The 72089-nt window shown below is 37.3% G+C and overlaps 1 protein-coding gene across 8 annotated transcripts; it reads left to right on the forward strand.

The window, feature by feature from the left end:
- Nucleotides 1-43076: 43076 nt before the first annotated feature.
- Nucleotides 43077-56258, forward strand: LOC311294929 (general transcription factor II-I repeat domain-containing protein 2-like). Of its 8 annotated transcripts, XM_084416025.1 has the most exons (7): nt 46229-46335; nt 46778-47101; nt 47953-48270; nt 48876-49205; nt 53203-53349; nt 53486-53511; nt 53822-56258. In XM_084416025.1, the coding sequence occupies exons 1-7, from the start codon at nt 46287-46289 to the stop codon at nt 53936-53938; spliced, it is 1311 nt and encodes a 436-aa protein (XP_084272151.1). In that variant the 5' UTR covers nt 46229-46286; the 3' UTR covers nt 53939-56258. The 8 variants fall into 8 exon arrangements, with proteins under 8 accessions (XP_084272150.1, XP_084272149.1, XP_084272153.1 ...); XM_084416024.1 differs by lacking the exons at nt 46229-46335; nt 53486-53511; nt 53822-56258 and adding an exon at nt 43077-43186 and having other exon boundaries at nt 51527-53344; XM_084416023.1 differs by lacking the exons at nt 46229-46335; nt 53486-53511; nt 53822-56258 and adding an exon at nt 45855-46041 and having other exon boundaries at nt 51527-53344.
- The last annotated feature ends 15831 nt before the right edge of the window (nt 56259-72089 follow it).

Consider the following 72089-nt stretch of genomic DNA (forward strand, 5'->3'; position numbering starts at 1 on the left):
TATATATATATATATGTATGTATGTATGTATGTATGTATGTCTTACCATGCAAGAGGAATGCCAAAACTGTGAACAAATAAACGAAAAACATATTTGTCTCCATGTTTCCTCAATCGTGCTTTGATACTTTGAATGAATGGGACAGCACTGCTTCAAAACAGCGGTATTTATGTCTCTGGTGTGTGGTTGTCAGAGACCACGTGATCATTTGAGATGCCAAACGCCTGCGGCTTTAAAGTACATGTGAGAAAGAGGTTGCGGTGAGGAGAGAGAAAAAAGTGCAGTAAAGACAGTTCTCTCTTCAGGGCTGAGTTTAGCTCCACTGATTGGTCAAATGTTCATCATGTGGGCGTGGTCACTACTCAAGAGCTGGATGTCTGAGAAACATGTTCTGTGGCTGTACATGGTTTATAATCAAATTGTTAAAGTTTAAATTCTAATACAAATTATTTCAATCTACAATATACATTTTTATTACACCTGTTCATGTGATAATTCAGTTTCATGCAATGTTGTGCAAGTTTCTTTGTTAGATTTTTTAAAAAAGTATAAAGTTTTGTTACAGTCCTAATGTTAACATGTTAGATAAAACAGGCCAGTAAATTCAGTAAAAGTGGGACATCTTATTAAATAAAATATAATACATTTAAAAAGGAACACAGAGCTGAGCATGAAACATCATCATCATCATCATCATCATCATTAATCCAAGAATGTGTCTGTTTTGATAAATGTAAAATTTATTCTTTTACTTAAAAAAAAAAAAATATATATATATATATATTGATTTACAATATCCTGTTGTAAGCAATAGTATTATTCAAGCACAAGCTACATGAAAATGTGTGTCTCACTTCACAAACTGCAACTTTACCCAATTTACCTGAAAATGGCTTTATGAATCTCTTACCCCTTTTCTCTGAATTTCTTTGAATCTCTGTATATATATATAAAAAAAACTTATATTCCTTCAAAACCGTAGTTGGAGATAAAAGAGACATTGAACATTTGTTTAAAATGTGTAAAATAGATTTATTTGCATTTAATACACAGTTTACCAAACCATGTCCCATTTAGCTGACTTTACCCCTGAGTCATTTCCTGGTCTTGTGTAGCCAGACCTTCAGACTCACCGCAGACGATCTGGACTCAATCAACTTTCATTTGCCAAGGACCAATCAAAAGGCCATCTGACTCACAAGTAAAGCAATAAGCTTCATGTTTAGGGCCTGAAAAATGTAATGTCTATGACCCTTCAATAACAGACCATGCAGTGTCTAAAACTTCACATACTTTTGAAAATCCAGCATTTATTTGATGGGGGTTTGGCGTCACGACAGCTTTGTTTCCAGGCATGCAGGCCGTTAAAGAACGAGACACACACACGTCTCCTGGGAATCCTGTACAAGTCAAACAATCAATCAGATGTCGACTTAAAGGATTAGATATGTAATTTTCAAAAAATAATTAAAAATGTATATACTTTTTAACCACAATTGTTCGTCTCGTGCTGGTCTGTGATGCATCAGGCATTATGTAATCACGTTGGAAAGGTCACGATGGAGGCAGGCGGAAGTACCGCCCCATTGATTTAAACATCCAGGATACGCACACTAAAGGACCATTTTAAACAAAAAACTGACAAAAAGACATAAATATGTCATTCAACATACAATAACATTTGAACGATCCTCCTTTTCCACGCTTGTAAACAATGGAGCGGTACTTCCGCCTACTTCCAGCGTGACCTTTCCAACGTGATTACGTAATGCCTGGTGTGTCGCAGACCAGCACGAGACGAACAATTGTGGTTAAAAAGTATATACATTTTTATTTTATTTTTGAAAATGGCCGATCGTTTCGCTAGATAAGACCCTATTCCTCAGCTGGGATCGTGCAGAGCCCTTTGAAGCTGCATTGATTTGGACTTCAACAATGTGGTTACCGTTGAAGTCCATTGTGTGGAGAAAAATCCTGAAATGTTTTCCTCAAAAAACGTACTTTATTTTCCACTGAAGAAAGAAAGACATGAACATCTTGGATGGCATTGGGGTGAGTAAATGATCAGAACATTTTCATTTTGAGGTGAACTAATCCTTTAAACAGACGGAAACTCCTGAAGGGTGGGTGTGATGTCTGAGGCTGAGACTAGTTTCCACCATCTTCTCCAGCACAGTTTAGTGTAAGCAGCTGCTGCCTCTGCTGTAATGAGCATGACAGTAGGAAGTCTAACCCACACATGGCCACAGAATTGCTAAAACTAATTCCTCAAAACCATCACCCACTTTTTCAATATCTTAAACACAAAACAGTATATTGTCACATAGTAAATTCATTTTATAATTATATAAAAATAAAAAAGTATAGTAATGACAACTTACAGTAGTAAGGCGAATGAATACTGTATGCACTGCCAGTATAGTATAGCACTAAATATTGTATAGTATTGTAGGAAACTTTTTCTTCTTCAAAGCAGAGACCAGGAGACGTTGGGATCACGTTCAAACAGAAGTTATTCTTTATTGAGAACTTCGCTGTACGTTGCAGCAGTTCTTCCAACAGTCTAAAAATAATACAGTATGCATTGTAGTTATATACATTCCAAGGGGGAGGGATTACATAGAGGCGGAGACTCTGAATAAAGCATGTTTAGAAAACACACCCTAGACTGAGGGTGTGGCCAATCGGCTCCAGTTCCAAGAGCCATCCAAGACAAAAGGGAGATAGTCTCACCTACCGAGGAGGTGGAGACACTCTAAACAAAGCGTGTAAATTAGGTATGCAAGTTTAGACTGCCTGCCCCAGACTGAGAGAATCAACATAACAGTCATTGCTAATCCAATCAGCCTGACTAGATCGCCCATACATTAACATTATCATAGAGACAAAAGCACAGCTGTACATTGAGCTTAATGGTCAGGAAATGCGTAAAGACAAAGGGTGATATAATCATAATCATCATAACAGCTGCTAAACTTTCTCAGTTTATATTGGAATCTAAATTAAAACCTCAAATGCTAAAATCAGTATTCTTCACCGTGATGTTATGTAAGGAAGCATATCTGAAATAGATTCTTAAATTTGTAATCCTTCAGTATTGAATGTCTGTATATTCAGTTCAGGCATACTGTAAAAATACAGTAGTCCACCTGTAAAAGCCAAAAGGGTTACAGTAAAAAAACTCTAAATGAACAGCATGTTACAGTCACTCAGAAGAGTTAGAAGAGTTGTGCAACTTCTAGGCTTTTATTGTTAAAGCTACAGTAGTTATAAATACTGTATATTATGACAACTGGTTTTGTGGTGTTAATCTTCAGGTGCAGCTTGAGAAATCAGGAATCCATGTTGTGGGAACTGTAAGACAAAATAGTCTTGCTGGATGCACCCCCATAGAGGACAAAGTTATGAAGACCTTCAGATGTAGGAAATAACTAACAGCAGTAAACAGTTCGACAACCGCCCAGTTATCCTCATAAGCACATTTGCAGCAGCCATTCCAACCTCAACTGTGGACTGGTGGGATAAGAAGAGGAAGGAGGTCATTACAGTGACACATCCAAACATCTTTCAACTCTACAATGAAAGCATGGATGGGTGGATCTCATGGATTCTCTCACTGCTCTGTACCGCACCAAAATATGCTCAAAGAAGTGGTACCACAAGTTGTTAGAAAAAAAAGGTGTTGTTTATAAGTGCTGTGTAAAAGCTTATAATAGCACCAATTAAATCATCACAAACAACATTAATAAATTAGGATACAATTAGGAAAATAATTAGGAAAAATATTAGCTATAAGTAAACTAACTTTTATTCTAAGTTTTTCCACTATTGTATGTCGTTGCCGTATGGCAAAATATCATAAAGTACCTTAACAATTTTTTTGTTGTTTAAATCTTGTTTACAGCACTTCAAATTAAGCCATTCCAAGAAAAGAAAAAGAGTCACATTTTTTTTTCTATAGGTAGGCCTATATCATATTGCATGTGGTAGAGGGTTAATCAAGAATCTCTTAACCGTCTGCAAATTGTACAAAATGCATCTTTGCATTGGCTCCCAATTACAGAATTGTTTTATTTCTGTTTTTTTAAATCCTTGAATGGGCTAGCCTGTGTATATATTTCTGATTTATTATCCAATCACAATCCTGGAAGGTTTCTTAGGTCATTCAACCAGAGACTGTTAAATGTTCCTCGGCTAGACTGAAATCGAGAGGAGATCATTGAGATCATTGGAGCATTGTGTCACCAAGACTTTGGAGCAGCCTTTCTGTTCTGAGAACCGCCTCTACACTGCATGAGTTTAAAGGACACCTATTGTGCCCCTTTTCACAAGATGTAAAATAAGTCTCTGCTGTCCCCAGAGTGTGTATGTGAAGTTTTAGCTCAAAATACCCAACAGATAAGGTTTACAGCATGTTTAAATAGTAATTTTTAGGGGCTCAGAAAAACTCGCCGTCTTAGTGTATCCCTTTAAATGCAAATGAGCTGTTGCTGCCGGCCCAAAGGGCGGAGCCTCACGAGCTCGCGCTCAGAGCAGGACAATCTCATCTAATAATATCAAAACAGAAACTCTCAGTAGTGGTTGTTGTGGCAAAAATTCATTAAACAATCATCAACTACGTAAGAGACACTCTGAAATTCAAATGATCATTAAAAAAGTATTTTATTCTTGCAAGAAGGCCCAGTTGCCACACAGAAGTCATTAGTACAGTCTGTGGAACAAGTGCGACGAAGGGAGGGAGGGCAGAGGAGCCTTTATAGTACCTTCAAGGTCTTCTGCTCACAGGCCCTTATCTAAACAAGGGAAGGTTTCTCTGCTAGTGACCTAATCCTGCTGAGTTTATTCCTACAAACTCAGAAGTCCCAAATGGGACTACCTCTGATCCCAAGGGGTCAGAGGTTCCCTTTTCAGCTGTCTCCCCCTTTGTCCCACAGTGTTCACATTAATCATTATATTGAAAAATCAGGAGCACACCTAGAGTGTGAAAATTAAAATTCCCATTACAATCCCCCCTTTTTATCATTCATTGATAACTGATCAATCAAAACACATCATACTAATACTACAACTCTGATCACTCTTCTTAAACTTGCAGGAACAGAAAAAGATTAAAATGAAATAAGCTTAGGCTGTTTTGTAAGGATAGGCCCTTAATTTTATAGCAAGCAAGAAAAGGTTTATATAAGGCCGGGCTAGGTGGATAAGCACTGTTATCCCTACAAACTCAGAAGTCCCAAATGGGACCACCTCTGATCCCAAGGGGTCAGAGGTTCCCTTTTCAGCTGTCTCCCCCTTTGTCTCACAGTGTTCACATTAATCATTATATTGAAAAATCAGGAGCACACCTAGAGTGTGAAAATTAAAATTCCCATTACACAGTCATTCCACCGAATGGGTGACATTTGCTTGTTGTAACTCTTCCAAATTAGATTTAATTTGTATCCTTTTTCAACATTGAATCTAATAACTTTGCTTCTTCCCAGTCTGCATGAGTTTTCACAGCGGTAGGTCACACAAGTTTACGTGGTGAGTTAATTCAAATCCTTCTTAAAGGAGTTTGGTCTGCTCTTTCCGAATATTTCAATTTGCAGAAATATTTGATTTGCAGTCTTGTGCTTCTTCAGAATGTTCTGAGGTTCCCCGTTTACATCAGAAACTGTTGCGTGAGGAAAGCAGCATGTAGTTGTATCCCTGCTGCTAATGTTTCTGATTATGGTGCCATTTGCTTGTTGCAAATGTTTTTTTTCATCACCTAATAACACACATATTTCATTGTGTGTATTGGTCGATCTCGGGTAACTGTCGGGCCAAACCGTTCGTTCTCATTGCTTTGCTGCTACGAAAAGTCCCAAAGCCTTTCAATGAGGGTGTCAAGACTTTTGTACAATTATAGTGCGTTCAAATCCTCCTGGGAAGTCGTGTTTACTCATGCTAACACACATGCTAACTAATGCTAGCATTGTGTTAAATCATGCTAGCAACATGTTAAAACGTTAACAACATGCTAACTCATGCTACCAACATGCTAATCATGCTAGCAATATGTAAAAACATGCTGGCAATATGTAAAAATAATGCTAACGACATGCTTATCATGCTAGCAACATTCTAAAATGTTAACAAAATGATAAATACTTGCTAGCAACATGTTAAAACATATTAGCAGCAGGATAAATCATGTTAGCAACATGTTAAATTATGCTTACAAAATGATAATCATGCTAACAATATGTTAAAAAACGCTAGCAATGTGTTAAACAATGTTAGCAAAATATAATAAAAATGCAATAGGGGCCGGCTGCAGACTTACGGGTGAGTGGAGCTCCACTCAAGAGCGGAAATACGTCACCTTCACTGCGCCCGAGCGAATACGTCACCTGACCTAATCTTTACGCAAAATATCGAAGCGGTATACTAAGCTTTTACATTTTATGACTTTAATATAGCCTAATAATTTTATTATATTATAGTAGAAATAATTTCAGAATTTTGTATTTAAAGCAAAATAACATGTACAAATCAACTATTTTGACAACACACATTAACTGCAAGTGACCATACTGCAACAAATAGTTTATTAAAATAAAAAATATGAACAAAAATAATTAGTATTCAGAATTTTGTATTTAAAGCAAAATAACATTTACAAATCAACCACGGTAAAATAATGAAGAATAATTTCCACAGTTCATTTATTTGTTTTTGAGAAAGAAAAAAACAACTATTTTGACAACACACTTGAACTGCAAGTGACCATAATTTACAGCAAAGACACTTTGCGCACACACACTTCACTGTTCAAGACCTCCATCATCGTCTAAAAAGCAATCCTAGCTCCAGTAGCCAGGGTTGTCATCTGAAGAGTAAAACCCCAAAAGCATTCCTCATTGTCCATTGTAAAGCTGGCTGCATTGTAGACGGCTGCATCTAGAGATGGTGTACGGCTTTCTGTAGCTTTGACGGTGTCTCTTTGAAAGTCTTTTCCAATTCACTACACCTGTTCAATATCAAAATGACAATGACAGTCACACAATTCAGACAATAAATGACGAAATCTTTAACTGTCAAAAGTTTCAAGTTAGGGAAATGGAAGAGAGTGAGATTAACCTAGCCTAATTGTTTAGACAAAAAACAAGATGGGGCAACCACACTTATTAAACTCACTATCGGGCCATGTCTCCTGCTGAAAATGGTCCTGGCTGACAATGTTGTTAAATCTCTGGCATGCCAGAGCCAGCCTCAGGATTGCAAAGCAGCCGTCTTCTAGAACTACAAAGACAAGGATCCTCTGGAGAATGTCATCGGGCAACAGTAGATATGAAACATGATTTAATATGGAGTCATTTAAAGGTAGGGTAGGTAGGATTTTTATAAAATTTTATATTTTCAAATTTGTTTAAACTGTCTTTATATAGCCTACCAATACATAATTAAAATGTAAGTGCTTTGAAAAAGAGAGTATAAAAATCGAGTGACTGTAGACCTTTTAATCTGCAATAAACACAGCTCATTATTTCCATTCACTCCACCCCCTCCCTTCTGAGCTCCTTCCAAAGCCACGCCCCCAAAACACATGAACGCGCGACGCCAAACGCTCAGGCTCAGCTGGAAGACGCATTTATTACCTGAGACGAGTGGAGAGGAAGGAGCGCAGTACATACAGTGACATCATGTCAGAATCACATAAAACGTTAACGCAGCACTGCACAAACAGAACCCGGAAAATACTTTTATTTTGTATTTAGATAAACACGTCACAAAGCGTCACTATACGTCATTGCACTACAGCGCGTAAGGAGGAGCCTCCCAAATGATTACATTAGGCTTGTTTGAGATGAGCAAAATCTGCGCAGAATCGATCAACGGTGATCACCACGAGATGCATGCCGGTTAGAAATGTGTCCGAGTCCGGTCCGCCTTGCTCTGATGTCATGCTGACGTATGTCAAAAAACTCTCGCGACCGTAAGGCAGACGTGTCGAATTCTGCAGTCGCGAGCTTCCGGCAAGATGGCGAAGCGGGTGCACGTGAAGGCTTGAGCTCCGTCTGCATGTCCCAGAATTTTTTTTATCCAAACTTACTATCTGACTAATTTTTTATATACCCCGTGAAAAGAACTCAACACAAAACCTCCCGACTCATGAAACTCTCTACAACAAGACGAGGAAGTGGGTCAGCTGGAGGACACGACTACGCTACCAGAATGGAGGTCTCGACCGACAGCACCAAGCGAAAAGACCCGTTTTCTCCGGTCAAAACCCAACCGAATCCCAAAAAGAAGGATCTGGTGTCGGAAGAAAGTGCAAGTGCTATCCTGGACGCAATAAAACAACTTTCAAACCAAACTTCAATGCTGGCTAACAAGGTCGAGTCTCTCAGCTCTCAGATTCAACAAAACTCTGTGATGCTTGCTAACATGGCGAAGGCGGTCGAATTTAATGCGGCAGAGATTAAAGACTGCAAAAATCTACTGCAAGTGACGGAGAAGGTTGCAGCTACTAATAAGAAAGATACTGCAGAACTGAAAGAACGAGTCCTGGAATTGGAAAGATATAAGAGGCGTTGGAATTTACGAATTCGCGGAATGAAAGAGAAAGAAGGAGAAAACCTTCGTGATACCGTGACCAGCTTGCTGGTCAAAATCTCCCCATCATGGTCCTCGAGCATTAATTCCATTGTGGACTCGGTGCACCGGCTGGGTCGACGGGAAGAAAACAGGACAAGGCACGTCATCATCCAATTTACCCAGAGAATTCACCGCGACGAAAATGCCTAAAATCCAACAGGCACGGGCCACAGGGAAGAGAGCCTACTTCAGAGGAGGAGATGCTTACATTGACGGACAAAGAATTACCTGAGAAGGGTTACAGGTTGAGTGTAGCTTATTTTTGTACGTCGTAGGGGTTCAAATGTTCTTAACCTAAACAGGTCGGTGAGTTAAGTTTAACAGTTACAGATGTTATCACATTAAAGGGACACTGCCTACAGTTGGGTCTTCTTACTTACCTCTCAAACTCTTGTCTGGGTTTTTTTGTTTAGCAGTTGCTAGCTATACATTTTTCTTTTATTCTATGTTGAACTCTGTTTCCTTTTCTTGTTTATCGTTGAATGCTAGGGGCTTAAGAGACAGCACCAAGAGGAAAGCTATTTTTTTTGTTTTGTAAGGGCGAAAAAACGAACTTTGTTCTGTTACAGGAAACACATTCCACACCAGAAGATGAAAAGTTTTGGATTTACCAGTGGGGGGATAAGATCCTTTATGATCATGGTTCCACTAAATCAGCAGGTCTGGCAATTTTGTTTCATAACTCTCCTGGCAATTTAATAGCATCTACATGCAGCAACATCGGTAGATGGCTAATCAGCGTTCTTGAATTTGATGAACAGTACTGTACATCATTTTAGTCAACATCTATGGGTATAATAATCTCACACATAACAAACAATTGATCTTGGAGGCCTCAGAGGTTATTAAAATTTTTAGGTGTACTTTTCCATCCGCCAATATAATTAGGGGGGGGGGGGGGATTTTAATATGGTTTTTAATGAATATCTGAATAGATACCCTCCCAGGGGTAACTGCAATTCTCAAAACCCTATTCTATCTAACTTCTGTAGTACTCACAACTTATTAGATCCATGGCGTCTTAAATACCCTGACACCAAACAGTACTCCTTGTTCAAACCGAACGATGTAGTCCAGAATTGACTTTTGGCTAATTTCTGCTACTATGTTGCAGATGGTCACTAGCTGTTCCTCATCAGCCGCTCCCCTTACGGATCATTCTGTTTTAAAAATGATTTTCTCACCACCTGGACTCAACTATAGAAACAAAGGCTATTGGAAATTCAACTCTAGGTTACTGAATAATAAAACATACTGTGATGGCATAAAATGTTTAATTGCAGAAACTAAATCTGAATGTTCCTTAACCTCATACGTGTCGAGATGGGAGTTTTTAAAATTTAAAATTCGGGAATTTTCTATTCAGTTTGGCAAATCCTTCAATAAAAGTAACAGAGAAACTGAGCTAAATTTGATTAAAGAAATGAACAACTATTGTCTGAAAGCATCACTATCAGACGGGGATAAGCAGAATTGATCAACCTTGCAAAACAAACTTGATGAAGTTTTTCTCATAAAGGCGGAAGGGGCCTATGTTAGATCTAGGGCCAAATGGATGGAGGATGGTGAGAAGAGCACGTCATATTTTTGCCGCTTAGAAAAAAGAAGACAGGAGAGGAACTCAATTAAAACTTTATTGATTAATAATCAGTTATGCTCTGACCCAGTAAACATTGCTGATGAAATTGTCTCCTTTTATAGTAAGCTGTACTCCACTATGTTTTCTAAGAATGACTCTGACCATTTTTTTTCAAACATATTGAAAATTATATTCCGCATATAGATGAGGACTTTGCAAGGTTGTGTGATTCTGATGTCACTGCTCAGGAACTCGAAAAAGCCGTGGAATGCCTTTCTTTGAACAAATCCCCGGGTTGTGATGGTCTAACATCCAACTTTTACCGTCATTTCTGGGACTTGCTTAAAGAAGACTTTATTTTAATGTTAAAAGAGGCGATTGATAATCTATTTTTTCCTCCCACAATGAAGCAAGGAGTAATCACTCTAATCCCAAAACCTGGCAAAGACCCCAAAATTTTAGATAATCTTAGACCTATTACTTTACTGAACACTGATCATAAAATTATTACGCATGTTTATACTAACAGATTAAAATCCAATTTAGACAAACTTATTAGTGACTCTCAATCTGGCTTTATGAAAAATAGATCGATTCACAACAACATTCGCTTAGTTCTAGACTTTTTAGATTATAGTCACTTAATAGAAGACGATGGATTTATTCTTTTTCTTGATTTTTACAAGGCTTTCGATTCGATTGAACATCCTTTCATTTTCCGATGTCTTAAATATTTTAGATTCGGGGACAAATTTTGTAACATCATTGAATCTTTATATGATAATGCAAACAGCTCGGTCTCATTACCAGGTGGTACTACGCCGAGGTTCTCTATCAAACGGGGAATCAAACAAGGATGCCCAATATCTCCTTTTCTGTTTATTATTGCCACTGAGATGCTATCTATTTTTGTCAAAACCTCGAATATTGCTCCTTTAAATGTGTTGGGTAAACCCATAATCATAAGCCAATTAGCGGACGATACAACTGTTTTTATGAAACATTTAACAGAGGTCCCAAAGATAATAAAAACCATTGATATTTTTTCCAAAGCCTCAGGACTCAAACTCAACCTGAACAAATGTGAACTAATGCCAATCCATCATTGTGTATTAACAAATGCATACAACATTCCCATAAGGACAGTTGTCAAATATTTAGGTATACATATTTCCAAAGATGTCACTGTAAGAGAAAGCAAGAATATAAATGAGGTATTGAAGAATTGCCAAGCTAAACTTAATTCCTGGTTGTTAAGAGATATCAGTTTACTGGGCCGAGTTTTTTTGACTAAGATGGAAAGTATCTCGAGGTGTATTTATCCTGCATATTCTTTAGCTATTTCTAGCAGAGCCGTGAAAATCAATTAATTTTGCTTATATTTGGAAAAGGAAAACCCATTATATTAAAAAAGCTGTAATGACCAAAGAATATAAATATGGAGGTTTACAAGCCATAGATTTTGATTTCATAAATGGAACCTTGAAAATAAACTGGTTAAAGTCCCTTTTAAGTAATGAAATTTTTTGTATATTCCTAGAGAAATTTTTAAGAAATTAGGTGGTATTGATATGCTATTAAGATGTGACTTCACCATTCAAAAATTGCCTATTAAGCTATCCCTTTTTCACCAGCAAGTGCTTTTATATTGGAAAATGTTGTACAGTCATAATTTCACCCCACACAGTACACCAATTTGGAACAACAGATACATCCTGATTAAAAACAAATCAATTTACAATAAGGAATTAATGGATAAAGACATCTGGTCTGTGATTAACTTTATTGATGGAGAAGGTTGTATAATGTCCCATGATAATTTTTGTTTGAAATACAACTTGAATATTTGCCCAAAATTATTCCATTCTATAACTAAAGCAATTCCTGCCACTATTCTGGGCCTAATTAAGGGAAACCTTTTAAACTCTGTGACTGTCACTCCCTGTCTTCCACGTCTTTTAATGGGCGGTTGTGACTTTGCATCCACCAAATTCCCCAATAAAATAATCAGAAGTCTTTTTAATGAAATCTCCTATCCAATGTTTTCTTTCCGAAACTCCATAGCTAACTTCTTTTCAAAGGACATTAAGAACCAAATATCTTAAATTCCCCATCTCTCCAAAATCTAAAGAAATGCATTTTAAAATTCTAAATGGTAGGCTATATATCCTTCAAATGAATTTCTACATCTGAGATTTGGCTTTGACACAAATAGTTGTGTTTTTTGTAAAGATATAGAAACCACAGAACACTTATTCTTCCAATGCCCTTTCATAGGTGCTTTGTGGACTGACATTCATGACTGGCTCCATTCTAATATCCCCCTAGATCCCTTTACTCAGAATGATATTATTTCTGGTATTATCTTACTAAACAATGATTTAGATTTTTTGATTAACAATGTCCTGATTCTTAGTAAATTTTACATAAATGTAAATACAGGTCGATTAATCCTAAGTTTTCTGTTTTTCACAATGAGTTTATTTCTTTTACTAAAGCTTTAAAGAGAATGAAATGCAAATATGCAATTAAACTTGATAATTTAATTGATAAATATGACTCGCTGAACAAGCCCTAGCCCCTAAAATGTTTCCTTAGAATGTTTTCTTACAAACGTTCCTGATTGTTAAAAGATGCACTATTTTTGTATTGTCTTTTATTTGTTGCACCGTTCTGTTTCAAGGACTAGGCTACTACTGAAACTTCATGCCACTTTGTTTTGTAAATGGAACTTTGTCAATAAAGTTTGATTTAAAAAAAAAAAAAAAAATCTGAACACTGATCAAAAGCACGATGGGAAACGACTTACTGACGACACAGTTTAATGTTCATTGGTTTAAACAACCGTGATGTATGTTCTCTTTTAAAATGTTTGTTTTTAAAACTCTGATATCATATTTTATGTGTACGTTATGTGTGAAAATTCCCAAACTATCTGACAGTGCGATCTCTATGGGTTATGCAATGTCATTTTTATAAAAAAAAAAAACACATGTCTGTATTAAAGAAAAAAAGATTGATAAACATGTATTTGGAATGGAATTAAATAAGTAGGCTACTTTGGGTGTCTTGTTCATTATATTTATTTTCATATAAAAGCAACAGAACTTAAATTACATCCAGTTTATTAGCACTGTGCACGAGCGTGAATCCTGTAATCCCGCGATATCCATCTTTGATCTCGCAGGTGTCAGATCCACTACGAGAAGAGAGATCTGTCCGGCTTGCCTGCGCTTTTTTCACTCCTCCCCTCACTGCAACCGCCTACTCTCGGCTACATTTCAGGCGAGGCAAGGCGCATCTCAAACAAGCCTTTTCATTTTTTAATTTTTAACTCGTGAAATAATGGCGTCGCCACTGATGCAGAGTAACAACAGATCACTTTTACTTCACTGAATCTGCGTTCATCTTTGGGCAAAAATTGAAAATGAAGCATGTCTCTATTTCTTTTCTTATTGTTGACGTGCCTACGTCTGCATGGTAAGATATGTAGCCTATATCCTATATTACTATCTCCTTTCCCGGTAAAACTAACGACAAAGTTTCATAATATGCTCGGATATTCATGTATTGTTGTATTTTACTCCAGAATCAATGTAAGACGTTTGTCTGATCTCGTTTCTGGTCAACGATATAGTTCTATAAACGAGACTGTTCGCGGCCCAGCCCAGCTTCATTCACAACATGACTAACTTACTGAAAAAATTGTAGGGTAGAGTGGGGGAAAACGCCCCCCTTAAGGAAAATGTGACATTACAGTGAAACAAAACATAGGCCTATATAACGTTAAATGGTATAAAAACCTCTAAAAGTAACATGGCTTCATACTGTGAGTAAATATTGATACATTTGCATTAACTGATCAAATGTGCATTGAATTTGGATGTAAGTAGCTTTGGATGAATAAAAGTGTAAAAGAAAACATGTGATTTGATTTAAGTGTAAGATTGAAACAGTAAAAATGATGAAGTAAATAAAAAATTAAAATGATAAATGTTCCATTGTACCTTAATGTTTTTGGGGAAAAGCACAATTTTCTAACATATTATTATGGGTAATACTCATAATGTTCATGTGTTGTAAGATAACATAAGTTGAACATAAGTTGTTCAAGATCCTCCATGAGACTCGTGTATTTTTGTCTGATGAGTGAAAGTGTAAATCAATGATGTTCTTCTGTGTTACATTATAAATCCAGACATCTACTCACAATCTTTATGATATGTAGAAAAACATTTTTACAGCACTATTATCTATTATGCATTTGTTTGACTAATGTTAATTGTTTCTTCTTCAGGTGTGTCTGCTTATACAGACAGAGTGTCCGGGATGGAGGGAGATTCAGTCACTCTAAACTCTGGTGTTCAAACAAACCAACAAGACAGAATTACATGGTATTATAATGGCATTCTCATCGCTCAAATCAATAGAGATCTCAGTAAGATCTGTACAGATGTTCAGTGTAATGAAGGTAATAACGTTAATAAAGGCACTGAGAGATTCAAAAACAGACTGAAGCTGGATCATCAGACTGGATCTCTGACCATCATGAACACCAGAAACACACACTCTGGAGATTATACACTACGGATCATCAACGGCAGCGACAGTGAAAAGATCTTCAGTGTTTCTGTTCATGGTGAGTCTTCATGTTTAAAAGCAAGTCTTGTCCATTTAAATCACATCATTAAAGTGTTTAATAGTTTTGCAGTGATATTCAGTGGTGTTTTCTCTTTACCTGTATATTAATTCACATACAGCATAAAGATCATTTCTACAAAAACACATTTATTCTAAAAGTGTAATTTATAGCTTTAACTTCATATTCAGTGCATTATGATTTAAAAGCGTACTTGTTCTTCTATTGGTGGTAGTTAGTCATATCATCCATCCATTTCAATGCATCTGTTATTTATTGGTCCATGTACCTTCGGATAATTTGTTTTCTTGTTTTTGTCTTAAACGGGAAAACAAAGAAATCGTTCATTTATTAAAAAAATTTCATCTCTACACAAGCGGGAATAAAACGCCTCTTTCCGCTGATTGGTCAAGCAAAGATCAAGCCGTGATGTCATCAGTTGTTACTAGTGTGAGTCACTGTGGGTGAATACAAGTGTAAATGAAAACATGTTATTTAAGTCTACAATTGAAACAGTAAAATAATAACAATAGTATTTATATATATATATATATATATATATATATATATATATATATATATATATATATATATATATATATATATATATATATTATATATTATACAAAAGTAATATACTTTTATTTATATTTTGCACTTGACTTGTGTAACCGTTTTAACAGTGATAAAGTAGACATAGGCTACCAATTAAGCTATTCAGTATAGTATAGTAAAGTAAAAATAAAATAAAAATGATCTTATCCCCATGAAATAATCACCCAAACAGATTTCAATAACAAACAAAAATAATATATTCCAATTTTCTGTCATTCATCTCCGTATATTAATTTCAAAGAAACAATCATCAGAGATGAAGAAGAACCCTGAACATTCTTTATTTTGTTAACTATTGGACATTTAGCCTTTTTTTTCTAGATGTTTTCAAAATATCCACGATGTATTTGTTAATGTATATATGTGTGTTTTATTTGTTGTGGCTCAGATGAGGGGTCATAAAAGAAATTATGAATGGAAGTGGATGTTCATGTTATTTTTGTGTTTTGTCTCAAAATAAGAAACACTCACAGTGACCCCATGTTGGCTCTTCTACCTGTTCTTCACATCGCTGGTAACCCACATTGTGATATGATGTCCCATTTTGAGCACTGGTAATCTGGATTTGGTCATCTTGAAAACTGTGTATCTGGATCAGGGTGATCCAGTCCAATGTTGCTTTGAAAAACCGGCATAAAAGTAAGACGGATTACCTGATCCTAAGCAAAAAATGGGATTTCCAAATCCGGATAATTTTGATCCAGATTAAATGTTTTGAACAACTGGCCCACAGTGCTTGATGCTGTTTTAGCTGCTAGTTTTTCAAAAACACACAAGATGGAGCCATTTCCCACTTAAATCAACATCATACAACTGATGACCAGAGTAGACACGTGTAGAAATAAATATCAGACAAAAATACTGTTGAAGTTGAATTATTAATGTCACGGCCAGCTTGCTCTCGACCGTAACGTAAAATAGGAGCACTTGTTCAGATTGATTGACTTGCAAGTTTCTTTATTCAAGTGTCAAAATGATACAATTACAATACAAAAATAATATAACAATGTAGGCAAGACATGACGATTCTGATTCGACTATGAAAATCCATAGTCGGGGACAGCCCTAATTTAAATACAATATAAATGTAATAAAAAAAAAAATTATCGATTTTCAAATATTGCACCTCTCAATACAGAACGAAATATTCTGTAGCCTATTTTGCCGTCAACACTGCCGACGTTGTCTTTGCTGCTATATATTTATGTTTAACATGAAGTATAGGCCTTCCACAACTCTCTCCCCATATGTCATATATCACCAATGAGGCTTATCATATGTTACCAATATTAAACATTGTTTAATATAATCGCTGTTCATATTTTTATTCAAAGTTCAGAATCAAGATAAAGCTCTTATGTTTCTTATCTTAATATATCTGCTGTTCATATGTTCATTTATTAGTGTGTTATATGATTAGAATGTTGTCCCGGTTTTAAAATAAAGCACAGCAATGATATTTGAGAGTGTTTCTCCCTTTTCAGGAAAAGTATCGAAATCGCAATACTTGACTTGGTATCGGTATCGGTATCGAAACAATAATTTTGGTATCATGACAACACTAATATATATATATATATATATATATATATATATATATATATATATATATATATATATATATCATACCTGTAAAGTTTTGGATTTTGAAATAAGGGAAATTTTCCGGCGCCCACCGCGAGCAGTCCTAACCCACCCCCCACCCCCCCATGCTGTGAACATTCATTATAGCCTAAATGAAAACACAAAAGGGTGTATATGAAGAGCATTTATTTAAAGGCTTATTTGCATATTTTCTGTTCATTTATCATTGCTTGTCTTTACATTTACATTTTATTTTCATTCCACATATTCTTTTCATTTCATATTGCTTTTCTTTTACAGTTTTTCTTTTCATTTCACGTAACTTTTCTTTACTCTTTTAGTGAGTTATTGTATAAATTTGTTGCAGACTTTGCATTCGCGGTATTTACCTGAGGGTTTTGGTTTTTTGGCAGGAGTGCCTTACTTAATACGTCTTTTTTTTTTCTTTTTTTTTTTTTTTTTTACGAACTTTATTATGAACAATGCACAGGACAATAGGTACAGAGAACACTACAAATAGTGCGTGCCTTCCGTCTCTGTAGTAGCGTCCATCATCCGTCTCTGTTTTTTTTCTTCTGTTTTTCCCCGCGTTGTCACCATGGGTTGTCACTCATCATCTGACCTCACACACTGACCTCGCGACAACTGCCACCTAGTAGGCTACTGCAGGTGGCAGTTATCGCGAGGCTACTGACAGACTCAGATTAGGAATGTTTTTTTTTTTTTTTTTACTCCGCCCGGGCCCGGGGTAGCCTATTATTATTTTTTAATAACGCAGGTTAAAAACCGGGAGATTTACGGGAAAATACTAATACGGGAGGACGGCGGGAAAGAAGGGTAAAATACGTGACTTTCCCGGCCAAAACGGGATACTTGACAGGTATGATGTGTGCCACCGGCTTGGGCCCGCAATCGCTGCTCGCAGCTATATTTATTATTTATTATTTATTATTATTATGAGAAATTGACTCGCATAGAACTTTAATGCTTCACCAAACTCAGCTCAGACCTTAAGACTGGTCTGACTCGCTTATATTTTTTCTAACTGGTCAGACTTACTTTCCCAAAAAATCCATTGACTTTAACAGAGCAAAGAAGGTCGTAATACTTAATGCTGTCCACTAGAGGGGGCGACAGGATAATACGTCTTTTCTACTCTCTTTCCCTGTTTGCATCAGCTTAAATGACAAATAAATGCATGAATTTCATTCATAAATAGGCCATATCTGTGTATCCAGTCTCTAGTTTATTTTAAGATATTGTTATTCACACTGGTTTTTGCATTTAATATTTGTCCAACTGGAACTTTTATTTGTCATTATTTGTCATTTATTTGTTTATTAAAGTGCACTCAAGTCCACAATGGTTTCTTTCACCTAAATGTATGTTCCCTCAAATAGTGCCATATTTAAAGTTTGTTGTCTTTTAGTATGAATATGTTATCCTTACTGTTATCTATAAGCTTGTGTGCACCAAAACAATGACAAAATTCGCATTTAGAAGACCAAACCCAACGTTGAAAATGAAAATCAGTTTTCCCGACCGGGGAAGTATGCTGTAACGCGAGACACGGCGAGACTTGGCAGAATCTAACATGGCGTGCTTCTGAAGCAAGCAAACAAACAAATGCTTAAGTAACGAAAGGATAAAAATAATAATATATCAAGTCAAGTAAGTAATTTATAAAAAAATAAATAAAAAACACATTAAACTTGGCAATCCTGGATCATAGGGAGGAGGATTTAGCCAGCTTGAAGCTTACTGCGGTCAAGTGGGCCGCGCGTTGAAAATACACGGTCAAGCCAGCCGCACTTTTTTTAGTATGCGCGTCTATTTGTGTACTTACGGTATGGGTGCTGGAAGAGGCCAAAATTGATTTTCGGACACATTTTTTGCTATTTTCCATCTTATTAGGACATAAATAATTAAATTTCATGATTTTTGTATTAAATACGACTTTTAATTGTGTTTAATCTTTATTTTAATGTTTGTTGGCCTATATATGATTTACATTAATTATTACATAATTTATTCATGTTCATATTATTGTTAATTATTATACATCATTCTTTTTTTTACATTTTCATGATTTTTTTAAGATATGACTTTTATGTTTGTTTATTTAATGTTAATGTTAATTATTATACATCATTCATTTTTTGTCAATTTTAATGTTTAATATATGATACATTAATTATTATACTTTATTAATTAATGTAAATTTAATTTAAATACAATTATGTAAATTTAATTATTAATGTTAATTATCATACATTCATTGTTTTGCATTTTTATTGCTGATTTTAATGTTTGTATATATAAAATATTCATTAATTATTATACATCATGTAGTAATGTTGTATTACTGTTTTATTGTTACTGTTGTCCTGTCGCCCCCTCTGTTGCTGTTAATACTGTTGTATTAATGTTGTACACACACACACACACAGCCATTTTACATATAAAAGGTCACAGTTCTGCCATTTTATTTTACGTTCTAGCACTTACATAATGTCCCATTTTCAAACACTCATATGTGTGACGCTGACTATTACTGTATTTATTTTCTACTGTATAGTTTTGGAGAAGAGTAAAGGCCAATTCACCCCTTTATCAAAGTGCATTCTAGCACTTACACCATGTCCCATTTTCAAACACTTATAAAAAGTGTTCCTTCATAGGTTTGCTCATTATTTCATTTGATTCCTGTTCAGAGTGACCCTGACTATTACTGTATCTATTTTCAAATATTTTTACTGTATAGTTTTGGAGAAAATTAAAGACAAACTCACCCTAATCATCGAAGTGCATTCTAGCGCTTACACCATGTCCCATTTTCAAACACTTATAAAAAGTGTTCCTTCATAGGTTTGCTCATTCTTTCATTTGATTCCTGTTCAGAGTGACCCTGGCTATTACTGTTATCATTTTCAAGTAATTTTACTGTATAGTTTTGGAGAAAAGTAAAGGCCAAATCACCCCAATCACCAAAGTGCATTCTAGCACTTACAACATGTCCTATTTTCAAACACTCATAAAAAGTGTTCCTTCATAGGTTTGCTCATTCTGTCACTTGATTCCTGTTCAGAGTGACCCTGACTATTACTGTATTTATTTTCAAGTAATTTTACTGTATCGTTTTGGAGAAAAGTAAAGGCCAATCCACCCCAATCACCAAAGTGCATTCTAGCGCTTACACCATGTCCAATTTCAAACACTTATAAAAAATGTTTCTTCATAGGTTTGCTCATTCTGTCACTTGATTCCTGTTTAGAGTGACCCTGACTATTACTGTATTTATTTTCAAATAATTTTACTGTATAGTTTTGGAGAAATGTAAAGGCCAAATCACCCCAACCACCAAAGTGCATTCTAGCACTTACAACATGTCCTATTTTCAAACACTCATAAAAAGTGTTCCTTCATAGGTTTGCTAATTCTTTCATTTGATTCATGTTCAGAGTGACCCTGACTATTACTGTATTTATTTTCAAATAATTTTACTGTATAGTTTTGGAGAAAATTAAAGACAAACTCACCCCAATCATCGAAGTGCATTCTAGCGCTTACACCATGTCCCATTTTCAAACACTTATAAAAAGTGTTCCTTCATAGGTTTGCTCATTCTTTCATTTGATTCCTGTTCAGAGTGACCCTGGCTATTACTGTTATCATTTTCAAGTAATTTTACTGTACAGTTTTGGAGAAAAGTAAAGGCCAAATCACCCCAATCACCAAAGTGCATTCTAGCACTTAAAACATGTCCTATTTTCAAACACTCATAAAAAGTGTTCCTTCATAGGTTTGCTCATTCTTTCATTTGATTCATGTTCAGAGTGACCCTGACTATTACTGTTATCATTTTCATGTAATTTTACTGTATAGTTTTGGAGAAAAGTAAAGTCCAAATCACCCCAATCACCAAAGTGCATTCTAGCACTTACAACATGTCTTTTTTTCAAACACTCATAAAAAGTGTTCCTTCATAGGTTTGCTCATTCTTTCATTTGATTCATGTTCAGAGTGACCCTGGCTATAACTGTTATCATTTTCATGTCATTTTACTCTATACTTTTGGAGAAAAGTAAAGGCCAAATCACCCCAATCACCAAAGTGCATTCTAGCACTTACAACATGTCCTATTTTCAAACACTCATAAAAAGTGTTCCTTCATAGGTTTGCTCATTCTTTCACTTGATTCATGTTCAGAGTGACCCTGGCTATTACTGTTATCATTTTCATGTCATTTTACTCTATAGTTTTGGAGAAAAGTAAAGGCCAAATCACCCCAATCACCAAAGTGCATTCTAGCACTTACAACATGTCCTATTTTCAAACACTCATAAAAAGTGTTCCTTCATAGATTTGCTAATTCTTTCATTTGATTCATGTTCAGAGTGACCCTGACTATTACTGTATTTATTTTCAAATAATTTTACTGTATAGTTTTGGAGAAAATTAAAGACAAACTCACCCCAATCATCAAAGTGCATTCTAGCGCTTACACATGTCCCATTTTCAAACACTCATAAAAAGTGTTCCTTCATAGGTTTGCTCATTCTTTCATTCGATTCCTGTTCAGAGTGACCCTGACTATTACTGTATTTATTTTCAAATAATTTTACTGTATAGTTTTGGAGAAAAGTAAAGGCCAACTCATCCCAATCACCTGTGCATTCTAGCACTTACAACATGTCCCATTTTCAAACACTCATAAAAAGTGTTCCTTCAAAGGTTTGCTCATTCTTTCATTTGATTCATGTTCAGAGTGACCCTGGCGATTACTGCTATCATTTTAATGTAATTTTACTGTATAGTTTTTGAGAAAAGTAAAGGTCAATTCACCCCAATCACCAAGTGCATTCTAGCACTTACAACGTCCCATTTTCAAACACTCATAAAAAGTGTTCCTTCATAGGTTTGCTCATTCTTTTATTTGATTCCTGTTCAGAGTGACCCTGACTATTTCTGTATTTATTTACATGTAATTTCTGGATGCGATCATTCCCTGTCCCCCCATATGGACGATCACAATGGTTGTATCATGTGTTTGTATTATATATGTGTAAATAATATATATGTACATATTCAGCACGTTGAAGCGGCTTTTGTGGATAGTTTATGTTCTCATTGTGAGGATATGACTATCACGGTGTTGAGATCGAGACTCGGAGTCCCCATTACCACGCCTCGCCCCGCTACGGCGCTGTGTGGGATGGGTGATCAGAGGATCATAGTGAGGCTACCCCGCCCGGTTACCAATCCCTGTGGGCCCCTCACTCCTCTATCACATCGCAGACAGTGGAGCCCAGTTGAGCACGCTGGTCCCTCTGTAATGGACAAGCTGTTTCATTCGGGCCTCTCCAGGGGACAGGATGCCGATTGCAGCATCGGAGGGTGAGCTGACCTTTGGAAATGATGACTCGGCTGCATTGTCTCCCTCTAGGAGTGTAACGTTGCCCGAGCCATATCCAGAAACATCAGCTAGGCTGAATCGGGCTGCCGAGGCTGTTGGGCTCAACTGTAATCTTCCACCGTGTCCTGAACAGTCTCGGTTGGATGATTGGTATCTCGGGACGTGCCGCGCTGGTTCTCTGCTCGCTGCCCCAGTGCCTTTCTTTCCCCGAAGTGCATAGAGAGCTTACCAGGTTGTAGCAGTTTTCTGCCGCCCAAGCGCAGACGGAGGCCATCCGGCACATCCTGCCGCGGCAGCCCTCTGCTGCCACCCCGCCACCGGTGGCAGTTCCTCCACCTGCTCATCGCCAAGCATTTTCCTCTACCGCTGCTCCCGCTGGGCCTCCGCAGCAGCCTCCAGCCAGGCCTCAGCATAGAGCCGGCCGCAGTAGGGACGCCCAGCCCACTCTAGGTGCTGCCAAGCCAGGTGGCAAGAGACAGCGAAAGCGTTCCTGAGCGTGCCGCTCAGGGATGGAGGAGGGTGCTTTAGAGTTGGTCATCCACTCCCTCCCCCCGGATGAGGGCCGGGTGGAGTCTTTGTTTGTGTGTGTGTCTGTTCCACTGCTGGCTCCCAAAAAAAGGGCGGAGAAAAAGCGGTACCCACACTTCAAAGAAAGAGCAAATTCCCCTGTTCCTGGGCCCCAAGAGGGCAAGTCTGGTGGTGTCCACCTAGTGGAGTCAGGTATTTGTTCCCCCACACACTCAAATAACGCTTCGGGTTGCCTTCGGGTCTCTCAAGCCAGATCCCTGTCCTCCACCTCGCTGCCCCACCTCGGTACGTCTGTGGTTCCCTGGCCCTGGTCCGGTTTTGTCGAAGTCTAAAACGCTTCCAACCGATGCCCAGCCTGGCCCTATTCGGTACCTTCAGACCCAGCTTGGCACTTGGCACTTAGACGCTTTTGCATCTGAACTCTTCATTTATAATGCAATCATATCTGACATATACTGTAAAGCTTCATTGTTAAACACTTAACTTAAAATATGTATATTAATTTCTTTGATTTTTTATTGAATTGCAATGCTGCTTCCTTTAAGTCAAATTCAAATTGTAATTCTAGATCCTGTTTTTGACATCAATTCAAATTCAAGAATTGAATAGGAATTAAGGAGTCATTCTCAATTCAATTCTGAATTGTGCACAAGCCTGTCCTCTGAGCACATTCTCAGGGATGCAGCACGATGGCACCCGCGTCTAGACCTTGGAAAGTTCCAGGTCTGGTTTTAGTAAGAACGGGACGCGGAGGTTCTGGTCTACTGCAATAATTGTTATGCAGTAGAGACCATCACTTCTGTGAGCACCCTCTAGAAAGATGCGAGCTTCTCTAATAGAAGTCGAACCTGTTCATTGAATTGAGTCTTGAATTGAGTCCCGAAGGTGTTTGATCACTTCAGTGCTCCCTTTTAAAAAACTGCTTGTGGTTGGAGTGAGGGCTGTCCCCTCCACTTCAAAATGTTGTGGCTTCTATATTGATGCACAATGAGGCAGTGGATTTAAATCCAAGCGGAGTGCGATTTGATCATCAGGTCCCTGAGGCAAGCAAGGAGATATATTCACCTTGCGTCCCCTCCTAACCTTCTTGGGTCTTTTTCTCTGGTGCTACTTCACTGCAGAAGACCACCCCTGAGCCATCGCAGGCAGTGAGTTAAAAATTCTGTTTTTTTAAGAAACAGTTCTCCTGCTCGCATGGTCTCCACTAGAGAGTAGGGACTTGCTAGCTTTCGGTCAACGAGTTGTGCCTGGAATTCGGGCCGGCTAACTCTCACAAGTTGAGACCCCGGTCTGTGGAACAGCAGCCTCGCCCTTCTCCACCTCAGAGTTGCAGGGGGACTAGAGGCTTTTACCCAGGCACTGGAAGGTGGCAGCTCTAGTGGCGTTTTCCAGGGTTAAAGATCCCATTCAGTCGACATCGACTACATCTGACGTTCTCGACTGAAAGGGAATGTCCTGGTTGCGCATGCAACCCACCATTCCCTGAAGGAGGGAATGGAGGACGTAGTCCCTTTGCCACTATAGCCGGACCACCGCTGACTCCGAGTTCCGCTCGGCTCCTCAGCGAATAACAAGGTGTGCGTGCATCTGCTTCCGTATTTATGCCCGCGCGCAGGGGCGGAATGCGCAATGCGTCTCACGCACGCCAATGTGCACATTGGCTTGTTCTAACATGCTCGAAGAAGACAGGCTCCTTAGCGTGATCCCATTCAGTCTACGTCGACTACGTATTTCGCTCCCTTCTTCAGGGAACGGTGGGTTGCATACGCAACCAGGACGTTCTTCAAGATGCACGTAGTTTTTTTTTTCTGAAATAAGAAAAGCAAAGAATTTATAAAAGTGTGATCATATTCAAGGTCAAGGACATGACACTGCATCAGTTTCATTTTACTTTGTGTTATCAACTCTCTTTCCTTATCTCTGTGACCTGTCACTTGCTGTATGTGGATTTTCTTTTAGAAAGATAATTTTAGAGTTCATCTCAATACCATATAATTGTAATGATTCTGTCAAGGAGGAGGGGAAATGAGGAATTCCATTTGAGCAGATTCAATAGACTGGAGATTAAGGTAAGGATTAAAAAAACAGCTTTGCAGACATAATCATCATAAACAAAGACAACAACCAACAACAAAAGACTAAACTGACAGGTATATAAAACGTAGACATAAGAAACTAAACTAAAGGTGAGGAATTAGTAACCATGGACAAAAAAAAGGACTTCTCAAATGGATGGATGATGAACATAATATATTTTTTATAGTTAAAAACAAGGTTTTCACTAAATTAAAATGACAATAATACATACAATGCAAGAAGACATTGTATGATGTATTTCCATGTAATTTTGTACATTAAATAATTTTAAATTACATGTGGTAATTATAAAATATGAAATAAGCATGGTATGTTTGCACTACAATGCCTTCAAAAATAAAAACCATTTAGTCTTTAACAATGGTTCATAATGACATGAAGACTGATACAGTAATAGTCAGGGTCACTCTGAACAGGAATCCATTGAAAGACTGACCAAACCTCTTTAGGGTTTGATTTTTGGGGTGAGTTTGCCTTTTCTCCAAAACCATACAATAAAATGACTTGAAAATAAATACAGTGATAGTCAGGGTCACTCTGAACAGGAATCAAATGAAAGAATGAGCAAACATATAATATAATGATTTTTATGAGTGTTTGAAAATGGCACATGTTGTAAGTGCCAGAATGCACTTTGGTGATTGGGATGATTTGGCCTTTACTTTTCTCCAAAACTATACAGTAAAATGACATGAAAATGATAACAGTAATAACCAGGGTCACTTTGAACAGGAATCAAGTGAAAGAATGAGCAAACCTATGAAGGAACACTTTTTATGAGTGTTTGAAAATGGGACATGTTGTAAGCGCTAGAATGCACTTTGATGATTGGGGTGAGATTGTCTTTACTTTTTCTCCAAAACTATACAGTACAATTATTTGAAAATAAATACAGTAATAGTCAGGGTCAGGGTCACTCTGAACAGGAATCAAATGAAAGAATGAGCAAACATATAATAGAATGATTTTTATGAGTGTTTGAAAATGGCACGTTGTAAGTGCCAGAATGCACTGGTGATTGGGGTGATTTGGCCTTTACTTTTCTCTAAAACTATACAGTAAAATGACATGAAAATAAATACAGTAATAGTCAGGGTCACTCTGAACATGAATCAAATGAAAGAATGAGCAAACCTATGAAGGAACACTTTTTATGAGTGTTTGAAAATGGGACATGGTGTAAGCGCTAGAATGCACTTTGATGATTGGGGTGTTTGTCTTTAATTTTCTCCAAAACTATACAGTAAAATTATTTGAAAATAAATACAGTAATAGTCAGGGTCACTCTGAACAGGAATGAAATGAAAGAATGAGCAAACCTATGAAGGAACACTTTTTATGAGTGTTTGAAAATGGAACATGGTGTAAGCGCTAGAATGCACTTTGGTGATTGGGGTGATTTGGCCTTTACTTTTCTCCAAAACTATACAGTAAAATGACATGGAAATGATAACAGTAATAGCCAGGGTCACTCTGAACATGAATCAAATGAAAGAATGAGCAAACCTATGAAGGAACACTTTTTATGAGTGTTTGAAAATAGGACATGTTGTAAGTGCTAGAATGCACTTTGGTGATTGGGGTGATTTGGCCTTTACTTTTCTCCAAAACTATACAGTAAAATTACTTGAAAATGATAACAGTAATAGCAAGGGTCAGTCTGAACAGGAATCAAATTGAAGAATGAGCAAACCTATGAAGGAACACTTTTTATAAGTGTTTGAAAATGGGACATGGTGTAAGCGCTAGAATGCACTTTGATGATTGGGGTGAGTTTGTCTTTAATTTTCACCAAAACAATACAGTAAATTATTTGAAAATAAATACAGTAATAGTCAGGGTCACTCTGAACAGGAATCAAGTGAAAGAATGAGCAAACCTATGAAGGAACACTTTTTATAAGTGTTTGAAAATGGGATATGGTGTAAGTGCTAGAATGCACTTTGATAATGGGGTGAATTGGCCTTTACTTTTCTCCAAAACTATACAGTAGAAAACAAATACAGTAATAGTCAGCGTCACTCATATGAGTGTTTGAAAATGAGACATTATGTAAGTGCTAGAACGTAAAATAAAATGGCAAAACTGTGACCTTTTATATATAAAATGGCTGTGTGTGTGTGTGTGTGTTTTGAGTATCATATTTCATATATCAGGTATGAATGTATATTTCGTAGATCAGGTTTGTACAGCTCATAGGCAATTCAATGAGAATTAACAGATTAAAAGGCACCAAAAGCCTGTTGTGTCATATTTGTCATTTACTTTAAAATGTAAGTAAATAAATAAATAAACAAACAAACATTAATACATGATGTATAATAATTAATGAATACTTTATATATACAAACATTAAAATCAGCAATAAAAATGCAAAACAATGAATGTATGATACACTGAACAAAATGATTTATTGACTAACTAAGTTCAACTTGATGCATTTGTTTAAATGTAGCTAAAATCAATTGCGTGGAACCACTTACGATAAAAACATTTAGAAAATTCAATGAATTTACTGAAATCATTGAATTTACTAAAAAAAAAATATCGTAAGTGGTTCCACGCAATTGATTTTAGCTACATTTAAACAAATGCATTAAGCTGAACTTAGTTCAACGTAATGCATTTGTTTAAATGTAGCTAAAATCAATTATGTGGATCCAATTAACATAATTTCTTTTAGTAAATTCAACTAGTCAATGAATCATTTTTTTCAGTGTAACTAACATTAATAATTGAATTTACATAATTGTATTTACATTAAATTTACATTAATTAATAAAGTATAATAATTAATGTATCATATATTAAACATTAAAATTGACAAAAAATGAATGATGTATAATAATTAACATTAATATGAACATGAATAAATTATGTAATAATTAATGTAAATCATATATAGGCCTACAATTATTAAAATAATTAAAAATAAACAAACATAAAAGTCATATCTTAAAAAAATCATGAAAATGTAAAAAAAAGAATGATGTAAAATAATTAACAATAATATGAACATGAATAAATTATGTAATAATTAATGTAAATCATATATAGGCCAACAAACATTAAAATAAAGATTAAACACAATTAAAAGTCGTATTTAATACAAAAATCATGAAATTTAATTATTTATGTCCTAATAAGATGGAAAATAGCAGAAAATGTGTCCGAAAATCAATTTTGGCCTCTTCCAGCACCCATACCGTAAGTACACAAATAGACGCGCATACTAAAAAAAATGTGCGGCTGGCTTGACCGTGTATTTTCAACGCGCGGCCCACTTGACCGCAGTGTATAACTGTGTATGTGTGAGAGCGAATACATGGTGTGTGTAATTGTGTGTGTATCTTTACATTTGTGTGACTCTATGTGTGTAATATGACTGTGTATATGGATCTTATACACATACCAGTATATTTCTATGTGTATGTTGTTTGTATTAATGAAGTGACCACCTGGGGGTGAGAGCAGGGAATAGTGTGCAGAAATAAAGAAAAAAACAGTGCAAGAAAAGAGAATAGGAAAAAAGAGAGAAAATAAATAAATGCAGAAACCATTTAAAAAAAAAAAAAAAAAAAAACCTAGCTATTGACATAGACTAGAGACTGGCAGTGTTATAGTGAATAAATATCACCATCAATTAGCAGATCTTGTGTATTAAAACCAGTGAGTCAGATTAACATATCTCTCTCATGTAAACTGAATGAAAAAAGAGAATACATATCTGGTTTCAGTAGAGCCAAGGGGTGGATTTCTGGTCTCGATGTACAGGTAGGTGCCCATTTACATACAGTTTGTCCACCGAGATGACAGCGCGGGCTCCTTCCTCCAGGAATCTCCTCCTGATGGGGAACAAGATCTTACGACGCTCCAGGATTTCTTTTGGGAACTGATCATTCATGCTGTAGTCAGTTCCCCGGAGCTGTCTACCGCAGCGCTTCACCTCTTCTTTTTCTTTATGAAGCACAAATTTAGCAACTATGGGACGCGGTCTTTGCCCTGCTGATCTTTTTGCGCCTAGACGATGTACGCGATCAAACTGAATAGCCTTAACTTCTGGAAGTTTCAGTTGTATTTGCAGAAAGTTTTTGACAGTTACCTCAGCATCTTCCTCGGGTTGCTCTGGCAGACCAGCGAAAACCAGATTATCCCTCATGCTCCTACCCTGCACGTCTAGAACTGTTTCTTTCATTTTCTTATTTTCTACCGAGAGTCGTGTTACCTCTTCGTTTAAGTATTTCACGGACTCCCGGAAGGTGCTATTCTCCGCGGCCAGAGCTTCTACCTGCTTTTGGCTGTATTCCGATCACGTAGTGCCTGGATTTCCCGGTGAAGAACCTCCAGCAAGCCCAACCGCGCATCAAAGCTGGATAATTTCCCTTCTATGGAGAGCAATATATCCGCCGTGTCGCTCCCGGTTGGTGATGTCGGAGAGGATTCCCCGGGGGAGTCTTTCCGACTCCTCTTGGATTTTCCCATAACGACCCACTGATACACACACACACACACACACACACACACACACACACATTTGTAGATTGTATTCAACACACACCACCACTATGAGCATGAACACATTTAGATTTATCACGTGGAATGTACACGGAGCCGGGACCAGAGAGAAGAGGCCAAAAATTCACAATCAATTAAAAGACTTACATGCTGATATTGTGTTTTTACAGGAGATTCATATGTCAAATACGTCAGTTGATATTCTTTCTACAGTACAGTTTCCGCACATTTTTTCTTCCAGTTATAACTCTAAACAGACAGGTGTTGCTATTTTGATTAATAGAAAGGTCAAATTCACAGTATTCAGCATAGTTACAGATCCTGAAGGGAGATTTATAGTAGTTAATTTATCAGTTCAGAACATGAAACTGTGCTTAGCCAACTTATATGGCCCAAATGTTGATGACCCTTCCTTTTTTCATTCCTTCTTCACCTCACTGTCTGAGCATACAGACAGTGTATTGATTATTGGAGGGGACTTCAACATGGTAATGGACCCCACAGCTGACAGGCTTAGTAATGCAGGTAACTATCGAAACTGGCAATCTGTTAATACTGTTAAACAATACATGGAGGACCTGGGACTGTGTGACGTTTGGCGTTCTTACCACCCCAATCTTAAAGAATATACTTTTTTTTCTTCAGTTCATCATTCATACTCTAGATTAGATTACTTTCTAGTTAGCAGCTCTTTAGTGAGTGAGTTATCTGATATTCAGATTCACCCCATCACCGTGAGTGACCATGCCCCAGTTTCCTTCAACCTGAGGAATAAATCAATTACTCCACCATCTAGGAACTGGAGATTCAATACGGCATTGCTTAAAGACCCTGATTTTATCAGCTATTTCAAAAGAGAATGGTCCAACTATTTAGAAAACAATGATACACCAGGAGTCTCAGCAGGCATCCTATGGGAAGCAGGGAAGGCAGTGATGAGAGGAAAAATTATTTCTTTTGCATCATATAAAAAAAAGAAGGAAAATGCAAATATGTCAGAATTAGAATTAAGAATTAAAGCATTAGAGGACATCTACAATACATCACCGGAAGAACAGATGCTTAAGCAAATAAGGAAAGCTAAACTTGAATTAAAAGAAATAATTAATAAGAAAACACAGTTTATGGTACAACGATTATGCTTGGAGCAGTTCGAACATAGCAACAAATCTGGAAATTTTTTAGCTAACCAATTAAAAACTAACAAAGAAAAATCAACAATTAATTCAGTTAAAGATTCAGTAGGTAATATCATACACGAGCCCAATGCAATAAATGATACTTTTAGAAATTTCTATAGAACCCTATATTCATCCCAACTAGATCCATTAGATAGCGACATCCAGAAATTCTTGAACAACATAAACCTTCCAAAATTAAATGAAGAACAAGTCATGGCCTTAGATTCTCCCCTTACAGTGGAAGAGCTACATGAAGCCCTTAAACATATGTCCTGCAATAAAGCTCCCGGACCAGATGTCTTCCCAATAGAATTTTATAAAGAATTTTGGACAACACTGGCACCAACTTTTTTTTAAATGGTTACACAAATTAAATAAGAAAACTATTTAACATCAACCATGAACTCTGCAAACATTATCGTACTGTTAAAAACAGGCAAAGACCCCACATTACCATATAGTTATCGCCCCATATCATTGATAAATGTTGACCTTAAAATAATCTGCAAAACCTTAGCAGGAAGGTTAGAGAAAATAACTCCTCTTATAATTCACCCTGACCAAACGGGTTTTATAAAAGGCAGACATTCCTCTACCAATATGCGTAGATTTATCAATTTAATAGATTATTCTAACATTAATAATTTAGAAACAATTATAGTATCTCTGGATGCAGAAAAAGCCTTTGACAGAGTTAATTGGAAATTTCTACTAGCTACTTTAAGTAAATTCGGCTTTGGACCAACCTTTATTAACTGGATTAAGATCTTATATAAATCCCCTAATGCAAGAGTTAGGACAAATGATCAAACCTCTCCTTTTTGCCATCTTTATAGAACCTTTAGCAATGGCAATCAGGCAGAATATTAAAGGTGTTTGGTCCTTAAAGAATGAACATAAGATAAGCCTATATGCCGACGACGTTTTATTATTTCTTCAGAACTCACGTACATCTCTCTCTGAAACAATGTCATTAATCAATAAGTTCTCATCTCTGTCTGACTACTCTATTAACTGGTCAAAGAGCACAGTCCTACCGATCAACTGTAGGTTTCAAGGGCCATCCAGTATAGCATTACAGTCAGGCAATATAAGATATCTCGGCATAAACATCTCTTCCAGACTGTCAGATTTATTGAAGTTAAATCACACTCAACTACTGAAGACCATAGAAGACGATCTTGCTCGGTGGAAATCTTTATTTCTGAAGAAGAAGGAAATCCGCAATTCGCTTCATGGCTCAACCCTTTCGCAATATTGGAGGAATAAACGTATTCCAAGGGGACTTAGAATCAACAAGGAACCTACTATAGGACGACTCAATGAGAGATTTTGTAAAAAGTGGTGTGATATCTTGAACAAATGCTCACTGGACCTTATGCTTTTGGTCATTGAACACGCGAATGAAGAAATCTCAAAGGTGCGGGTGGAAATTACCGACGTCCAAAATGAAATGAAAAGTAAGTTTGACACTCAGCAACTAAAAGATATTGATGATCGTTGCACCACTCTTTTGGATAGCTACAGAAAGGAAATATCTGATGTGAAAATACGGAAATACCGCCGAGACACCTTGGATTATAAAAATGATCGGGTCTACCAGTGGCTGTCTCACCCTGTTCATGTGCGGACAATGCGTTCTTCACGCCAAACGACTGACTCCCTTTCCAGTGGTCTTTCTACCGATGAATCTGGAAGCGACAATGCATCAACAGGTACTGCATATCGTTTTTTATCTCAAGGGGGGAGACAGGGACTTCGGTCGCAAAACAGAAGAGGAGACCTACACGGAGGGGCGGTAAGAAACACAGATCCTGCAGTACGAAGGGGGCGGACACAGAGGTATCCAATGTAGTAAACCTGTCTAAAAGACCACTTAGTGTCGAAGAGACTGACGTTCTGTCAAAGGGTCTTTCTTTTGTTCCATCGAAATATACTGATCCCTTTTTGACAAAAATTGAACTTTTCAAATTTTTCAGGTTAATTAAATTGAAGTCCTTTTTTTCCTGTGGAACTAGTCCTTTGCTTTCAGTTCAGCCTATAGTTAGAACTCAGGTACATTTGGAGAAGAGCCGTTTCCGGCCCAAAAGTACATTTATGCCCCCTGTATCAAACCCTTCTGTCCAGACTTTTTGCCGGCTGGTTGATCAGGATGTTTTTCACCTATTCACAAGAGATCGACATTTCTTCCCGACCCTTTCGATCAGAGAACGTGAAGCTTTGGGGGCTCTTAGTGAAGATGTTTCAATTGTGATCAAGCCTGCCGACAAAGGTGGTGCTGTTGTAATACAAGACAAAGATTCATATCATAATGAAATTTTTAATCAACTCGGAGACCAGGAATTCTACTCCTCCCTGACTTGTGATCCCACGAGTCGCTTCTTTAATATGATAAAAAAAACTTTGATTGGTGGCGAATCAGACAATTACATCACTAAGGAGGAATTTGACTTTTTATTACAAACTCATCCAGTACGACCGGTTTTTTACACCTTGCCGAAAATCCACAAAAAATGCGAGGGAACTATTCCAGGCCGTCCAATCGTGGCCGGTTGCCAATCCTTAACTGAGCCTATTTCTCAGTATGTAGACTGGCACATTAAGCCAATTGTCTGGACATTACCCTCATTTCTAAGGGACACTACTGATTTTTTGAGTAAACTGATGAATGTCAATGTATCAGATGATGATTTGTTATGCACTATGGATGTAACTAGCCTATATACTAATATTCCACATGATTTAGGTTTATGTGCTTTAGAACATTATTTAAAATCTAGAGATGTCGATAAGCCTCCAACAAAGTTCTTATGGGATTTGGCACATACAGTGCTGACCATGAACTATTTCAAATTTGAAAACGGTTTTTATCATCAAGTGAAAGGTACGGCAATGGGATCTCCATTTGCCCCTAATTATGCAAACTTGTTCATGGGCAAATTTGAAGCAGACTTTGTGTATTCTTCAAGTAACATTTTTCATCACTGTTTGAAGTGTTGGTTTCGATATATTGACGATGTGTTTTTCGTTTTTAGTGGAACAGTTGAAGAACTTAATCAATTTCACGAATTCTTAAATTCCAGACTTGACTCCATACGATTTTCATTGGAATACAGTATGTCTTCTATATCGTTTCTTGATGTTAAGGTTTTTAGATCTACTGGACAGACTCTTCAGACGACAGTATATCGTAAATCCACAGATAAGAATAATTTTTTACATTCTAAAAGTTATCACCCTCCATCTATGAAAAAAAGCCTCCCGTATAGTCAGTTTTTGCGTATAAGAAGGATTTGTAGTACTGATGAAGAATTTGAAAACCAGGTGAAAGTAGTATATAACCGGTTCCTTTCAAAAGGTTACGATAATATGAATCTCGACTTGAGTTTGGACAGGGTACGTGGTATTGAACGTGAATCACTTTTTAAGAAAAAAACAGTCATTTCAGATAATCGAGTTGTCTTATCTACGACATTTTCTCCCCTTTCGGGTAAGATCAAATCAATAGTGAATAAACATTGGCATATTTTATCGAGTGACACACAGATCGGCCAGACTTTTCGAAACCCTCCGCTTTTTGCTTATAAGAGATCACGTAATTTGAGAGATATGCTGGTTAGAGCTGATTCTTACACTTCGCCTACCAATTGGCTTACAGCCCTTGATCCGGGCAATTTCCCTTGTAGGAGTTGCATTAATTGCAATGCGATGATTATGGGTAATTCCTTTTCACATCCACGGACCGGCAAGACATTCTCTGTGAGAGGGAGAATTACTTGCCGTACGTCCTTTGTTGTTTACTTGCTCAAATGCCCATGTGGGCTCTGTTATGTTGGTAAAACAAAAAGAGAGTTAAGAACAAGATTACACGAACACAAAAGTAACATACGCAATCACGATATTAAGTCACCCGTGGCGAGACATTTTAATGAGTTTGGACATGATATCTGTACTTTGAAATTTCAAGGCATTGAGTTAGTTAAACCTTTTCAACGGGGTGGAAATAGGGAGCGTTACCTTCTTCAGCGAGAGGCATTTTGGATTTATACACTTCAAACAGTATACCCTAATGGTTTAAATGAAGAATTGCCTTTGAATTGTTTTTTATGAAATCATGTAATTTGTCATTGAAATCATGTAAAAATGTATTTACCATGTATTCTGAAATTATTTTCTTTATACAGTTCAAATAGTATACCCTAATGGTCTAAATGAAGAATTGCCTTTGAATTGTTTATGAAATCATGTAATTCGAAATTATTATTATTTTCTTGTATATTTTTTTGTATTTACCATGTATTCTGAAATTCGAGTTTTTTTTTTTTTTTTTTTTTTGTATAAATTGTTCATAAGGGTCACATGGATATTACATAATATGGTATGTTGTGTTATTCCTGGTGTTTCCACAATGCTGGTAACTTGATGCACCTGAAGGTGCTGATGATTTGCGGAATGAGGTTCACCTGTGAGGTGTTTCTTTTTTAAAAAAACAATCTTTTCGGTGTTTCATAGTACACACTGATGATGGCTTAGGCCGAAACGCGTCTGTGAGGACATGGTAATAATAAATGTATGAAAATAGAACCTGAGAGTGCGGTTTTTCATCTTTACTTTTGATAAACGTTTTTTATTACTCGCACCCATAAACTATTTTGAAGAAAGAGTTGAGCGCGCCTGCTCTTAATACGGTGGAAATCTTTACCCATCTCACTCATGGGTAGAGTTGCCACCATAAAAATGACGATCTTGCCTAAAATCAATTACTTGTTCTCTATGGTTCCTACGAAACCTCCCTATACGTGGTTTAGATTACTAGAATCACACATATCCCAATTTCTCTGGAAGAATAAACCCTCTCGAATCAGCCTGAAAACTCTACAGAAAACTAAAGACAGGGGTGGACTAGACTTACCTAATTTCCATCATTACTTCTTAGCAAATTAGTTACAGTATATTTCTAAATGGCTCAATCCTAGTGCATTAGATGAAACATGGATGGATATAGAGCAAGCACTATGCGACAACCTGGAAATTTCTAACCTGCCGTATTTTAGCTCAAATATTAAGTCTCATAAGTGCTTTAAGAACATTAACATCAGCACTTGTTTGACAGCTTGGTGGGAATTTCTTAAAAAAACAGACTCTTCAATGATCCCATGTAGGCTCACCCCTATATGGAATAATCCTGATATTATATTAAACAAAAATATGATTAATTTTATCCAATGGAAAAACAAAGGAATTAAACACTTAGAGCATTTAATCCATAACAGTAACTTTTTACCTTTTCAAACACTCACCTCACAGTACGGGATAAGTAATAACAGATATCTAGAATATCAACAACTCAAATCAGTAATAAGTAAAAAATTCCTCCTTAAGCAAACAAACCTGGAACTCCCACCAAGTTTTACAGAATTCAGGAGCCTTGGTACTCCAAAGCTACTATCGAAAATATATAGATTCATTTCCAAAATAGATGATACAATTTCATTACCAATTGTAAAATGGGAGTAAGATCTATCACTGAATCCCACCAATCAGTTCTGGTCAGAAATAATACTAAATAACTTTAAAATGACTGACAGCTTAAATCTACAACTTATACAATACAAAATCCTCCATAGAACTTATTACACAGGACAAAAGATGTTCAAGATGGGTTTTAATCAATCAAATATTTGCACGCAGTGCACAAGTAACACAGCAGACGATTACGTACATGCCTTGTGGCTCTGCACACCAGTCCAAAGATTCTGGACTAAGGTTTGCGAGGACTTATCAATATGGCTTAAGTGTAATATATCTGCTTGCCCAAAATTATGTATATTAGGTGACCTAAATGATATTAATATGGAGATCGACAAAGCACACATGGTCCTCACCACACTAACTGTCGCAAAGAAAACTATCCTTTTGAATTGGAAAACTAAAAATAATCTTAGCATTAATCAGTATAGAAATCTCCTGTTGGATCATATCAGTATGGAGTCCATGTTTGCCTTTAACAAACTTCAATCAGCTGACTTCAATTCTCTCTGGGCCCCGCTGATTAGTTACGTCACTTAGTGGGAGGGAAGGGATATGTGTTCTGCCCTACTGGGGGCTATGGGGGTCTGCGGTATGATCAACGCAAGCCCGTGACCAGTCTGTGCCTCTGCCCAGCAGTCTGCAGTTAGCATAAGTCCGTGACCAGTCTGTGCCCCTGCCCAGCAGTCTACAGTTAGCACAAGCCCGTTACCAGTCTGTGTCCCAGCTTAGCGGCCTGCAGTCAGCCCAATCTCGTTACCAGTCTGTGTCCCAGCCCAGCAGTCTGCAGTCAGCACAAGCCCATTACCAGTCTGTGTCCCAGCTCAGCGGCCTGGAGTCAGCACAAACTAGCTCTCAGTCTGTGTCCCAGCTCAGCGGCCTGCAGTCAGCACAATCCCGTTACCAGTCTGTGTCCCAGCTCAGCGGCATGCAGTCAGCCCAATCTCGTTACCAGTCTGTGTCCCAGCCCAGCAGTCAGCAGTCAGCACAAGCCCGTTACCAGTTTGTGGACCAGTCCAGTGGCCTGCAGTCAGTACAAACCAGCTCTCAGTCTGTGTCCTAGATCAGCGGTCTGCAGCCAGCACAATCCCGTTACCAGTCTGTGTCCCAGCTCAGCGGCCTGCAGTCAGCCTAATCCCGTTACCAGTCTGTGTCCCAGCCCAGCAGTCTGCAGTCAGCACAAGTCCGTTACCAGTCTGTGGACCAGCCCAGTGGCCTGCAGTCAGCACAAACTAGCTCTCAGTCTGTGTCCCAGATCAGCGGCCTGCAGTCAGCACAATTCCGTTACCAGTCTGTGTCCCAGCTCAGCGGCCTGCAGTCAGCCCAGTCCCGTTACCAGTCTGTGTCCCAGCTCAGCGGCCTGCAGTCAGCCTAATCTCGTTACCAGTCTGTGTCCCAGCCCAGCAGTCTGCAGTCAGCACAAGCCCATTACCAGTTTGTGGACCAGTCCAGTGGCCTGCAGTCAGCACAAACCAGCTCTCAGTCTGTGTCCCAGATCAGCGACCTGCAGTCAGCACAATCCCGTTACCAGTCTGTGTCCCAGCTTAGCGGCCTGCAGTCAGCCTAATCTCGTTACCAATCTGTGTCACAGCCCAGCAGTCTGCAGTCAGCACAAGCCCGTTACCAGTCTGTGGACCAACCCAGTGATCTACAGTCAGCACAAACCAGATCTCGGTCTGTGTTCCAGATCAGCGGCCTGCAGTCAGCAAAATCCCGTTACCAGTCTGTGTTCCGATTCAACAGTCTGCAGTCAGCACAAGCCCTTTACCAGTCTGTAGACCAGCTTACTGGCCTGCTGTCAGCACAAACCAGTTCTCAGTCTGTGTCCCAGATCAGTGTCTTGCAGTCAGCACAATCCCGTTACCAGTCTGTGGACCAGTCTGGCATCCAACAACCCGCCCAAGCCAGTTCACAGTCTGTGGTTCAGTCTGGCATTCAACAACCCACCCAAGCCAGCTCACAGTCTGTGGACCAGTCTGTCATCCAACAACTCACCCAAGCCAGTTCACAGTCTGTGGTCAAGTCTGGCATCCAACAACCAGCCCAAGCCAGCTCACAGTCTGGCATCCAACAACCCACCCAAGCCAGCCCACAGTTTGTGGACAAGTCTGGCATCCAACAACCAGCCCAAGCCAGCTCACAGTCTGGCATCCAACAACTCACCCAAGCCAGCTCACAGTCTGTGGACCAGTCTGGCATCCAACAACCAGCCCAAGCCAGCTCACAATCTGTGGACCAGTCTGGCATCCAACAACCAGCCCAAGTCAGCTCACAGTTTGTTGAACTGTCAGGTAGCCTGTTGTCAGCCCAAGCCAGCTCACAGTCTGTGGACCAGTCTGGCATCCAACAACCAGCCTAAGTCAGCTCACAATCTGTGGGCCAGTCTGGCATCCAACAACCAGCCCAAGACAGCTCATAATCTGTGGACCAGTCTGGCATTCAACAACCAGCCCAAGTCAGCTCACAGTCTGTGGACCAGTCTGGCATCCAATAACCAGCCCAAGTCAGCTCATAATCTGTGGACCAGTCTGGCATCCAACAACCAGCCCAAGCCAGCTCACAGTCTGTGGACCAGTCTGGCATCCAACAACCAGCCCAAGCCAGCTCACAGTCTGTGGACCAGTCTGGCATCCAACAACCAGCCCAAGCCAGTTCACAGTCTGTGGACCAGCCCAGTGGTCTGCTACCAGCACAAGCCCGTTACCAGTCTGTGTCCTGACTAAGCAGTCTGCAATTAGCATAAGCCTGCTACCAGTCTGTGGACCAGCCCACTGGCCTGCAGCCAGCGCAAACCAGCTCTCAGTCTGTGTCCCAGCCCAGCAGTCTGCAGTTAGCACAAGCCCGTTACCAGTCTGTGGACCAGTCTGGTATCCAACAATCAGCTCAAGCCAGCTCACAGTCTGTGGATTAATCTGGCATCCAACAACCCGCCTAAGCTAGCTCACAGTCTGTGGACCATTCCAGTGGCCTGCATTTAGCACAAGCCTGTTACCAGTCTGTGGATCAGCCCACTGGCCTGCAGTTAGCGCAAACTAGCTCTCAGTCTGTGTCCCAGATCAGCAGCCTGTAGTCAGCACAATTCCGTTACCAGTCTGTGGACTAGCCTAGCATTCTGCAGTCAGCACAAGCCTGTTACAGTCTGTGTCCCTGCCCAGCAGTCTGCAGTCAGCACAAGCCCGTTACCAGTCTGTGGACTAGCCTAGCATTCTGCAGTCAGCACAATCCCGTTACCAGACTGTGTCCCGGCCCATCAGTCTGCAGTCAACATAAGCCTGTTATCAGTCTGTGGACCAGTTCAGTGGCCTGTAGTCAGCATAAGCCCGTTACCAGTCTGTGGACCAGCCCAGCAGTCTGCAGTCAGTACAAGCCCGTTACCAGTCTGTGTCCCAGCCCAGCAGTCTGCATTCAGCACAATCCAGTCACCAGTTTGTGTCCCAGCCTAGTAGTTTGCAGTCAGTACAAGCCCGTTACCAGTCTGTGGACTAGCCCAGCATTCTGCAGTCAGCACAATCCCGTTACCAGCCTGTGTCCCGGCCCATCAGTCTGCAGTCAACACAAGCCCGTTATCAGTCTGTGGACCAGTTCAGTGGCTTGTAGTCAGCACAAGCCCGTTACCAGTCTGTGGACCAGTTCAGTGGCTTGTAGTCAGCACAAGCCCGTTACCAGTCTGTGGACCAGCCCGGCAGTCTGCAGTCAGCACAATCCAGTTACCAGTCTGTGTTCCAGCCCAGCAGTCTGCAGGCAGCATAAGTCCGTTACCAGTCTGTGGACCAGATCAGTGGCCTGCAGTCAGCACAAGCCCGTTACCAGTCTGTGGACCAGCCCAGTGGCCTGCAGTCAGTATAAACCAGCTCTCAGTCTGTGTCCCAGCCCAGTAGTCTGCAGTCAGCACAATCTTGTTACCAGTCTGTGGACCAGCCCAGTGGCCTGCAGTCAGCACAAGCCCGTTACCAGTCTGTGTCCCGGTCCATCAGTCTGCAGTCAGCACAATCCAGTTACCAGTCTGTGTTCCGGCCCAGCAGTCTGTAGTCAGTACAACCCTGTTACCAGTCTGTGGACCAGCCCAGTGGCCTGCAGTCAGCACAAGCCTGTTACCAGTCTGCGTCCTGGCAGTCTCGATTCCAGGTTTTTCCTAAGCCAGAGCAGTCAAGTTATAGGTCTCTTTCCAGTCTTGGTCCCGAACCTTTGGAGCAACCCAATAAAATACCACTTCAAGACTCAGATTCATTCTGTCCGCTGGATTCACTCTGCATCAGGACCACTGAAGGACAATGTAAAAGAAGAACAATGAGTTCAGCATCGAGGGAAAAGAAGAAAAAGAAGTGTCTTGTGTTTTACTCTGTATGTGGTGCTTTAATCCCCCATGCCCTTATAAGGATCCAGGATCTTACTAAAAAACATGGTGAAAGGTTATGGTAGGACAACAGTTTAATGCACTGACTATAAATGTAATTCGAATGTAATATATTGTGCATGTACTTAAAATATATATTGCCGGTACAAAAAATAAATAAAAATAAAATAAAGTTGTCCTCCGAAGAGGTGGGAGGTGGGAAAAAAATAAATAAATTGAAAATCAGTTTCAAGTACAGTAAAATCAAGCAAAGAATACAGATACTCAAAAAGTGTACAGTACTCAAGTAAATGTACTTTGTTACTGTCCACCTCTGGATGTTTTACACAACAAGCATATATTCATTGCATATATTCCCATTGGGTTGTTGGGTTTTCATGTTTAATGGGAACTTTAGACATAATGATTTTTATACTGTACAAACTCTGTTATCCCCTACAGTTATGGGTCATCTACGGACATCTAATGTTACGGACATATTATCATGGTACAGTTCAGCCTATTATTGACTTTTATCCAAAGAGATATTTGAACTATTTGCACTGTATTTATCAATGGGAAATACATCATGCTAAACTAATCTGTCTGTCATATACTGTGGCTCACATCAAGCGAAAGCTTGCAAGAAGCAGCAGCAGCACGAATTACGTGACCAGCACCATATTTCTGCTTCAAATATTGTGCGTAGTTAACAGTGAGTGGTGGTTTCAGACATTATTTTATTAAAGTGCATTTGTCAGTGCCGCACTCGTACTGACTCTTATTCTGCCTGACAGAAAGAAAAGCTCGTAGCTTACTGAAGGCGGAGCGTTTTGACCAATCAGATGAAAGGGGCGTTTCAGCGCCGCCCACGTGTGCAAATGAAATATCGAACCCATAAACCGATTTGTAAACCACAAACGAAAAATGAAAATTCGAGCCAAAATCTCATTTTTCGTTTTTTAAACTAAACTAAAAAACGAATAAACGAGCTGGTTTTCATTTCTTGTTATTCCATTCCAAACAAGAAATGAAATGATCAAAAAGTACACGGACCGTGACGTCACCCCATAACACATTTTCCCTCCACTTGTCAAATCACGGTGCTAATGCTGCGATAATATATGGAGACAGATCGAGATGCCTGTGTGTTTTGTACCCAAATGTCACCATTCAAACCAAATGGGCTGTTCTTTCTTCAGATTCCCGTCTGATGTAAAAACTAGGAGCGAAGAGTTGTAGTCCACAAAGTGCTCTCACACAAAGTCTAACCTTATCAAACTTCTACCCGTTAAATTGTAGCATTCTTTACACGAAAAAATTAAATTAAAAAAACCACAGACAACATATGTTCACATTCATGGCAAAATTCAAACGGGACCAGAAAATAATTATTTTCTCACATTCAATTTCTCACATGACAATTCTTTAATTGTCATGTAGAAGCAAACACATGGACACTCTAACCAATACATAACAAATTAAGTATTGCAATTAAAAATTATTTTACCTTGAACTCACAGCCTGGTGTTACATCTGTAAACATATTTGTCTTGACCATATTATGTGCAATTACTACATCTGTGATTTCCTGCGCTAGAACATAGCCAAGTACTTGATTTTCTGAAGGAAAAATGACTCACTAATTTATCCTTGATTTGGTGCTTTCCGAAACACAATGGAAGGAGATTCAGGCAGGATTTAAGATGAGATCACTCATCATGATTTGCCAATTACTTTTTGTGTAATTTCCTTAAATCTGTTTGCGTCTGTGCTGTACTGTCACAAAATAAATAGAATTTTCAGAATGTTGTGATTTCCATTTTTGCACTAATAACTAATGTTTTTGAATTTGTTGTACGCCTTATTAATCACACTGTTTTTATATTCTCAGCCCTGAAATATTTTAGTCATATCTTGGGCCCTGATGTCAAAATCCTGTCAAAAATTATTTTCAACCTCTGGGACTGTCCAAAGGGGACGTTATAAAGGGTCAATCGTATCTATTCTCACGATTATTCTGAGCACAAATAGTATTTGTCTGCAGTTTAACACTTAAATTGAACAAAAGTTAGAAGCTATTTCACGTTATTGTAATGGGTGGAGATTATGCAAAGTTTGAGAATGATCGGAATACATCACACACATCAACTATCAAATCTGAGATTTACGAAGCATTTGTGAATTCATAGGTGAGATTTCATAAGGTCTATTTTACATGCGTGCAACTTACTCATATATTTACGAAAGTTTTATTTCACAATACGTGCTGTTTCACATGATAAATTGTTCTGAAAGTCATTTTAACCCTTAACCTGAAATATATACCTGAAAATGTCTTAGGCCATCAATGTGTACTTATGATGGGGAATTGTTTCATTTGGACGTGGGGAATTGTTTTAATTTGGACTCTGTGCTTATGTTTTGAGACAGTGACCATCGACCTGCATTATATGACTGACAGACAAGAACGGTTTGACCTAAAAATATCAAAATTGAAACTACTGCGGAAACAAAGACACCTACATCTTGGATGCCCTTGAGGTAAGCTAAAACATATCAAAAATTAATTTCAAAGTGAACTATCCCTTAAATCATAACGCACTTTTCACATTTTATATGGAAGTAATAACCGACCTTTTACTGGAAGCACATATAATTTAGGAAATTTAGATGAATATTACTTAGCCTACATTATCTGATAGTTTCAGCTTATAAACCTGGGATAGATTAACATTTATCATTTATCATGATTATAATAAGTGCCTTGTTTCAGACGATGGATTAGGGGTTTGTTGAAGGTTGAGAAGGAGTTCAGTGTTTCTGAAGTGAAGATTCTGATAGAGACTCATTATAATGGAAACACTCGGCGGCGCTTATTTACTGTAGTTACTTCATTATTATTCAATTCAACAATAACCTACTTATTATCTTGATACATTCATAGAACAAATGCTTTGTGATATTTAGGAAGATGGAAACACTCAAATCAACATTTAACACTCAATGACAACTTAAACCTTTAAGATTAACCGACATGAGCTCTCGGCACAGTCAACGTCATTATTTCATTTACAAATGTATTAAATGCACAAATATGAAGAAGATTTGCACTACACATCTTGTACTGTCAGTGTTTACTTGACTTGTTATCAATGTACTGTATTTGCATAATACAATGTGTAAAGTGTATAAAAACGTATACACATTATTTTGCTTCAAAACTATGTTTGTGTCGTGATTCAGGCAGAGCTGCTTTATTTAGTTCAATACAACTCACAATCTGAAATGTCACTTTTGCTCTTTATGTTTCTCACATGTTTCTACTGTAAGTGTACAGTATCATTTTTACTGTTGCTTTTAATAACAGAATGTGAATAAATGCAACATTTTAAATAAACTATTTCATTGTTATGAATTATCATTATTTAAGCAATTTATATTTTCAGTGAAAAGATTGTGCTAGTCTTTGTTTTATATCATTAATATACTCTTCAATGTTAATCATTTTTTGAATTAGTTTTGAATTATATATATTTTTTTCTGTGTTCATTTTAATTTAGTTAAATTTTTATTCATTTTAATTTTGTCATTTTTATATATACTTTTAAATATATGCCTAGTTTTATTATTAATATTTATTTATACATATTTATTTATAAATATTTATTTATACATGCATACAGTTTTAGTACTTCAACATAAACTAAACAAAATGTAGCCTTGGCAACTAACTATTCAAAAATAAGTTTATTATTATTATATTTCAGTAAACACCTTCAACACGTCACACTGAACTACACAAGGTTTTACGAAATTAATTTCAATAATTAAATGACACAATCACATGATCATGACGTGCAAAACATCAAATATTTAATATTTATAAATTATTTTTGTAAAGAGCTTTATATAGATTTTCTGTGATTATAATGCAAAAAGTTATAAAGGACAATTTTACCATAAAATGAATGATTTGATTATTGTGAGAATAAATTCTTAAATTCTTAGAAACGTTCAAACCCTGAAGCTTTTCTTCACATTATTACTGTTTCATATTTGACACAGTGTGTGATTAAGACTGTAAATATGAGAGACTTTAACAGTCACTTCTGGAACAATCTAGAAACACACTTTAAAAACATATTCACATTGTGTCAACTTCAACTTTTCTGGATGATCTGAGAACTTGTTTAAGAAGTTCAGAACTTCTGAAATTATCTGCAAGTTTTAGGTATCAGAGTTTTGATTTTGTTTTCTGTATATTTATATTATCTGATCATTTTATTTTTCTGAATTAATTTTTAAAGTAATTTTACTTCTGATCAGTTATTCTTAAAAATCTAAATATAAGGTTAATTCATGGGATTCGGTAATATTTCAACTTGGATTTTTGTTTTTTAAACTACATATTAATCATTTTCTAAATAGCCCACATAATTAGGCACAAATTATACCTAAAAAAAGAGAGTATTTTCTCACATCTGGTATTTAAGACCTTTTATTAATTTCAGTGTTTTTCAGATTTAAACTTTTATTCTCAACCCCATAATGGACAAAATTGACTTGTTTTAAGGAGGATTTTATCAAAAAAAAACTTGCTATAAAACAAACATCTAGGCTGCCAACTGCTCATGTGTCCCTCATAACAATTTAATAACTACAAATGTAATATTTATAATAATTGGCGTGACAGGGTTGAATTCAGACTGAGGGACATCACTTTATAGTCAGGTTTTTTAAAATAAAATATCAAATCTTGCATTTTTTAAAAATATATATTTTTCACAAGAAAGTAACACAAATAAAACCTTACAAAATTGCCACAAAACAATTACACTGTGTACATTTTGTGCAATATTTTGTAAGTACAAATTCAGTGAAGTACCTCAGGGACCTGACAAAATAGTAATAGTAATAGAACAGAATAATAGAAATAAGACATTATTTTATGATAAAAAAAAATATATATATATATTTAAATGCAATAATTTTGTATTCATTATAATGGACATTGTGTATTGTGGAAATTTTTTAATATTTAATGTTGGTGAACCAACACTTTAAAAAGTCTGGGGGACTGAAATATTACCGATTCCCAGGAATGACCCATAAAATGTTAACGCAGCACTGCACAAACAGAACCCGGAAAATACTTTTGTTTTGTAGTTAGAGAAAAACGTCACAAAACGTCATACGTCATCGCAGTGCAGCGCGTAAGGAGGAGCCTCCAAATGATTACTTTCATTTTAACTCGTGAAATAATGGCGTCGCCACTAATGCAGAGTAACAACAGATCACTTTTACTTCACTGAATCTGCGTTCATCTTTGAGCAAAAATTGAAAATGAAGCATGTCTCTATTTCTTTTCTTATTGTTGACGTGCTTACGCCTGCGTGGTAAGACATTTATATCCTACATTAATATCTCCTTTCCCGGTAAAACTAACGACAAAGTTTCATAATATGCTCTATTAGCTTTATATTCGACGGATATTCATCTATTGTTTGTATTTTACTCCATCAATGTAAGACGTTTGTCTGATCTCTTTTCTGGTCAACGATATAGGCTAGTTCGCTAAACGAAACCGTTAGTTCGCGGCCCAGCCCAGCTTCATTCAAAACATGAACAACAAATTGAACAAATGGTATATAACATGGATAAAACCTCTAAAAGTAACATGGCTTCATACTGTGAGTAAATGTTGATACCTGTGCATAAACTGATCAAATGTGCATTGGTAGTGCAAGTCGCTTTGGATGAATAAATGTGTAAAATAAAACATGATTTGATTTAAGTGTAAGATTGAAACAGTAAAAATGAAAAAGATTAAATGATAAATGTTACATTGTACCTTAATGTTTTGGGGAAAAAGCAATTTTCTAACAGATTATTATGGGTAATACTCATAATATTCATGTATTGTAAGATAACATAAGTTGAACATAAGTTGTTCAAGATCCTCCATGAGACTCGTGTATTTTTGTCTGATGAGTGAAAGTGTAAATCAATGATGTTCTTCTGTGTTACATTATAAATCCAGACATCTACTCACAATCTTTATGATATGTAGGAAAGCATTTTTACAGCACTATTATGCATTTGTTTGACTAATGTTAATTGTTTCTTCTTCAGGTGTGTTTACATTTGAAGTGTCAGTGATGGAGGGAGATTCAGTCACTATAAACACTGGTGTTCAAACAAACCAACAAGACAGAATTACATGGTATTATAATAACATTCTTATCGCTCAAATCAATAGAGATCTCAGTTATATCTGTACAGATGTTCAGTGTAATGAAGGTAATGAGAGATTCAGAGGCAGACTGAAGCTGGATAATCAGACTGGATCTCTGACTATCACTGACACCAGAAACACAGACTCTGGAGATTATACACTATGGATCTTCAGCGACAGATTCAGCGGCAGTGGAAAGATCTTCAGTGTTTCTGTTCATGGTGAGTCTTCATGTTTAAAAGCAAGTCTTGTCCATTTAAATCACATCATAAAAGTGTTTAATACTTTTGCAGTGACATTCAGGAGTGTTTTCTCTTTACCTGTATATTAATTCACACACAGCATAAAGATAATTTCTACAAAAACACATTTATTCTTAAAGTGTAATATATAGCTTTAATTTCATATTCAGTGCATTATGATTTAAAAGCGTACTTGTTCTTCTATTGGTGGTAGTTTAACTGTTTTGTTCTGGTGAAGATGTCAGTTTCTCATCATATCATCCACACATTTCAATGCATCTATTATTTATTATTCCGAGTACCTTCAGATAATTTGTGTTCTCGTTTTTGTCTTAATCGGAAAAACAAAGAAATCGTTAATTTATCACATATTCGAACATAAAGAAACCGCAAATCTTTTTTTTTTCATATTTTTGTTTGTGTTTTCATCAAACTTTGTTATAATCCGCCAAATGGAAAAACAATAAAACACGTTGTATTTTTCCATCTCTACACGTTCGGGAATAAAACAGCTCTTTCCGCTGATTGGTCAAGCAAAGATCAAGCTGTGATGTCATCAGTTGTTACTAGTGTGAGTCACTGTGGGTGAATAAAAGTGTAAATGAAAACATGTAATTTAAGTGTACGATTAAAACGGTAAAATAATAACAATAAAAAAAATTTTTTCATTGTATCTTAATGTTTTGGGAAATGGCACAATTTCCTGGAAGTGAATGTTCACCGTGAATCCAGACATCTCTCTCTACTCACAATCTTTATGATATATAAGAAAGCATTTTTACAGCACTATTATGCATTTGTTTGACTAATGTTAATTGTTTCTTCTCCAGGTGTTGATACAGAAGAAGTGTCAGTGATGGAGGGAGATTCAGTCACTCTAAACACTGGTGTTCAAACAAACCAACAAGACAGAATTAGATGGTATTATAATGGCATTCTCATCGCTCAGATCCATAGAGATTCCAGTTATATCTGTACAGATGTTCAGTGTAATGAAGTTACTGAGAGATTCAGAGACAGACTGAAGCTGGATCATCAGACTGGATCTCTGACCATCATGAACACCACAAACACACACTCTGGAAAATATAAACTACTGATCAACAGTTACAGAATCAGTATAAAGATCTTCAGTGTTTCTGTTTATGGTGAGTCTTCATGTTTAAAAGCAAGTCTTGTCCATTTCAATCACATCATTAAAGTTTTTAATACTTTTGCAGTGACATTCAGGAGTGTTTTGTCTTTACCTATATATTAATTCACACACAGCATAAAGATAATTTCTAAACACATTTGTTCTTAAAGTGTAATTTATATCTTTAACTTCATATTCAGTGCATTATGATTTAAAAGCGTACTTGTTCTTCTATTGGTGGTAGTTTAACTGTTTTGTTCTGGTGAAGATGTCAGTTTCTCATCATATCCTCCACACATTTCAATGCATCTATTATTTATTAGTCCGTGTACCTTCAGATAATTCGTTTTCTCGTTTTTGTCTTAAACAGAAAAACAAAGAAATCGTTCATTTATCACATATTCGAACATAAAGAAATTGCAAATCTATTTTTTTTTTCATATTTTTGTTTGTGTTTTCATCAAACTTTGTTATAATCCGCCAAATGGAAGAACAATAAAACCAAACTGGATAAACTCGTTGTATTTTTCGATCTTTACATGTTCGGGAATAAAACGCCTCTTTCCGCTGATTGGTCAAGCAAAGATCAAGACTAATTGTTAATTGTTTCTTCTTCAGGTGTGTTTGCTTATACAGAAGAAGTGTCAGTGATGGAGGGAGATTCAGTCACTCTAAACTCTGGTGTTCAAACAAACCAACAAGTCAGAATTACATGGTATTATAATGACAATCGCATCGCTCAGATCAAAAGAGATCAGAGTAAGTTCTGTACAGATGTTCAGTGTAATGAAGAGACTGAGAGATTCAGAGGCAGACTGAAGCTGGATCATCAGACTGGATCTCTGATCATCATGAACACCACAAACACAGACTCTGGAGATTATACACTACATATCATCAGCAACAGCATCAGCTTCAGTGAAAAGATCTTCAGTGTTTATGTTCATGGTGAGTCTTCATGTTTAAAAGCAAGTCTTGTCCATTTCAATCACATCATTAAAGTGTTTAATACTTTTGCAGTGACATTCAGGACTGTTTTCTATTTTTCTTTTCCTATATTTATTTGAAACACAGCACATACACTACCAGAGAAAAGTTTTGGATCGGTAAGATTTTTAATGTTTTTGAAAGAAATCTCTTCCGCTCACCAGAGGCTGCATTTATTTGATTAAAAAACAAATACAAAATAATAATAATAATAATATTGTGAAATATTATTACAGTGTAAAACAGCTGTTTTCTATGTGTTTTTGTTTCTATGTGTTATTTATTTCAAATAAATGCTGTTCTTTTGAACTTTCTATTCATCAAAGAATCCTGAAATAAAAATGTAAATAACTGTTTTCAACATTGATAATAATATGAATGTTTTTTTGAGTATCAAATCATATCAGAATGATTTCTAAAGGATCATGTGACACTGAAGACTGGAGAAATGATGCTGAAAATTCAGCTTTGATCACAGGAATAAATTACATTTTGAAACATTAAAATAGAAAACCATTATTTTAAATTGTCATAACAATAATATATTTTTTAACCAAATAATGCAGCCTTGGTGAGCAGAAGAGACTTACTTCAAAAATATTAAAAATCTTACCAAAACTATCGACTGGTAGTGTAGAAAAACACATTTACTCTTAAACTGTAATTTATAGCTTTAACTTTAAATTCAGTGCTTTATGATTTAAAAACAAACTAGTTTTTCTATTGGTGGTAGTTTAAACTGTTTTGTTCTGGTCAATATCCTCTCTTATCACCTTTTATTATCATCAGTTCAAATACATTTTTTTCTTCTTAGTTCACCAAGAATCCAAAGTGCAGTGGGTTTGAAGTTAACAAAAAATATGTTCATAAAATGTTTATATCAACCCAGTAAATGTTTTCATTGAGGTCTGTTTGACAAAATAATTCTTCACATGCAAAATAGAGTTATTAACCTATGTTATTAAGATGAAAAATGAATGTCTAAATCAGGCGTCAGCAACCTTAGGCACGCGTGCCACCATGGGCACGTGGTACCTTAACCAATGGCACGATGGCAATATGTGTTCAAGAGTTATTGATGTGTTGAAATCATGGTTGAAATGCTGAAGCACTCTCTCATCCGCAATGCCAAATGACAACGTTCACAGTTGCGCAACCTGTGTATCTATGAGACCCACCCTACTCTGTCTCTGCTCTGATTGGCTAGTAGGCTGACGCGTTACTATAGTAACGCTGCTGGCAGAGCGGGCTTGATAGCGGTATGTCGGCAATGGCAGGCCCGCTAGCTAAGAAAACTAAAGTTAATGTTCGGGCATTCCAGCCCTCATGGACAGACGAGTGGGGATTTGTGTTTCAGAAGGACCGTGCTGTGTGCACATTATGTCTCGAAAATGTTGTTTGCCGAACATCGAGTGTTAAACGCCACTTTGAGACCAAACATGAGAAATCATTCAAGGATGTGGCAGACAAGGCTGAATTGATCAAACGTGCTGTGTCCAGGTATGGGAAGCAAGCTAACACACTTAAAGTCTTCGCCACGGCCAAAGATCATGCTACCGAAGCAAGCTATCACATTGCTAATTGCATTGCAAAATGGGGAAAGCCATTCACTGATGGCGAATATATAAAGGAGGCTTTCATCTGTAGCTCAGATGTTTTGTTCTATGGCTTACCAAACAAAGAGACAATAAAATCAAGAATAAAAGACATTCCCATATCTGCCAGAAGTGTTGAACGACGCATCGAAGAAATGGCTGAAAACGTAAGAGCGCAGCAGACAGGCGGTTTGAAAGAAGCCGTGGTATTTAGCGTTGCACTTGATGAGAGTGTGGATGTAAATGACATACCACGTTTGGCAGTCGTGACAAGATACGGTGATGTGACTGTAAGAGAGGAACTATGTTGCTTAAAGCCAATGCCTGAAACAACAAAAGGTGAGGACATAGCCAGAGTTTTTCTGGATCATTTTGAGGAGCGAGGGATTGACATTAGCAAGATTTTTGCAGTGACAACAGATGGCGCCCCCGCCATGGTCGGGAAACAGCGGGGAGCAGTCACATTAATCGAGGAACAAGTTGGTCACCCCATTATGAAACTTCACTGCATAATACACCAAGAAAATCTTTGTGCAAAAATGTCAAATTCAGATCTTAATGAGGTTATGGCTACAGTGGTGAAAGTTGTTAACTTCATAGTTAAGCGATCTGCTCTAACACACCGACAGTTCACATCTCTGCTCGAGGAAATGAACTGCGCATATAAAGATATCCCTCTCCACACAGCAGTCAGGTGGCTAAGCTGCGGGAAAGTTTTGGAGCGGTTTGTCAGCTGCTTTGATGCTATAAAGGCCTTCCTGGCTGAAAAAGGCCAAGACTATCCCGAACTGCAGGACGAGGAATGGGTTGTGAAACTTATGTTTCTCACGGACATTACGGGACACCTCAACGAGCTAAATCTCCGCCTGCAAGGTGCAGGGCAAACCGTTTTGGACATGTATGACACATGGGCTGCTTTTGTTGGAAAGCTGACAATTTTTTCAAGCGACATTGCCACCTCCACTTTCCGCTACTTCAGACACTTAAGGGAGCTGTCCACGGAGCACAGCATCAGCACCGCTGAAATATGCAAATACATCAGCGGGCTTGAGTCGGAGTTTACAACAAGATTTCGGGAATTTCAGAAGTATGGGCCCATGTTTTCATTCTTGATTAAACCCGATAGCTTTGATGGACATGAACTGGATTTAGCTCTGATGGATTGGCTGGATATACAGAACGTGGAATTGGAGCTGATTGAGCTGAAGACTTCAACACTGTGGGTGACAAAGTTTGCAGAGCTACGGAAACAGCTGGAAACAGCCGCAAGGCATGATCACGGGACTTGCATCTTCACCTGCTGGATATCTGTACCAGATAAGTTTTGCTGTCTCAGGAAGATTGCATTGGCTTTGCTGACAGTCTTCGGATCAACATATATCTGTGAGCAGATATTCTCACATATGAAGAGCGTGCTCAGCCCCTCCCGCAGTCATTTGACAACTGACCACTCCGAAGCTTGTGTGCAACTTAAAGTGACTAAATACGAACCCCAAATTATGGAGCTCAGCAAAGAAAAGCAGGGCCAGGGTTCACATTGACTGGTAAGCATCTGTTTAATGTAGCACACATGACTTTACATACAAGGGCTCTGTCCCAGTCTCTTTTTTCATGTCAGATGTGGATGTTTTCATGGCAGCATTCTTGTATATAGTGTTTGTTACACTTAATTCTCCCTTTGTGACATTTGCTGCCATGCAACCTTTTTGAAATGAGGTAATATGCAAGCAGTATGCAAAATGGGAACTGCATATACATGTAAAAAAAAAAAAAAAATACACAGCATTATTGTATAGTTCTCATATGTCTGTTACTTTTAATTCTCCTGTTTTGACATTTACTGCCATTATAACTGAGTGAAATTTAAGATGTTAAAAAAGAAATGAAGGTGTAAAAAAGGTGTAATGTTGGTAAGGTTAATGATTTCAACTCAGATGTTGATATTTTTATAAGTATGGCAGCCTTGTATCATACTCCGTTTATATTTACAATGTCCTGGTTATGGGAACTAAATGTTATCAAATGTTGCAATGGAATAAAACTACAGATTCCCTGGATATTAAACTTTTGATGTGATGTCATAATTAAACTTAATGTTAACATGGCACACTAATAGACAAGACATTTTGAAAAGGGCACTTTATATCAAAAAGGTTGCCGACCCCTGGTCTAAATAGTCTTTAAATAGTGTTTTAGCTGCTAGTTCTTCAAAAACACACAAGATGGAGCCATTTACCAGTTTAAACAACATCATACAACTGATGACCAAAGTAGACACGTGTAGAAATAAATATCAGACAAAAATACTGTTGAAGTTGAATTATAAGTTACTTAGACAAGAAACAATGACTGTCTGTTTTTAGCTCTTCCAGATCCAGATCCAGGTCCGACTCCAGCTGTTATAACAGGAATATATGCAGCTGTTGCTGTTTCTGTTGCTGTCGCTGTTGCTGTTATTCTTCTGATTGTTGCTGTGATTTACTGTTGCAAGCGCAGAGCAAGAAGGAACGGTGAGTGTAACATACAAATGATTTAATAAGATGGAAATATGAGATTTAAAAACATCTTTAAAAGATGTGAGAATTTTCAATATTTTCCTCTAACCAAAGTAAAGTGTTTAATAGAGTTTGTTGTTTTTCCTCAAAGCGAACAGGACGCAGCGCGATAATCAGGTGAGAAACTACATCAACTGAATCTGTCTGACTGCTAAACAGATTCACATCTGTGCGCTGATTAAATGTTTGTGTGTGATTTACATTTTATATTATTATATACTTAGAGTAATTTATTTAAATAATATTTCAAGCATTTAAATGTGCAGGTTCTTTATGAAAGATGAATTATTGTTTTAAATGTGAAGGGAAACATCCTACATTTTAAGATATTCTGTTATTTTTTGTAATTCCAGGCCTTTGTGTAACTCAAACATCAATCCGGTTTATTTCTTTTTCTTTGTGTTTATCTGTGTTTTTTTATAAACAGGAAAGTGGAGCTGAAGACTCGTCCCCTGATCAGAGAGACACTTTTCTGATGAAGAATCTCAGAGACTCGAACCTTAATCAGACCGAGGCTGAGGCGGCCAATGAGACGCTCACATAACACTTATTGTTTTGATACTTTCATTAAAAGAGAAGATGGGAAACAAGAGAAGAAACTCACATCGCTCACAGAGAAAGAGTGTCACGATACCAAGATTTCTTTAGTTGGCACCAATACTAGAGACATTTCACCTTGACACCAATTTGAACTAATTCAAAATAGTTTGTTTATTAGTTATTTAAATAATAGCCTAAATATATTTTAAAATATGCAAACATTGCTTCAGAAAAGGCAAACGGTTAATTAGTAAGAAACAAAGGAGAACATTACCTCCAATAGCACAAAGAGCGCTTGAGGATTTTCAGGGTATTTAAATGTTTATTAAAGCTGCTAAATGGACTCGGACAGAAACAGTCAGGAAGTGATTTCTCCGTTTCTCTGTAATCTGTAAAGACCCCCTGAAGTCATAGAGTTTTTTAGCTTTCAGTATGAATATGTTAGCCTTAAGGTTATGAATAAGTTAATGCGCTCCGGAAGAATGGCAAAATTTGCATTTAGGAGAAACAAGGTTTCAAAACTTACAGTCTCTCACTTCCGCTAAAATGGATCATGGATTTTTATGACATCACCACGGACTTAAGCTTCTCATCACATCTGTCCAATCAAACGCTCTCTAGAATCTAAAGCTCCGCCCCCTATGCTATAAACACCACCTGGCCATCGTTGACACATCAGGGAGCAGTATGTGTTGGAGATGAGTGTTCGCTTACTCAAACGCTCGAGTTTTTTTCTGTTTTCCAACTGAATGTTGATTAAGAATGAAATGGCTGGAGTTTATTCACTCTTCTACTATTGAATCCAACGTATCATCAGCGCTGGGATTCGCTTCATGGTGCTGTCAAGTACTAATTGCAGTCTGTGAGGTAAACTAAACACTATTGGCTATTTGAAAAGGGGGAGGCCCTATGACATTCAACATGTCCTGCCTTAGCTTCCTGTTTGAGTGGAAATTACGTCTAGGCATCAAACAAACCTGTGCGTTCCAGGCCCTTCAGTGGGACTTTAATAACAGCAGCATTTACACTGCAAGACCTGCACGTTTATTTATTTTTTTCTGCTTATGTTTATATTCATTTATAACAGGTTGTGAACATGAATACTTCATCAAGATGAACATTTTGAACAGCTTCAAGCAATTCCATACTGACGGAGAAGCTGTCAGTCAAACAACACACAGGTCACGCCAACACTACTGATAATGTTATATTTACAATTTTAGCATTAGCATCTTGACAACACTACAGAGGAACATCCCTGATGAAAACACCAGTATGATGTTATCTCTTAACATTAATGCTACTCTAAACGGTTTTTTTTTTTTTCAGCAGAAAATGTTAAAGTTTATGAAGCACTTTGTTTGCGGTGTCGAATCTTTGTGGTTAAAGTGTAAAAGATTCAAATCCTGCAAGGATTGATCCATGAAATATCACCATTGTGTCCTTGACCAAACTCTGAATCTCAGGAACTGAACCTGTAAAACTGCACTGAAAGACACTGAGAAAAGCAACAAAATGCCTAATATGAGTTTATGTAATGTATTTTTTATATATTATCTTCCATAAGTGTTACTTACTGTTGCATAAGCCTTCTACTGGTATTAAGCATATTTCACAGATTTATGTACTGGTTAAACAACAATATGCATTTTGTATCATAAAGCACGTTTTTGTCTTCGTGAAATGTGCAAAAAGTTACTTGCTTTTATTTGTATTTTGTTTTAACAAATGTCTTAACATTGTAACCTTTTATGAAGCATTTGAGATGGCATGCTGATCTTTTTCTTTTTTTTTACTGTTAACGTTAATGATTCATTATTCATATCATCTCTTCGTTATAAATGTTTTCTCCATTTCATGTCTCTTTTAGTTCTATTCTTAAAGAAGGTTTTGCTGTGCTGTGATTGTCCACTGTTATATGATATGTAATTATTGATAACTGATATGTAATTATTTGTGTCATTTATGTATTTATGCCGGCAGGATTTAGAAGTGTTCATCATCGTGTCTGTAGTTATAAATGTTTTCAGAAAACTCATTTCAGTGTCATAGCTGAAGTATAATATGCCAAACTCCTCACAAAAGCTTGAACCACGACCTTAGTAGAATATAGACCTTTCTCTTTTTTTTTTTTTTTTTTACTTTGCATCCGTCAAGGAAAACGTGCTTTGAAGCACAGACAAACTATATATATTATTTTCTGGAAAATAGTAAAGAAATCGAAATATATGTGTATGTTCATGTGATAAGTGCAATTAAAACAGACCTGATTCACTTATAACGGCTGAAGTCTTTTATTATAATCTTTTGGATTTTTAAAAACTTAATTTTCTGATGCTGTTATGCAAAATTTAGGCAGTACGTTTGTAAAAATAGTAATGATTTAGCTGTGAACTTTAGAAAATCTTGCAGTGGATCAAAAATACAATTTTAATAAACATTTTTTTAATTAGCAGTATCTATTAGACAAAGAAGAATGAGCTTAATGGTAATTTAATAACATGTACAACTTGTGGCTTACAAGGTTAAAGCTGCAGTCCGTAACTTTTTTGTGTTCAAAATGTACAGGGTGGGCCATTTATATGGATACACCGTAATAACATGGGCATGGTTGGTGATATTAAAGTCCGGTTTGTGGCACATTAGTATATGTGAGGGGGCAAACTCACTGTAAAAAATTTCTAACCCTCCCAAATAAAACATTTCAAGTGACCGATAACATCTAAATTTTTCAATTGGCCCAAGTGAAATTCTTGTTGCAAAAGTCTGTTAACTGTCTGTTAATTATTGCTCAGTGAGAAATAATATGTCAGACTAATTGAAAAATGTAGATGTTATCGGTCACTTGAAATTTTTGACTTGGGGATGTAATTTTTTTTACAGTGCTCCTCAAGATGGGTGGTGACCATGGTGGCCATTTAGAAGTCGGCCATCTTGGATACAACTTTTGTTTTTTCAATAGGAAGAGGACCATGTGACACATCAAACTTATTGGTAATGTCACAAGAAAAACAATGGTGTGCTTGGTTTCAACGTAACTTTATTCGTTCATGAGATATTTACAAGTTTCTCTTTGTTCACAGCCATTGACATGTCGAAGAGGTTAACACGTGAGGAGTGAATTTTGAACAAAGAGAAACTTGTAAACTTATACAAGTTTATAAAGCGACGAGAATACTTTTTGTGCGAAAAAAAAAAAAAAGTAGTCACTTGGACTATATTAACGATGTCTTTAATACATTTTCTGGGCCGGCAAGTTATAATGTCTATAGAAGCCTATGGAGGAGTGATCCAGCTCTCAGATTTAATCAAAAATATCTTCATTTGTGTTCCGAAGATGAACGAAGGTCTTACGGGGTTGGAACAACATGAGGGTGAGTAATTACTGACAGAATTTTCATTTATGGGTGAACTAACCCTTTAAGTATTTTTGCAAGCATCACACACAGTGAAATGGCCTTTGTCTGATACTTACTACAAAAAGCATTCTCTCCTCCTAAAATTCCAATGCAAGGCTGAGGCTCCAGATCAATAGAATGCGCTTCAGAAAGAAAATGAAATATACATTACCAAAATGACTGAATTTTACTACATGACCATAAAGAATAAAACACGGTGACATTTTACAATTATTACAGAGTGGATAAATCATGGGATACATTTAATAAGGTTTTGACCTGAACTGAACATGTCTACGTTTCTCAAGCACTCATCCCACGTGTTTTCATGAATATTAAAACCAATTTCCTCTTCCCAGTCATGTTTTATTTTCTCTGTGTTTTTGTCAACCTTTTCTAGCAGTAATGTGTACAATTTTGACACACTACCACTCATGGGATGTACATTAACAATTAACAATTCTCTCTGAGGTGGGATTCAAATTCAAAACGGGAAAAAATGTGGAGAAACAAGAGCATATTTTTGTTTTAGCTGTTTAAAAGAGCTTAATGTATAAATATCTGGAACTGTTTCCATGAGTTTCCATTGAAGAAAAAAAAAAAAAAAAAAAGCTTGTGTAACCCTGGAGGAAAAGCATGATTACTACAAATTGGAGTATCCACAATCCACATAGGCTATATATCAGGAATTTTCAAATAAGCTATACCTTAATTTGTTTCCACTCTTCAGTTAAGTTAGAAATAAATAATATGTTTCCGTTGATACTTTAAAGATAAAGAAGTCTTATTACAAGAAGCTTTTTCACTTACTAACCATTCTGGCTTGTCACCTAACTCCACTGAACCCAACTTTCTCCAGCATGCTGAAGTATTTAAATTAGCTAATTATATAATTAAAATCGAGAAGCCCATCCTCCTAATCCTTAAGTTTATTTAGATGTTTCTTGTTAATCCTAGATGTCTTGATGGTTCAAATGAAGCTGGTTATAACAGATTATAGCTGTTTAAAATGATAAAGGGGGATAAATAAAGGAATACAGTGAAATACAAACAAAAATCTTATATAAAAAAAAAAAAAAATGATGGCGTTTATCCTGCCAACCAGTGTTAAGACAAAGACACTCAAAGTTTGTTTGATTTGCATTGACATAACAACTTGACAAATTTACTAAAAAAAGAAGAAGATTAAATATATTAAAAAGAAAGTATTAAATATAATTTTGGTTCATTAATATTTAGGCTACCTGGTTCTTGGACTGACAGGTCTTTGTCTGGATCTTTGAATAAATCTCTGGTTTGAGCAGGGAACTCTATAAACTCATTCTTTTTTTTTCTTTTTTTTTTTTTTGTTGACCTAAAGAGAAATAAATAAATAAATGTCTTACCATGCAAGAGGAATGCCGAAACTATGAACAAATAAACGAAAAACTTCTTTGTCTCCATGGTTTCTCTCAAACATGCTTTGATACTTAGAATGAATGGAGCAGCACTGCTTAAAGGGGGGGGTGAAATGCTATTTCATGCATACTGAGTTTTTTACACTGTTAAAGAGTTGGATTCCCATGCTAAACATGGACAAAGTTTCAAAAAATAAATTGTACGTTTGAAGGAGTATTTCTGTGCCAAAAATTGTCCTTCCGGTTTGTCACAAGTTCCGGAACGTTTTTTTTTATTTTTTATTTTTTTATTATGCCTTAAACAACATATACAGAACAATACAACAGACAATATAAAGCCAGGGAAATAAAAAAAAAAAAAAAAAAAAAACACTCAAAAACATGCAAGACCTTTACATTACTCAAATATTTTGAAGACAGAACATAAACGGACAGTTTTAATAGCCTTTCTATTAGTGCTACTTTGAATAGTACAAAAGTAACTTTCCAATTCTTTAAAAAACACTGTAAAACAGGGTTTTCCGTTAGAAAACTTACACTTATGGACGTGAAACTTAACTAGAAGAATAATCAGATTAATAACAAAAGCTTCTTATTCACATTATCCTGAATAAAATATCCAAAAACTACATTTTCAAAAAGCAAAATAAAATTTGAGAGCACCTTTTCTTTGATAAACACAGAGACATCATACCACAACTTTTTAACAAAACTACAGTGCCAAAGGACGTGGGATACAGTTTCCAAATGCAAAGAGCAAAAAGAGCAGATAACATCAATATCCTTCTTAAATTTACTAAGAAAATGTTTAACAGGATAGAATTTATGAATAATTTTGATAGAAATTTATTTTACCTTGTTTGTAACAAAAAACTTATGAGGCAATAACCAAACACTTTCCCACTTAGAGTATCTAATAAATTTAGCCCAATAAGCAATAGAGCAAGGCTTGGTAGTAACCTCCTTTAAAAAACAGATCGCAAATAGATTTGTTATTTTTAGTCTGTGAAAAACAAATTTTACCACATATTGTATCAGTTAGATTAACTATGGGCACATCAACGCAAAAACAACGCAAGAAGTGCTCAAAAAGTTCAGGCATTGTTCATAGTAGCATACGCCCGATAAGGGAAGATTAAAGGAAAAGGATTTATTATTATTATTATTATTATTATTATTATGAGGTTAAGTGCTCACGGAAGAGATGAGTTTTCAGTTGACTATACACACACACACACACACATATATATGCATATATATGTTTTCTCTCAATATATTTTTAGGCTAATTGTAAAATATATTTTCAAAACATAGTTTTAAAAAGCATTTAGAAATATATATTGCCCTCCATATATTTCAATTGAAATGAAATTCATTCACACATTGCATTTGAAGAAAATTTTATTTATCTTTTAACATGTGAACATTTGAATAAAAGCAGTGAGTTCACCCATGGACACATTTGGAAATCTCTTCTTGACTGCCACTGGAAGAGACAAAAATCACATATATATTGTAACTGAATTTTTCACGTAAATTTACTTTTACCAAGTATTGACTTGCTGTATATGCCATGACTGCCTTGTCAAGGGCACCTCTCTGAACCACTGAAAGAAACTGATAATGCAGGAAATGTAGAGTCAGGCTTTTTTACACTTCTGCACTGCATTTTCACTTTTACAAATAAAGGGATGTGGAATCTCACAAAGGCAGATTCTATTAAGCTATAAGGAGTAGTTCACTTTAAAATGAAAAATCAGCCCATGATTTACTCACCCTCAAGCCATTGTATGACTTTCTTCTCTCAGACGAATACAATCAGAGTTATATCAATAAACACCCTGACGCTTCTGAGCTTTATAGTGGCAGTGCATGGCAACCATTAGTATGAAGCTCAAAAAAGTGTATCCATCCATCATAAAAGTGCATCTATCCATCATAAACGAACTCAACACGGCTCCGGGGGGTTAATAAAGGCATTCTGAAGCGAAGCGATGAGTTTATGTAAAAAAATCAACAACAACAACAAACAAATTAAATAATATTTAACATTTTACAAAGTAAAATTCCAGCCAAAAGCTTATGCAACATGGGACGTCAGAAGTAGTGTAGTGTGTCATGACTCAGTGTAAAAATCAACACTTTGACATTTCTCGCATAAGTTGCGCTTTAGACTTAAGTCAAATTCGTATGGATGTGTAACAGGACTGAGTGAAAACCTGGGGACACGACTAAAATGTTTATTTTATCTAAAATATTAGATAAAATATTTTTTTTTCTCATGAAAAAAATGAAAGCAGATTGGATATAAAGTCACACAACAATGCAAACAAATTAAGATTTCTGAAGGATTTTAATCATTAGCCTATATTTATTGTAAAGTTTAGAGATAAAGAGAGTGGCAACATGCAGAAAATGCTATTTTGTTGTATTCTATGTAGTGTTTATTACCGTTTTTAATTATACGTTTTAAATTTGTAGTTAGCTTAATGTGCAGGACATTTAGCTTAATAATAAAATGTATTTTAGTGTTGATTTTCAAGCAATTTTATACAGGCTATAATGTCCATGGGGACAGAAATGTCACTCTTTCGGTGGAATGGCTAATGAAATATCTGAAATTCCGATTGTCAAATATGTGCAATTGGATGTGTTTTGTTGTTTAATAACGATCGTGTTAGTTGAGCTGTATGCGCGATGGGAATAGGATCTGTTGTATAAAACGTCAATTCATGCACTTCTCCCAAAATAAATGAAAGTAAGTGGCCGGTTAACTGGGAGAAGAATAGAGTAAACTTGAAAGCTACTTACACAATGTGTATCTGATAAATAAACCGTGTCATATAGGCTAATTATAATGGAAATGATTACTATTCCTTTTCCATAGATATCAGTGTGTATTTTACAAACTCAAAATTATTCAAAACACTGAATAGTAGTGATATCAGCGCTGAGCGCGTCCGTCAGCCAACACGTTTGAATTTAGCAGTTGATCACGTGATGCACTGACCGTTCCAAACACACTGGGTTGCGTTTCCCAAAAGCATCGTAAGCCTAAGTTGATCGTAAAAACGATCGTACGACTGATCTTAATATTATCGTTTGTTTCCCAAAAGCATCGTAGCTTATAGCACTTCAAAATCTTCGTAGATCTACGAGTGCTCTGGAGTAATCGTCCCCAAGTGCCAAATCCAATATTATGAAGCTGCAGACTCGGAGCCTGCATCTACAGTCCCGCACCCAGAGTCCCGCATTCTCAGACCCCTCGTTTTTCGAGACAGCGCCTCCTGCTGTTCAGAAGATCGTATAACACCCTTATCCAAATGCCATTGAAAACAATAGGATACAGTCTCGTTTTTAAAGTTATCCAAATAAATATTTGCGTTCCCTGCTTAATGCATGTGCCAAAAAAACGTATTGTGTTCTCTGACTATCAAATTACCCAGTAGTTTTTGAGCGTGGGTGTAATTGAAAGAAAATTACTGATGGAAGGGATACAATTAGCCTACTATGGAAGCTTGTTTCCGCCACTGAATAATAAATAAATAATAATAATTGCGACTTTTTAATCTCACACTTCTGACTTTTTTTTCCTCACAATTGCGCTATATCAAGTCAGAGTTTTTGACTATTTTTTTTCTCAGAATTGCGAGATATGATGTCAGAATTGCGAGAAATAAAGTCGCAATTGCGAGATATGAAGTCGTAATTCTGAGAAATAAAGTCGCAATTGCAGATTGAACTATCTTCTGAAAAATATTATGTGATAGCCTATTATATTGCTACGTTTTTTTTTTTTTTAATTCCAATTTTTCTTTCAGTTCAACCTATAATGGTGTAATTAACATTATACCATGCTAACATTACAAAACCTGTTTTTTGATATTTTGAATGCGAAGCAAAACTCAAATAAGAATAGACAAAACACCAATAATAACCAATTATACTTTATTTAACGATCACCTAAACATCATCTTGCTGTAAACAGGACAAAGCAAAGAAAAAAGGAAATAATTGTGTTAGTGACTTTACTTTTCGTCTTCAATTGCATTAAAAAAACTCCTCATTTATAAGTCGCTTTGGATAAAAGCGTCTGCTAAATGAATAAATGTAAAATGTAGGCTAATGTAAATGCATAAGGTAAAATAATTTCTGGTAGGCGAATGTTCCTTGTTTTTTAATTATTTTTGCAATCACTCTGTCAAATTCCTCGACTTGACATTAAAAGATGAATGCCATTGTCAAAAATATTGTGTAATAATAAATAATATTTTTTTGTAAATGCAAATTACAAGCATATCTAGGCTGATAAGTCGGGCCACGGAGGAAATGGCTGGTAACAACTTCATATCAGTTCAATTAATCTTGATTCATTTTAATACTTACGTTTTATAAGAACTAATTTAAGTAAAAGAGGTGAAAAAACATACATTAACGGCTCAAATTTTGTAACAAACTATCTTTACAAATATTAAATGGACTATTCATATGTTGGTGTATCGATGAGCTATAGAGTAGTTTGATTAAAAAAGAAACCGAATGAGGTATGATTCGCTAAATAAAATTGACGATACTCACGTTCTTCACGTTTATCCGATCTAATTTGATAGGAGGCGCTGTCTCGAAAAACGAGGGGTCTGAGAATGCGGGACTCTGGGTGCGGGACTGTAGATGCAGCAGGCTCCGAGTCTGCAGCTTCATACTACTCCCAAGTGCATCGTAATAAGACAGATTTATGAGGACACCTGCAGGACAACCGGCAGATTACACCTTTAACTTTATTCAAATGCAATGTGATTATAATATAAGGTTTTGATTGCACTTTATTGTACACATTTCATTACTCTTTTTTGTTGTTTGTTAAATTAATGTATAAATTAAATAATTAAAAAGGTCAGAAAAAAATATATAAATAATTTAATCTAATAATTTTAACCAAAATTAAATGAATTAACAAAAAATAAATAAAAGAAATCCTTTAAATCTGTTAAAAATTACATCTTTGTTTCGCTATCTCCTCTAAAAGGACATTAATTTCATCTTTTTGAAAGGCATCTTTTCTTCTTTTTTGTTAGTTTTTTTGTTCAGCCATTGTCAGTGCCTCCGCCTGTAGGTGCTTTATATAGAGTTGTCTTGATTGCTAATCCACAACATATGACAATTATTAGGTTAAACGTTCAGAATTTGTAATGTATTGAAGACAGGAGACCGCATGTGGTTGAACTGAACTCGCTTTACTTGTGTGTTGTTGTTCTAGACAGCTGGTGAAGCAATAGCGCCTCACAGTGTTCACACAATTACACTACCACATGTACACATACATGACATCTCCCTTTTTTTTTTTTTTTTTACATATAACTTGCACACAACATTAAACTTAAGTTACTCTTAGGACTTGATGCTATTCTGCATTACTCCCGGTACCTACTAGGCACTCTGATAGGCCGACCAAATCTTGACAGTCTCTCACTACCCACTCCACGAAATGGACTATTTCTCACAGGTGAACTCTTGGCACTCACAGTAGATGAACAACTTGCACTGGCGTTATTGTTCATATTGTTTTCTTGCTCTGAATTCAGCTCAGAATCTGGTGATGGAAGGGGTAAATCATCCTCAACTTCAGTTTGATGTGAAGAAGGACACACTGTCTCCTTTGTTTTCAGCAAATCTCTTCTATTCCTTCTGAAGATGCGACTTTCTGGTGTTTGAACAATGTAAGATCTTGGTTGTTGAAGTTTGTCGAGAACAACTGCAGGTTGCCATTTGTTATCCTGTCTAATTCTCACTCCTTCTCCTTTCTTCAATTCCGGCAGCTTTCTTGTCCCACGATCAAAGTATTGCTTTTGTTTGACTTGTCTGTGACCCAGTCTGTTACGCACCTGTCTGAAAACCTTGGGCATCAGCAGTTTCTTTGATACTGGAATCTTTGACTTCAGTCTTCTTCCCATGAGTAACTGTGCAGGGGAAAGGCCTATTCCACTCAACGGTGTGTTTCTAAACTCCAGGAGAGCAATGTATGGATCTCTGTTACTGTCTTGTGCTTTTTTCAGCAGATTTTTTATTGTTTGCACTGCCCTCTCTGCCTGACCGTTTGACTGCGGAAATCCAGGACTTGAGGTAGTATGAATGAACTCCCAGCTGGCTGCAAACGCTCGCATTTCAGCACTTACAAACTGACTACCATTATCTGAAAAAAGTTCATCTGGCACTCCATGTCTGGCGAACATTGATTTGAGAACCGCAATGACTGACTTGCTTGTCATATCACTTAATTTAGCGATTTCAGGGTACTTGGAAAAGTAGTCCACAACGAGGAGGTAATCCGCATCTCTGAAGTGAAACAAATCCATTCCAAGCTTTGACCATGCTCTTTCTGGGACAGGATGTGACACAAGTGGCTCTCTGGGATTGCTGTTTCTGTGCATATTGCAGATGTCACACTTGCTGACAACATCTTCGATCTGCTTTGCCATCCCTGGCCAGAACAAGACGTCTCTAGCTCTTTCCTTGCACTTTACGATACCCATGTGTGCTTCATGGATCCTCTCAAGCATTTCATTTCGCATTTTGTTTGGGACTACTAGTTTACCGTTTTTGAATAACAGTCCATCTGTGAAACTCAGTTCCTCTCTAAAAGTCCAGTACTGCTGGATAGGTTTTGGTACTTGGCTTCTTGAGTTTGGCCACCCAGACTGAACCGCTTCTCTGACTAATCTCAGTTCTTCATCCTGTAAAGTCGCTGACTGAAACTGTTCTTTTTTCTCCTCTGAAACAGGTAACTGGTGAAGTATAAAACTCACTTCCATCTCGTCCTCTTCTCTGTTGTCCTGATTGCAATGCTCTTGAAGGTAAGCTCTGCTCAATGCATCTGTGCAACTCCTTTCCTGGAACATATCTCACCATCAGGCTATACTTTTGCAGTCTCATCATCATTTTTTGAAGTCTGGACGGAGCTTTATAGAGTGGCTTTTTGAAAATGATCTCCAACGGCTTGTGGTCGGACTCAACCTGAATGCAGCGTCCATACAGATATTGGTGAAATTTTTCGCAGCCATGCACAATTGCTAAAAGTTTTTTTCACAATCTGTTAGTGCTCTTGAGCCGTACGCTACTGGCTGTCCCTCCTGAAGAATCACAGCTCCTAAACCTTCTGAACTGGCATCCACCGACAAGGTAACTGGCTGGCTCACATCATAAAATTTCAACACTGGTGCTGTACTCACTAGCACTTTCAGTCGATTGAAACTGTCTTGTTGTTTACTCTCCCAGTGCCAGAGTGTTTTTTCTTCCAGCAGCTTCCTGAGAGGTGCAGTCACTTCTGAAAGATTTGGGATGAACTTTGCTAAGTACTGCAACATGCCTAAGAACCTCTGCAGGGCTGCCTTGTCCGCTGGCTCCGGCATCTCAAGAATAGCTCTCACTTTTTCATTGTCAGGTTTCAGTCCATCTTTACTCAGCACATGACCTATGTAGCTGATTTCACTTAGGCCAATCTTGCATTTGTTTCTATTCAATTTCAGGTTTATGCTTCTCAGTTTTTCAAACAACTTCCTCAGTCTGTAGTCATGTGAGTTTTTGTCTTCTCCCCACACCAGAATGTCATCCATTACGTTAACTACTCCTTCCATTCCTTCCAGATGCTGAGACAAACACCTTTGGAACACCTCTGGAGCGGATGAAATCCCAAAAGGAAGTCTTGTAAAACTGTACCTCCCCAAGGGTGTGTTAAATGTGTAACACTTCCATTTTCGCTTAGGCTGTGTTAACTAAAACGCACAAAAGGGGTTCTTTAGAAAGACTTGACCAGATTAACAATAACAAACTATAACATTGATTGACAAACAGTATTCGGTCTGCCAGCATCAAAAGAAAACACACACCAAACAATAAACCAAGTATTTGCTCACAGTGCAGCGCTTTATATTTTCACACGCTAAATGACCCACACAACCCCAAATCTCTTCAATGTCCTTTTCTTTCTTTTTAGTCCCGGAAACACCCTAAAAGTCCAAACTAAACGAATCCTGTCCTTTATCAGGACGCCTGCGAAAGTTCGTATAATAATCCAAGGCCGATGCCAGTAAATTGTCCCATGACGTAGCAAACAAATAATCCGCCCATAACAGAAAAGAATGCGATCATCGGTTTGCTGTTATATCACGCAAACAGGAGAGAGAACAAAACCAATCGATCTCACCAACTCCGTTGAATAGGACCAGCCAGCCGTCTGTGAAGACTATGTTGACGCATCCTCAGTTGGATAACGCGCTCGCTTTCCCCACACTACATGCAGCGTTTTCTTATATGCCTCACCAACTCCGTTTGAATAAGTCCAGCCAGCCGTCTGTGAAGACTATGTTGACGCGTCCTCAATTGGGTAACGCGCTCGCTTTCCACATACTACATGCGCCGTTTAACTTATATACAGTCCGTTTTTTTAGCAGTGATGCTTTCTTTTCCTTTACCACCCCAGAGAAACAGTTTACCAAAAAAAAACTAGTCGCTACAGCAACTGAGTACTAGCGCCCCTCCTGCCCTCACACACCTGTTTCCTATATCCGTTTAGGTGCACGGTGATAGGCAGACCACGGCGTATCAGCCAGCATTGTCCTTATAAAAAACACCCATATCTATACCATCACACACACACAGTGGAAATAAACATGATAAATACATATAAATGAGTACATACACATATCACTCAGATATTATATGAAACCTACAAACATATATGCAATCATCTTCTACTTAAACCCCTTTGATGATCCTTTTTAAGGAATGATACCTAAACTAATGTGGCAGTGTCACAAATGTACAGAGTTTAGAACTGTCGTCATCCAGACGGATCTGCCAAAATCCCTGATTTGCATCAACCACAGAGAATACTTTGGCTCTGGGCATTTCTGCGACGACTTCCTCAATTGTTTTAAGAGGATAATGTTCCCTTCGTATTGCTCTGTTTAGGTCCTGGGGGTCAATACAGATCCTAATCTTGTTTGGTTTTACTATTGTCACCATACTATTTACCCATTCTGTGGGCTCAGTCTGTTTTTTGATGACACCCATCTCTTCCATGCGTTTCAGTTCTCTTTCAATGTCCTTTTTCAATGCCACTGGAACTTTCCTGGGTGCATGAATCACTGGCCGGACCTCAGGGTTTGTCTGAATCTGGTAGACCCCTGGAACACAACCCAGCCCTGTAAACAAATCTTCATATTCACTCAGAATATCTTTTGATGTGTCTTTTGTTATTTCGTACATCCTTTTCATCACTCCTAAAGCACTGCATGATTCTCTTCCCAGAATTGCACAGGCATTTTGCTCTATGACTTGAAATTCAAGAGTGTACAGCTTGTCTTTGTACTGACATTCAAGGCATTGCTGACCCAAGGGTGACATCTTGTGGCCTGAATATGTCACTAGACTACATCCTGATTTTCTTATGTCATTTCTGTCAATCTTTAATGCATCCAGGTCTCGCACTGATATGACATTACAGTCTGCACCTGTATCTAACTTTACAATCAGCTTCTGGTTGTTTACCTTGAGTGTTTCAGTCCACTGTTGTACTCCAGTTTGCAGCTCTTTCTTTTTCACTTCATCACTGATTTGATACAGTTTAGTCTCCATCTCAATGGTTCCAAGAAACATTTCCTCGTCTTGATTGATTCCATGAACTCTTCTTTGTTTCTCTGTTTGTACACGAGTCATGCACTTCTTTGCATAATGATTCTTTTTGTTGCAGGCTTTGCATGTCTGTCCATATGCAGGGCATTTTTTTGGTTCGTGTTTGTATCCACATCTTGTGCATTCTCCTGGTGACTTCTTGGGCTGAATAAAGTCTTTTTCCTTTTTCACATTTTTCTGCTTGTGAATTTTGTGCACTGGGATTTCTATTTCTTCTTGCAGTGACTTTAATTGGTTTTGACTCACTTCACTGGCACGGCAAATATCCACTGACCTACCCAGGGTTAAATCGGGTTCCCGTAGCAACCTGCCTCTGATCTGGTCATTTGTAATACCACAAACAATTCTGTCCCTTATCAGTGACTCAGTAAGTTCTCCAAATTCACAATCCTTCGCTTTATTCTTTAAATCTGTCACATAAGCATCAATCGACTCCGTTTGGCCTTGTGCTCCAATAAAGAACAAATGTCTCAGGTATGTCAGGTTTTTTCGTGGTTCGCAGTATTTGGCAAACAGCTCTTTTAATACCTCGAAGTCGTCAACATCATCATCAAATGTAAACGTGTTGAATACCTTGATTGCATCGTCTCCTGTGGCGTGCAGAAAAGTGGCACACTTTATCTTTTCCGACTTCTCTGAGATTCCACTCGCGATTAGATACAGTTCAAATCGCTGGATCCAACCTCTCCAGTTTTCGGCTAGGTTTCCTTCCAAGCACAAAGCTCCCGGGGGCTTCAGCTGATCCATAATTTATAACTTTTAACCACTTCTGACACCATGTAATGTATTGAAGACAGGAGACCGCATGTGGTTGAACTGAACTCGCTTTACTTGTGTGTTGTTGTTCTAGACAGCTGGTGAAGCAATAGCGCCTCACAGTGTTCACACAATTACACTACAACATGTACACATACATGACAGAATTCGATTCCATATAAGGTTATATTTCAGCACTTCGCGAATGGACAGCGACTCTTAAGTAGGCTAGCACGTTCTCGCGCTTAACCTGCAACATGGCCTTTAAGTAGCACGTAGAGCACGTTCTCACGCGTTCATGTTAAGTGCATTTTTGGGAAACGCTCGTGGAATTGCTGCGAGCGTTTGTAACGTTGCACATAGAAAGCGCTCTTAAGATCTAAGATACATCGTTATCGGGAAACCCGGCCCTGGTGTGATCGTACGCCCCAGGGGTCAGCCAATACTGATTTAAGCCAGGGTTAATTGTTTGTTTTTATGAAACAAGGCTGATCTGCCTAGAAAACAGTATAAGCAGTGCCCCAGACAGTGAGGTCTATATTAGATGGGTCCAGAGTCATCAACATACTGTAACCAGTAGAACCTTCAAATACTTTTCCAGCAAGATCTTCATACCTTATATCAAAGAAAAACTTGAAAGGGTCAACAGAGTAGATGTTGTATGGGACTGCAATGAAGTCACCAGCTTAAAGTTCCAAAAGCGGGGAAAGGGAACAAGAACAAGAGTGGATGGAAAAAAACAAGTTTACAAACCAACTGGAGAGGTTTCCTGTGAGTGGATAGAAACAAAACAGAGCTCTCTTACTTTCTGACCAGGAACCTTCTGGAAATGTCGACAACCAAACAAGTTCTTTACAAATGTGGGCCAAATCATCTCACCTGCAAGAATCAGATCAGATTGCCCCTTGCACACATGAAGAGGCAGATACAAGGATGCTACTCTATGCAGCAGATACTGCAAGAAAAGGATTTAAAAATATTACCCTATGCTCTGTGGTAATTTCCATTGTGGAGCTCTTCACAATTCTCCTCTATGATCTCACCAGGACAAAATGGACAAAGCAAGGGGCTGAGTTATGAATCATTGAGGGCACTGGTGGATAAGAAGATGCTGGTAACTGACTTTCTACACAATTTCTTTCTACATCAGCCTATAACTATTCAGAGACCTCCTCCAGAGACCATCTTGGACTGCGGCCTTGACCGGGTCGTCACAGTCTTCCGACAAACAAGTTGTCCAGAAATTCTCCAGAAAACAGGCTCCTCTCTGTTGAATGGAAGGACACCAGGCTTGGGAGTTGCTCATGTGAAAACATAATTAAATCAAACATAATGTTAAAATAAACCAAAAAAATCTATAACATAATAAAATACAGATAAAATATAATATAAAAAAATGCACTGAAGCATACAAATCAGAATTCCTGATTGCATACAAATGTATTCCTAATTCCAAAACATGGATTTCACATAATTATATTATTTTAGTCGAATTCGTTCTAAACAATAAGTATATAAATTTCCATACTTACAATTCAGTCGAAAGACTGCTCCGTGGTTTAGTTCAGCTCAATATTTGGTAAAACAGAGACTTAAGGCAGGCGAGCTTCTTAATTTCAATTAATTGTATTTTTTATTAAATACAGGTTAACTAGTTTACATAAAAGGTACTAATAGCCTATATAAAATAAAAATAAAAGTAAATCAAAACTAAATAATTTACAAGCTTTCATCTTCATGAGGCACAATGGCAAGGCATCTAACACCGGAGAGGCCGTCCTTGGTGAAACAGCGTCTAACTTTGACATTCTTTACAATACTTTTTATAGTCCACACGCCCTCCGCACAGATTCAGTCCTTTACAGACAATCTGTCCAATCCGAAGTGTTGAACTGTCCTCCGTTCTGGAAACCCCCTTGTAACTCCATATATAAAGCTCTTTCCTTTGTTCTCCTTTGTTTGCTGCTCTGGACCCTCTGCCTCTCTCCTGCGTCTCATGCTCCTCATCAAACGGGTAATGCTTGCCATTTCTACTTTGCTAAGTTACATGCTTTTCACTACTTAATGTTACTTCTATCTATTGATTAAATGCTTAAACATGAGAACATTATTGTCGTTTCTTGCATGCATTATTACAAATAAAAGACTTTTACAAAACAATTTGCCTTGTCTCACCTTAATAAATCAGATTCACAAATAAAATACTTTTACAAAACAGTTGTATTGTCTTGTTCTTAATAAACCAGATTCCAATAAAGACTTTTACAAAAACAGTTGTATTGTCTTGTTCTTAATAAACCAGATTCCAATAAAAAGACTTTTACAAAACTATTTGCAGTGTCTTTCCTTATACAACACTCTTTTTAACTAGGTTCTAAATGTGGTTAGCAACATACATACTTTATATATGAAGGTCACCGATTAATACAGAATAAATTGCATATATACATTTCACTTCTAAAACTACAATGGTGATTAATATCCGCCCATGTATATGAGGCGTTCTAAAATAATAAATTGCATGTTTAACAATATATACACTTACCTAAAGGATTATTAGGAACACCATACTAATACTGTGTTTGACCCCCTTTCGCCTTCAGAACTGCCTTAATTCTACATGGCATTGATTCAACAAGGTGCTGAAAGCATTCTTTAGAAATGTTGGCCCATATTGATAGGATAGCATCTTGCAGTTGATGGAGATTTGTGGGATGCACATCCAGGGCACGAAGCTCCCGTTCCACCACATCCCAAAGATGCTCTATTGGGTTGAGATCTGGTGACTGTGGGGGCCATTTTAGTACAGTGAACTCATTGTCATGTTCAAGAAACCAATTTGAAATGATTCGAGCTTTGTGACATGGTGCATTATCCTGCTGGAAGTAGCCATCAGAGGATGGGTACATGGTGG

This window comes from Rutilus rutilus (genome assembly GCF_951802725.1).
Source record: "Rutilus rutilus genome assembly, chromosome: 8".
Taxonomy (NCBI): Eukaryota; Metazoa; Chordata; class Actinopteri; order Cypriniformes; family Leuciscidae; genus Rutilus; species Rutilus rutilus.

What these genes read in the sequence shown, in the direction of transcription:
- LOC311294929 (XM_084416022.1), top strand. Translation starts at nt 46,287, where the DNA reads ATGGTATATAACATGGATAAAACCTCTAAAAGTAACATGGCTTCATAC. An exon ending in AAGTAACATGGCTTCATACT is followed by an intron (nt 46,336 to 46,777) that starts GTGAGTAAATGT and finishes TTTCTTCTTCAG; the next exon opens with GTGTGTTTACATTTGAAGTG. An exon ending in CTTCAGTGTTTCTGTTTATG is followed by an intron (nt 48,271 to 48,875) that starts GTGAGTCTTCAT and finishes TTTCTTCTTCAG; the next exon opens with GTGTGTTTGCTTATACAGAA.